At 37.3% G+C, this 72,089-nt stretch overlaps 2 long non-coding RNA genes across 4 annotated transcripts in view; one reads left to right on the top strand and one right to left on the bottom strand.

Moving 5' to 3' along the window:
* Positions 1-27,746: 27,746 nt before the first annotated feature.
* LOC134484703 (uncharacterized) lies at positions 27,747-54,948 on the bottom strand. The gene is made up of 2 exons (XR_010062382.1): positions 53,502-54,948; positions 27,747-27,841 (listed from the first exon to the last, which is right to left on the bottom strand). It is a non-coding gene; the product is annotated as an uncharacterized LOC134484703 (long non-coding RNA).
* A 9,813-nt stretch (positions 54,949-64,761) lies between these two features.
* The window catches only part of LOC108351177 (uncharacterized), a 17,236-nt gene continuing 9,908 nt past the window's right edge, over positions 64,762-72,089 (top strand). For all 3 annotated transcript variants that reach the window (XR_010062380.1, XR_010062378.1, XR_010062379.1), the window contains exon 1: positions 64,762-65,699. This is a non-coding gene — a long non-coding RNA (uncharacterized LOC108351177). The remainder of the gene's footprint in view (positions 65,700-72,089) is intronic.

Raw genomic sequence — 72,089 nt, 5'->3', positions numbered from 1 at the left:
ATCCTTTTGATATCCTTATGCTGTGTTACAATGCAAGGCTTTCAAGAGGAACACAGATCAGATATCAGCTCCTGCTTCTTCTTTTACGGGTGTCCTTGTGGTGAATAAATTTTACAAGCAGAAAAAAAAATAAAGAAGTTCTTTTCTTGTTGAGGATAGTTTTCTCTGTCATGGGGTTTTTGTTTTTTCAAATGAGTTTTCAAATTGCTCTTTCTAACTGTATGAAGAAGTGAGTTGGAATTGTGATAGCAATTGCCTTGAATATGTTGATTGCTTTTGGCAAGTTGGCCATTTTTGCAATATTAACTCTACCAATCCATAAGCATGGAAAATCTTTCCATCTGAGATTTTCTTCAATTTTTTTCTTCACAGACTTGAAGTACTTGTCATAAAGATCTTTTACTTGCTTGGTTGAAGTGACACTGAGGTATTTTTTATTATTTGTGACTAATGTGAAAGTTGTCATATCCCTAATTTCTTCTCAACCTGTTTATCCTTGAAGTAGTGTAATGATTTGTTTGCGTTAATTTTATATCCAGGGACTTTACTGAAGGTGTTTTTGGCTGAAAGAGTTCTCTGGTTGAATTTTTGGGGTCACTAAAATATACTATCATATCATATACAAATCATGATATTTTCAATTCTTGAATTCCCTTTGATCTCCTTTGGTTGTCTAATTTCTGTGAATAAGATTTCTAATGCTATATTAAAAAAGTAAGTGGAGATTGGGCAACCGTTTCTATTCCCAGATATTTGTTGAATTGCTTCAAGGTTCTCTCCATTTATGTTGATGTTGGGTACTTTTTTTGTAATATTGTTTTTACTATGTTTATGTATGGACCTTGAATTTATGATATGTACCAAATCTTTTAACATGAAGAGGTATTGATTGTTTTCATTCTTTGTCACCATCTAACAAGATGATCATTTGTTCCCCCACCCTGTGAGTTTGTTTAAATAATTGATTTTTCTACATGCTGACCTCCAGTTGATCCATCACCATTTCTTGAAAATTCTGTCCTTTTTCCATTAAATGGTTTTAGCATATTTTTCAAAGATAAAGTGACCATAGGTTTTTGCATTCATTTCTGGATCTCCAGGCTTGGATATCTGGTAAAACTTTCAATTACCATGGATGGAGAAACCAAGATACTCCATGACAAAGCCAAACTTACAAAACATCTTTGAACAAATCTAACTCTACATAGGAGAGTAGATGGACACTTCCAACACAAGGAAGGAAACTACACCTAGGAAAAATTTGGGAATTAATCTTTCAACAAACCCAAAAGATGATAGCCACACAAACATAATTCCATTCCTAACAATAAAAATAACAAGAAAGAACAATAAATTTTATTTAATATCTCTTATCATCAATGGACTTAGTTCTCCAATAAGAAGATATAAACTAAGGGATTGGATAAATAAAGTGGACCGAACATTTTGCTGCATACAGGAAACACACCTTACTTATATAGACAGTCACTATCTCAAGGTAAAAGGCTGGAGAGAAATTCCAAGCAAATGGTCCCAAGAAACAAAACAGAAATAGCCTTTCTTACATTGAATAAAATTGACGTTCAACCAAAGATATCAAAAATGATAAGGAAGGACAAAATAATTGTCAAAGAAAAAATAATACTAAGATGAACTATCAATTCTGAACAACTATGTTTCAAATGCTAGGGCACCTAAATTCACCAAAAGAAACATCACTAAGACTCAAAGCATATATTGGCGCCAACACAATAATAGTGGGAGACTTCAATACCCAAGTTCATCAATTGACCGTTTGTGGAAAATGAAACTAAATTGATACAGTGAAAATAACAGAAATAATCATCCAAATGGATTTAGCAGATATTTAAAGAACATTTCATCCTAAACTACAGAATATACCTTTTTTTTTTGCACCTAAAAGTAACTTCTCCAAACTTACCATATACTCTGTCACTAAACAGGTCCCTATAGATACCAGAATACTGAAATAATCCCATGCACCCTATCAGATTATCATGGACTAGTGCTGGTTTTCAATACTTTCTTATTTTTATATTTGTTTTTATTACCAATATTTGCTTAATGTGGTATTTTTGAAACACCAGCTTTCTTGATAGTTTGGCACTATGAAATCTAGGTTGGATTTAGCCTAGTAGTAATCCTTCCATTTTGCCTCTATAGTAGCAAGAGAGAGACCTCCATTCCATTCTTGGGTATATTCTACATTTTGAGTGAACATTTTGGGCACACTGTGCATTTAATGGTTTTCATCTTTTCTTAAATATATATTATTATTATCTCATCTTACAAATTTATAGTTTGATAATTACATTTTAATATCATGGTTCCTGAATGGATCTTTTGATCTCATTTTGTTTATATTTTATCTCCATTTTAAATGGATTTTCCTTTGTGAATATTTTCTGTCTTTAAGTATGTTTTTGTCTTTATGTGATTTTATTATTGTTTATCAATGAAAAAATGCAATTTATTTACACCAGCAGCCTTACAGGAAGGGGAACACAAGAGTTAGTTAGATATTTGTATAGTATGGGTTACTTATTAAAAAATAAAAATCTCTGAAACAAAGGACAGTGATGAATTTCACACTATCCTCCCCCAATGTTCCCGCATACAATAATTCCCAGTAATGGCCTGAGGTCATGTGCTGTTGGGAATAGTTGATGGAAGAATAAACCCACAAACCACAGAATATTTAAAGAAAAACTTTCTTCCATACACACAGATACATAATAGGATTACAGGGAGGTCAATACAATTAATTGAAGAAGATGTAAAGAGGTATGTTGTGAGGACAAGGAAAGAATTTAAACCACTGTCAACTATACAATGGTGAACATTTGTTCCCAAAAAGTGGTTTGTGTGCCAGAACAATAACAGCTGGACTGGACCCACCTTTTATCTACACAGAGTGTGGAGCTATGGTCCAATTGGAAACAATGAAGACAGAACCCAAAACAATAGCAAAAGGAGGAATTAATATAAGCAATCCGGTGAAGCAAACTACCAAAGACATGTTTATGTTCCAACCAGAAATCGCAGGAAATCTAAAGTCATATTTGAGCGCCCCATCTAAAGACAAGAGTGAGCGAGCCATGGCCTTTCTCCCTTTCATATTTTTCAAGTACTTTACAGAAACAAGAATCTCAGACTGCTTTGTCCATGATTTATGAAAGGGTTTTCTAGGTGTCATGTATTAAGAAATCATTTAAAAGTATTTTTAGCTCCTGACACGGTTTTATTAAAGTTCTCAAACTTCTTGGACTAAGATTCCAAAGTGTAACTAGGCCAACCCTGAGCTGTAAAACTATGACAAGGCAACAATAACAGATATTTTCATGGCCCAAGCACTATATCACTGTACTATTGAGTAGAGTGATCCAAATTAATTCAAACAGCTCAAGAGAGAAGCAGAAAAATGTTAGAAAAGTGATGAAGAATCAACACCTTGCTTGTGTATGCCAGCAATTATGGTTCTGCAGTAAGTCCTAAGAGGCAGTATCCAAGTAGCAAGGGGAGGAAAGGACTAAGGACAAGACAGGGAGAAAAACTAGCATGGCACATATATGGAAGAGAAAAACTGAAAATGTCCTGTAATTTAAAAAAAAAGATTTTTTCATTATTTTCTCATTCCAATCAAAAGAGACATCCATGAATGATTCTCCTCTAAGGCTTCCATAAAAGAGGTAAAACGAAAAAGAACATAAACATTGAAAGTTTGAAAATAAAACAAAAGTAAAAGAACTTGTGTACGTTTCAGATCAGGAACACTGAAAAATGCACTACATCTGGGCAAGATGAAACGTAGAGTGGGAAGCAGGAATTAGAATTAAGAGCTGCAAGAGATAGGCAGGTGAGCAGTGACAGGAACATGGCCAGGCCTGAGAGATAAGGCTGGATCTTTACAGGGACACAGAATGAGGTAAGAAAACATTTCAAATAAAGCAGCACCTTTCCTTTCTGCTCACCTCAGTAATCCCATCCTCTAATATCCCCCATTGAAGGACTAAAATAGAAGAGTTGTGGTATGTATGTCACTCACTTCCCATTTACTTTTAACCCTGCCTCCAAAGTCAGGAAATCCAAACTTTCTAACTTCCAAGAACAAAAATACAGCCCCAGGTATAAGGAGGTCCTGAGGGCCAAATGACAAACTGCAGTTAGTGAGAGTAGAGAATATGGAGATGTCTCATTCAACATAGCAGAAGTGTGACGGCCCAAGCTAAGAAAGGAAAAGGCAACCATATCAGGTAAACAAGGTCTGCTTCTCATAACATTAAACTCATTTATATTATTCTTTCCTTATAAAAGAAATACTTTATTTGGGCTTATAAACCAGAATATCAGAGTCAGTGATTGATGATATCAGAGCAAAGATATACAGGCAGAGGTTGCTGACCATAAGCGGAAGGTGGAGAAAACTAGATTGAAATAGCTTCAATCCTTTGGAACTTCAAAGCCTACCCCGAACAACATACCTCCTGCAACAAGGACATACCACCTAGTGAGGTTACAATTTTTGGGCATTTACATTATTCTTAACTACACTTAGTCAAATCAATTCCCAGCTCAATCTTCATTTTGAATGAAGCTGATTTTCCTGCAAAGTGGCTTTACCATCTTCTCTTCCTAATATTGGCTTTCATCATGGGGATAATAGATGATTCTGGATGCATAGGGGATGTTTTTATTCCTATATATCACTCCATATACGTACTATATGTGTACTGACATTTCAATGAGTTTCATTTGGAGAAGGTATAAATGGTTTAGCTTATATATATGCTTTCAACCTCTATTAACATCTTTTAGAAAATATCAAATATCCATTCTTGGTTAATAATTTCTTCTCTCATATGATAAAAAAATAAAATTTTACTCTAATCAAAATAATTCTCTATTATTTTAATATTGAAAGATACAGAAGAATATTAAAATAATGTGGAATATTAAATCAGCTGATCTGCATGTTCATTAATTAAGAACAACTAGAATCATTGATATGTTTTTGGAACATAATATAGTAACAAATACAAAAGCATTGAATAAATAGTGGCAGAAGACGAGTGTCATCATCTAAAATGTACCTTACCTTCAGATCCAGTGTTTTCTTTCATGTAGCAAGAATTCAATTTACCTACTCTTCCTCAGTATTTTTCAAACTCTCATTGACTCTAATTTCAAAGCTGTATCCTATAACTAGCATGATTGTTAAATTTCAAACCAAGTACAGTGCATGTGTCAATCATTTTCCGCCTTTCCTTATTTGTGTTTTATTCTGTTCCCAAAGGCCATGTTGTGTTGAAGTTATGAAGAATTTCTTGCTCCTTTGATGAAAATTTTCTGAAAGCATAGATTATTCATATTTGTAAAATACTGTTGATATGTTTAATAGTACTGGATATTATAGTTAAAATCATCTGGATTAGGAATTTTTGCATGTATATCATAACACACTAAAATACTAAAGATTAAAAGTAGAAGAGCTAGAATTTATCACATGTTTTTACTCTTCTAGGGTTTGTAAATTTACAAAATCTGAAAAATGACTTCTTTCTGTGAAATTCACATTCATGAGCTATTAAATTCTAATCAAAGAGTGTGTCAGCACCAATTAAATTGGATTAAATTATAATTGCAATACAAAATGTTTGTAGTAAGTATATGGGCAAATAATTTGTCTGAATATACTAAATAAGCATGTAATATAATCATAGGTTTGCTCTTCATTAAATAAGTACTCCCATTTATAACTTAAAAAATACAGATATTAAAGTGAGTTTTGTTATATAACAGCTAATAATGGTCTTAGTAATGGATTAAATCACCAAACAATGAACAGTAAGTAGGAATGTCTAGTGAGTTAGAGGTTCTTTCAAGCATCTTCAAGGGGCTAAAATAAATTCCTTTATAATTCTCCTAAATCCACTTATCATGAAATATTCCACATCAGAGTAAATAACACCAACATCTTTTCTTTTGCTCAAAAAAAGACATTGGCTTTCTTTTCTTCCTGCCCACACCACACTCATTCTTCTACCAAACACAACAATTTCCAACATAGCTCTCTGATATGACTCTTTTTCATTATCACTGACAGTACTTCCAGATAGACTTCAAAAACATCCTTAAAATTATTCTCTGTATCATCTCATAATACATAAGTAACCAGAGTCCCTTCTATATACATTGTGAGTTAAACAAACTTATTTAAAACTGTTCAATGATTTCTAAGACATTTACAGTAAATAAAAATTATATGTCTAATACTGTTCCTATATTCCCATATGAGACATTGCCTAAGCTTCAGCTTTATTTGGACCGCTCTTCTATCTCTTAGTCAATACAAACTACTATCATATTTACTTTTTGGAAATGTCAAGCTCTTTGTCCTTTTATCATCCTTCTATTTACTGTGATTTTGCCCAAAATATAGATCAACTATATTTCATCTAATCTAACTTAAATGTCACTTCCTTATGACAATCTCCATGACCATATTTTTAAAATAGATTCTTCAACTACTTGCATACTATCAACTGTAACAGACTGATTTATGGATTCATTTCTTTCTTTTTCTTGAACTATAATGCAATTTTTATAAAAGAAAGTTCATAATACATTTTATTCATTCCTAATCTATACCACTATTATGGACCTGATACAGTAATGGAGACTTATTATTTATTACATGATTCAGTAAGTTTCAAAAATAAACTTTATACTATTCTTCATTTTAATAAATATGCATCCCATTCATTGGTTAGTCCAACATGTAGTAATTATGTGAATTCTTCAATATATTACAATTCAATGACCTAGTTGACATTGCCTATATATTTTAATTTGTCACAGATAGTCTGTGTCATATTCAACATAATACTGTGTTCACTGAGCAATTATCTCACCTGGCAATATATTTGACATGAAAGAATGAGATCCCATGAGGAAATAGATGGACTTCCAGGAGTGCTGACACACTCAAGAGCACAGGAGAGACTTCTTCTTCTCAGAGGTAACTTCCTGGAGTGCTCAGAACCCACGAATGGAGGTGTAGTCTGTTACAGCATACTTTTGTTTCTATCTATTCCATATAGCTGAACCTGATCCACAGTTCTTGGTACACAAAAAACTCCTAACCCAAAACATCCGGAAAATCCCAGACAAAATGACAAGATAAAACCTAAGGATAATAGGTATAGTAGAGAATGAAGACTCCCACTTTGAAGGGTCAGTAAATATCTTCAACAAAATTATAGTAGAAACCTTCCCTAACCTAAAGAAAGAGACAACCTTACACGTACAAAATTCAAAGAGAACTCCCAAAAATTTGGAGCAGAAAATAAATTTCTTCCATCACATAATAGTTAAAATATAAAGTACACAAAACAAAGAAAAAATATTAAAACCAGTAAGGGAAAAAGGTTGAGTTACATAAAAAGGGAGACCAATCAGTATTCCACACTTCTTAAAATAGACTATGAAAGCTATCAGGTCCTGGGCATATATCACACAGATCATAAATGAACAAAAATGTCATCCCAGGCTGCTATAAAACCTCTCAACTACCATAGATGGAGATTCCAAGATACGCCATGACAAGAGCAAATTTACACAATATCTTTCCACAAATCCAGTCCTACAAAAGATGAAAGGTGGAAAATTCCAGTACAAGGCAGGAAACTACACCCAGAAAAAGAAAGAACACAATCTACTTTTAAAACACAAAAGAAGATAATGTAGGTAGCCACAGAAACATAATTCGACATCTAACAAGAAAAATAATAGACAAATCCAATCATTTGTCTCTGATATCATTAAACATCAAAGGACTCAAATGCCCCTGAAACGACATACACTAGAAATCAACTGCCCTGGAATAGAAACACTTTATTCTTCCTCTGTCTGCAATGGAGGGGTCAGAGACATAGCTATCTGATGGAATAAAATCTAGAAATGACCTTGTGACTGAGGAGTGTCTCAAACAGTCAGCCTCTGCTGTAGTGTACCTGAGACTGAATCCTTGTCAACAAGAATCCATAGGAGACTCTCACTTTGTTCGTGGCTGACTCAGGTATACCATTCAACTAATAAAGACCAGAACTTGTTCCTCAAACCTTATTGCATAGCCAATACAACTTTGACCACCAAAAAATCTCCAAGAACAATGGATTGACGTCCCATGGCCAATGAATAAAAGTTCCACCCTGGATCCAAGGCCACTTATCTAAGATACTCACCAGAAAGGTCAATATCCCTCACACCCATACCTGTGCTGCTAATAGTAAGTTTAAAAAAGGATTAGAGACAGTGACTTCACACAAGATTTCAAAATAAACCTCAGATTGCTGTCACATCTGTAGTGGAGTCCTTGGAGATAAGAATTTTCTGGAGTTCTCTGAAAATGTAGAGGCCTGGAGTGATGGGATCATTGTTTTTTATAGAAGGTAATCATGGATAGTCCCCTACTATCAAAACGGATTAAGACTTTTCTCCTTTCAAAAACATTGATATTTTTTATAGGCCTTAGAGTTACCCATTTGACAAAATGGTCTCTCAGAACCATCCCTTCTGCTTGGGGCCCATGGGATATTTTACCTCGGACCAAGGAGCATTGATCCCTCTGGTGAAGGTTCACTGAAATCCAAAAGGAGGGAGCAAATCCTGGAATCTTATGCTACTTCCTTGAGTAAAGTCACATGGTATGTTGTGAAGTCATCAGTCTGGTGCTCATTTCGTTTTGGTTGAATATACTTTTAGGGGGCAATCATGCTTAGGACACCTCAACTTTTCATGAATCATGTAATCTATATTCAGGCTCTTGCATATTCAGCTAAAGATGTGGATATGCTAGACTGTGCGGTATCATTAGAAGATGATGCAATGCTAGGACCTCCTGAGCTATTGTAAGCAATTTAATTTCTTCTCAAATACAAGGGAATATGAATACTCTAATCAATTCTCCTGCTACAGGGGCATCAGCAACTCATCTTTACTTGGTGGTACTCATCCATTCTTTCTTTGATTAAGGATGCACCATGTGTTATCCCTGAAGGAAAGGTTACTTCAGATCATTCTAGTTTGTCCAAAGTAGGTTTAGATATTAATTTAGGGTGAGGAAACCCACACTAGTTCCTGATATTATGGACTGTGCCACAGATATGTTTCCTAATTTTTCCCAGGTTTCTCCTTCAGTTCAAGGTAAACTTGGGTTTCAATTGGGATGCAATGAAGAGCCCCTGAAAAACATATTCTGCAAAGTAAGATGAATATATTCTACTTTCTTTGAATAAGAAAATCTAGCAATACCCTGTAAGTTGAAAGGGGCTTAATACAAATTATTTTGATGAAGAACATACAGAGAAGGAAATGAAATGAAATCTCACACAGTTTTTTTTTTCTTAAGGAAACTTTAAATTAATATCCCCTGACAATGGTTTCTTCCGAGAATCCACTTCTATCCATAGGATCTCAGTTCTATTCTTCTAAGAGGTCTTAATGTTTCCTTTCTTACCTGGGTGGCCAGGCATAGATAAATGTTTGAAGGAATGGAAGACCACGTGGACATGATGTCCTCAGACATGTCAGTGCAAATCTGAGCCCTAACCTAAGTTCTGCCTTTAAGGTTTTTCACATAAAATGGAGCAGTTTCATCTTTGTTGTCGATGATTATCCTGCTTCTGAACAGCTTGTGCAAAACATAAATCCAGAGATTACCACCCAATATGTAAGAGCAAATTCCCTAATTTCTGGCCAGCACGCCTCAGAGTACCCCGACACATAGTTATTCTGGACTGTGAAAACAGTTGCACTTGACTGCCTTCTTCCAGTACCCAAGGTAAACTTTTGCCTGAAGGATTCTGTGACCTTCTCACACTTCCCAATCCTCCTAAAATGTTCTCTCTGAATAACGGGCCCTTGACTTTCCAACAAAGTAGTCGTATCCCTAACTGATTAAACATATTTTCAAAAGTGACTCCTTCTATAATCCAATGACTCTGCTCCACTCCGGTTTGAATTCCCAGAGTCGTAGTTTAGAATCAGAGTATATAACCCTTGCAAACTGCAATAAGACAAATCAATAGAAATGTAATAATTTCAACATTTCTGCTTAGATCTTAACAGCTGAACAAACCAGAAGAATTAACCTAGCCAAAAAAAATTATCCAAAGCCTTTGGCAGAAGAAATATGTTCCTGTCTTTTCTCTCCTGCATTAACAGAAATTATGAATATATAAACCTCTGAATGAGAATTTGAAACTTATGATTACGGCTGGAAACTTTATCCACTGTATAAGGTACCAGGAAGCTTTTCTCTTGACAGAAGTGTGTATGACACCTATATACACTATGCCTGAAGAAGTTTCTCTTCATTTTCAATAGGGCTTTAGAGTTTTCCTCTCTTACATGGGGTTCACTTTACCCAGTGTTAACTTACTCCTTCTGATTATATTGTAGAGCATAGCAGTACTCGCCTAAGTATAGCATTGCCCTAGACCCTTTATGATAAAGGGGCTTAAAACCTGTTTGAAGCCTTACATGGGCCTTTTATTTTCCTATACCCATCAAGTGGTTTTGTCTTTTCTCCTTAAAGGTCTGCCAGACCTAGGGAGTGTTATACCTCGCATCCTACATGAAAGACCATCTAGCATTCGTTGTCTTTCCAGTAGGATTGTGGGCCATTTGTCTACTTCAATCCACTAAGTCGATTTTAGACCCTCAGCTTCTGCGAATGGGGGCTAGGGAAATGAAATTCTATTGAAAGGGCTCTAAAAATTATTCTCAGTGCACATCAATTGTCTCAGAACTCCTCCCTGTGTACTATGTGAATTTTGGAGTACCTGTGGAACTAAAGAATTACTAGAGCTGCCCTTCGGCCCATGCCACTCAACACCCCTATAAAGAAAGTTTGCTTAAAACTAACCTCTTTATTCAATGTATTCATACAACACATATGCAAACAATGGTATCTTATATTTCTCTGCTTCTAAATCCTAGTTCAGAAGACACAAAGCTAAATTGACTCTTATACCATGTGCCTTAAAGTAGGTCATCAAAATATTCCTATATTTTATTCACATATGTTTGCAGCTGAACACATCCTTGAAGAAACATCACCGCTTCCTGAACCACTTATACTTTTGTTGTGACCATTGCCTGGACTAAAAGATATATATGTATACATATAGGGAACATACTTAGAAGTTACTGAAACAGAGTCAGAACATTCCTCAAGGCCCAGTGTAGCCGATAACCTTCCCCTGCTGACCATGGGTAAAGTTGATAATTCTTTTCTTCAAAATATGACTAGGGTCCTCCACATTGTGAACCAATACATTCAGGATTTCACTTTAGCTAAAGATCTTCTCAGAACTTCCCATTCTGTAAATCTGTTCTCAGAACTCTCCTGTTCTGAGATACATCCTAGACTCATTCCTCTTTGAAGAGGCCCTGAGAACTACCCTGAATGATGATGTGACTCCTTCCCCATCAGTGTGGCCTTGGATCTTGCTCACCTCTTGATGGTGTACACTGCCTTTGACCAAATGAAACTCACACATTGCTTTATTCACAAGGTGACATGAGACATGCTTTTTCAAATAATAGTGTGCCAAAGCTTGTATTCTAAAGCAATCCCTCATGACTTTGAATTACCTCACATGGATATACTCTAAATAATAGAGAATCAAGGCTTTTACCTTTTACCATGGTGGATAGGGAAATATGTTCTTCCATCGGGTTTGAGGTCCCAGGTCCTATATATAGAATCATTGATTGATTCCAATCAAGCCAATCACTAGAAATCAAGAGCACCCTTTGTTGCTACCCATATATGGACATATTAAGACAAACTGAATGAGCAACAGATCCAGAGACAGTCATCCAAGCTGTTTAAAAAAGGCTTGGGTTGTTACCTAAACTTCCCCAGATTTAATACAAGATGTAAAATTTCTACCAACTAAAGAAGTATAGAAATTGAAGGGCATTGTTGGAGAAAATCCTTCACCAAATCAGGTTACAATGACATCCATGTGTCACAGGATGTTTCATGCTACCAACCCCAACTCCAAGGGTTTTCTAACACGTACCATTGCACAATCAGATCTCAAAGTTTTCTCTTTCTTAAAGGCGTTGAGATCTTCCTTTTTCCCTCAGTTACCTAAGTCATTGAACAGAATGTCAGACCTCCCTCCTACAACTGAGCCTACTCTACTCATTCCCTGGTTGCCTTATGTCTTCTCAAGTACTCATATAAAGGAAAGACCCCCAAATTTTGATTATTTGAAAGTGGGCAGAAGTCACTTCACTTCTGACTAAAGAGGCCCCATGGTCTCATGGCATACCTCTGTAGAAGCCAGAATCAGATTCAATAACATGTAGTTCAATGTAGTACAAAATGGGACCTTCAACCACAAAAACTATAGGCAGTCAGTTCATGGCCAAGGGTGTATATGCTATGGAATGATGCTCACGAGATATGTCAGGTTTGGCTCCTAAGGGCAAGTCTCATTGATTCCATCTATACTTGTGAGGAGTTTCAGTTGTAGCCTCTAGCTCTGGAAGTCCCAAGAGCATCACTTAATTACAAGGACATCTTATACCTGATTTAAACTCATTTTACTTAAGTGCCAATCTTGACCAAGATTACCAGGCAATCCTGATTGCGATTTCGCAGTGGGACATCATAAGATACTTGTTGTAGATCAGAGGGCAGAGTATAGAAAGCTAAAATTAACATATATGCAATCTTACTACAGATGGTTGTCAGAAATGCAATTTTTCCATCTCTCATTTATGGATGTGTACACATGTACACTTATACTTATATATATCATATGCACATATATACATCACACACACACACACACATATATATATATACACACACATTATACATAATATATATACATCATATGTATACATTTATACATCTTATTTATACACATATGATATATATACATTTATACATCATATATATATATATATATATATATATATATATATATATATATATATATATATATATATATATGTATCGATGGAGCATCAGAGTTCAGATAATCACTTACCCTGATGGAAGAGCATGCTAATGGAAACTGGAAAGAAAAATCGGAAGAAAATTAAGCAATACCATACTGTTTTCCCACCACCAAAGGTGAGCTAGAATTTTTCCTTCTTCACAGTTAGGTGACTAGATCTTTGTAATTGGTTAAAAATGGCCAGGCACTTTCTTGTTTAGCAAAGCAGTTCAGGATGACTCCATAAGTTGCAGTTATGAACACAGGTTACTAAAACTGCACCTATTTCCTAGCCATCTCAACACCATCCCCTTTAGATGAAGGGGAATCAGCACTTCACTTTGATTGGTGGCCTTCAGGTCTTTATTTTTTGACAAATAATACTTTACACCATCCCCTTCTGTATAAGATCTGTTATAAGAAGGACTGGAGTTTACTATTGAGATCTCAGATTTTTTTTTTTGCCCAAGAGGACCAAGATTAAAGAGTCCTTAGAGCATACTCAATCTTCTAATAGGGAGCTTTAGATCAAGTATAACCCTCTAATAGGGAGCTTTAGATCATGTTCATCTAATAATGGCCACTAAATAAATATAGGTTTGGCCAAAGGTACTTCACCTAATTATGATCTGTGTTAGCAAATCGTGAAACTTTCATTATCTCTCCTATATACCATCCTTCATGCTTATACCCATGTCGTTGATGATTAGCTTCAAGAGGACTTAGAGACTGAAAATCATGACTGCTGAATAATACTAATGCTTGGACCCCGGTTAGAGCCTACCATGGTGTAACTGAAGATGTGAATATGTAAAGTAGCCCTAGCTTTCCTGCTCAATTTAGGCTTGAAAACTCCCTTATCCTAAAATAGGTTTGTCACTTTAAGCAGATTCTACGTCTTCTTTAATATTCTACTCTTAAACATCATTACTTTAAATCACCAATTTATGTCCACTATATATCAAATGTATATTCTGTATATAAGTGTCTGCTATCTGTCTTATAAGACTGGCAGTTCCTGAGATCATCTCTGGCACCCAGGTCTAAAACTCCACTTCCAGTCAAAAAGGTCCTCAGTAGCTAACCTATTTGACAAAGAATGATTCTGAACCATTCTACTTTTGGTGAAAGATGGCACAAAATTTACACTTAACTGTGTCTCATATTCAAAACTTCCTCTAGGAAGGACATCAGAATGACACCTTTTGCTCCAGTTGTTCTCAAATTCACATCTTCTGTCCAAGGGGTCTGTAAATGTCATCATTTCAAAGAAGAGATTCCGTGTCTCTCCTTTTCCCTATGGGAGTATCAACACTCCACAACTACTCAAAGTATACAAGTTTTTTCTCTGTATAGTGGGCAAGAACACTTTTACCAAAGGACAACATTGGCCTGAAATATCTTCTTTTGCCCAAGGGGTACTCATGCCTGCACTCTCTATTGGCCATCTTCAGCACTTCTTCTCTTGATTTTGTGAGCCTGCTACATCCCAACTGTCTAGGACTACATACAAACTTCTTCCTGCTAAAGGTATTCTGAGACATTCCTCCATGGAAGAAAGGGGTTTTGATCTTTTCTTGTCTGACAAAAGACTTCAAAGCCCAAAGACAACTGTTGGAATAAAATGCAACCTATAGGACTGATGCAAGAATTACTACCTGGACTTTCAAATGGCATGAAAATATATGGACATTCTAAATACTGAAAAAGCATAGGAAGCTGATCAAGCAATACTGGATCTTTCTCTGCTCCACGAGGTACTTACATTTTCTCCAGCATGAAATGGTCTTTCTTATTATTTTAAAAGTAGCCAGAGATTTTACAGTTCTAACAAACTGGTATAGAATATCTCCTTTGCACATTTTCTCAGAAATCCCGGTTATGTCCACGGTGCAATAACAAATTTTTCCCATGAAGTCTTGCATATTACCTTTTTGAGGACTGACACAACAGTCCTACTTCTGTTCAAGTTCCCTACCTCCACCATCTTACCCAGTAAGATTTAGACTTATACAATTAAGAAGACTCCAGGAGGCCAAGGAATTACCACAGATTCCCCATATGCCAAATGTATTTCCTCTCTTAAATTTCTAAGTTTATTGTCCTGGGAAACACTGTTCTGACCGAAGAGATCTCAGAGAAATCTGGACTGAGTTCTCAAACAAGAGTCTAAAAGCAAGCATAAATCCGACTACTGTCTTCATTGTGTTCCCTTACACAGAGATGTCCTTTCACATGCAGAGGAATGTGTAGATGGATATATATTTGAATAAGACACTGAACCCAACACTACTCCATTAGAGCCTTGTACAAGACTTCTAAGACTGTTGACTGCCTACCATGGACATTCAAATGTGTATTCTTTACTGTGATTTCCAGTTTGGAGTTGCTGAAGTAGTGTTTGGCTGGAATGTTCTATAATTTTCAAGGTATCAATCAACCTTCAACTTCTGCTCAGTAGTGCTCCAGACATAAGAGGAAGAGAAGCTATGCACATTCCATACAGTCTAGGGGAGATCCTTTTTCACCCTTCTACTTTAGAACATCAAAAATCTATTACATTTTCCTAGAGGGAATGCAACAATTCCTCTCCTGCACACAAGGAAATTAGATATGCTTCCACCTATTCAAAGGAATCTGAGTATCCTCTTTTCATTTATTTGATTTTTTAATTTAAATTTCAAATATACCCTTTCTTGGTTTCCTACTCATAAGACATCTATCTGCTCTCCCTCCCCTTCTTCGATAATGGAGTTCCCATCCACATCATCCACCCGTCTAGTCTTTCTGACCTTCCTTACACTGGGAGTCCAAATTTGGAAGGACTAAGAGTTTTTCCTCCCCTTTGTTCCCAAAAAGGCCATCCTGTGCTACATATACATCTACAGCCATGAGTCAATCCTTGTATATACTTTGGGTGATGCTTTACTCCCTGGGACCTATCGTTGTTGGGCATTGCTGTCCTATGAGGCTGCAAGCCCCTTCAGGTCTTTCAATCGCTTCTGTAATTCCTCCAACAGGTGTTCAAATGTCAGATTAGTATTTTGCTGCTAGCATTCAAATATGAATTTGACCTGTTCTGGCTGTGTCTCTCAGGAGACAGCTATATCCAGTTCCAGTCAGCATGCACTTCTTAACTTCAACAATCTTATATAATTTGGTGACTGTATAAATGTATATGGGCCACAGGTGGGGCATGAATTCCTTCAGTCTCTGCTTCTCCCTGTGCCTCCACATACCCTCCTGTGAATGTTTTTTGTTCCCCCTTTTAAGAAGGAGTGAAGCTTCCATACTTTGATTATTCTTCTTGAACATCATGTGGTCTGTGGATTATATCTTGCGGAATTCGAACTTTTGGGCTAAAATCCACTTATCAGAGATTGCATACTATGTGTCCTTTTCTGTGATTGGGTTACCTCACTCAGGGTGACGCTTTCTAGGTCAATCCATTTGCCTATGAGTTTCATGAATTCATTGTTTTTAATGCGGAGTAGTAGAACATTGTACAGATCTATCACATTTTATGTATCCATTCGTCAGTTGAAGACCATCTGGATTCTTTCCAGTTCCTGGCTACTACAAATAATACTGCTATGAGCATAGTGGAGCATGAGTCTTTGTTGAATGTTGCACCACCTTTTGGGTCTATGCAGAGTACAGGTAGAGCTTGGTCCTCAGTTAGGGCATTATCCAATTTTCCCAGGAAACTTCAGAATGATTTCCAGAGTTATCGTACAGGTTTGCAATCCCTCCAATAATGGAACAGTGTTTTTCTTTCTCCATAACCTCACCAACATCTGTTGTCACCTGAGTTTTTGATCTTAGCCATTCTGACTGGTGTGAGGTGGAACCTCAGGAGTGTTTTTATTTTTATTTCCTTGATGACTAAGGATGTTGAGCATTTCTTGACATACTTCTCAGCTATTTGTTATTCCTTAGTTGAGAATTCTCTGTTTAGCTCTGTACCCCATTTTTCATAGGATTGTATGGCTCTCTGGTGTCTAACTTCTTGAGTTCTTTGTATATTTTCGATATTAGCTCTGTATCAGGTGTAGGATTGAAAAAGATCTTTTCCCAATCATTTGGTTGCTGTTTTGTCCTAATAACAGTGTCCTTTGACTTACAGAAGCTTTGTAGTTTTATGAAGTCTCGTTTCTGATTCTTGATCTTACAGTACAAACCAGTGGTATTTGGTTCAGGAAAATTTTCCCAGTGCCCATGTGATCAAGACTCTTCTCTACTTTTTCTTCTATAAGTTTCAGTTTATTGGGTTTGATGTAGAGGTCTTTGATCCACTCATACTTAAGCTTTGTATAGGGCAATAAAAATGAATCGATTTGCATACTTCTACATGCTGCCCTCCACTTGTTGAAAATCCTATCGTTTTTCATTGGATGGTTTTAGCCTCTTTATTAAATATCATGTGACCATTTATGTGTGTGTTTGTGTTGGTGTCTTCAATTCTATTCCACTTATCAACATTCCCAGGAATCTGTACAAATACAACTTTTTTGTCATTGTTCTTTGCTTTTTAATCACTATTGCCCTGTAATACTGCTTGAGGTAAGGAATGGTGATTCCCCCAGAAGTTCTTTTATTGTTGAGTACAGCATATGTATGTTGTGCCATCACTTGTATTAAATTCTTAAAAGTCTTTAATCTTTCTTTATTTCTTGCTTGACAAGTTATCTTTGAGTAGAGCACTGTTCAAGTTACAGTTATGTGTGGGCTCACTGATGTTTTTGTGGATATTTAAGACCAGCCTTAGTTTGTCACGGTTTGATAGGATGCATGGACTTATTTCAGTCTTCTTCGATCTGTTGAGTCCTGTTTTGTGACTTGATATATGATCAATTTTGGAGAAAATACTATGAGATGCTGGGAAGAATATATTATTTTGTTTTAGGATTAAATATTCTATAAATATCTGTAATGTCCATTTTGTTCACAACTTCTGTTAGTTTGTCTAGATCTTGGTTTAATTTTTGTTTCCATGATCAGTCCATTGATGAGATTGTGGTGTTGAAATCTCCCACTATTATTATGTGAGGAGCAAATGGGTGCTTTGAGCTTTAGTAAGGTATCTTTTAGGAATGGAGGTGCCCATGTATATGGAGCATACATATTTAGGATTGACAGTTACTATTGGTGGGATAATCTTTTGATAAATATGAAATTTCCTTCCTCACCTGTTTCGAAAACTTTTGGTTGATAGTCGATTATATTCCATAGTAGAATGGCAAATCCAGCTTCCTTCTATCAGACCATTTGCTTCAAAATTTGTTTTCTAGCCTAATACTCTCAGGTAGTGTCTGTCTTTGTCTCTGAGTTGTGTTTTCTACATTCAACAAAATACTGGGTCCTCTTTATGTATCCATTCATTTAGTCTATGTCTTTCTATTGGGGAATTCACTCCATTTTGTTAAAAGATATTAAGGAATAGTGATTGTTGCTTCTGTCATTTTTGTTGTTAGAGGAAGAGTCATGTTTGTGTGTCTCTTTTGGTTTCATTGCAAGATTAGTTTGTTGCTTTTTCTAGGATGTAGTTTCCCTCCTTGTGTTAGAGTTTTCTACCTATTATCTTTCGTTGGGCTGTATTTGTAGAAAGATACTGTATAAATTTCGTTCTGTCATGGAATATCTTCGTAATTCCATATGTGTTAATTGAGAATTTTCCTGGCTATAGTAGACTGGAATGGCTTTTGTGTTCTTTTATGGTCTAGAGTATTCCAGGATCTTCTGACTTTCATAGTATCTGGTGAGAAACCTTGTGTAATTCTCATAGGTCTGACTTTATATGTTACTTGACTTTGTCCCTTATTGCCTTTAAACTTCTTTCTTTATTTTGTGCATTTGGTGTTTTGACTATCATGTGATGTGAGGAATTTCTTTTCTGGTAAAATCTATTTACAGCTCTGTTGGCTTCTGGCATGTTTTTCGGCATCTCTGTCTTTAGGTTGGGGAAGATTTCTTCGATAATTTTTTGAAGATATTTACTGGCCCTTTAAGTTGGGAGTCTTCACTCTCTTTTATACTTCTAATTGTAACATTTGATCTTCTCATTGTGTCTTTGAGTCCAAATGACAGGTAACTTGGAGCATAAAAGTTGGTCTTATCTCTGCTTTCAAGTGTGTAGGCACCCTTACCAACTGGTTTTCAGCTCTCAGCACAGCCAGAAAACAATAATGTCCTTCAGCTGAATTCTCTTAGGTCCCTGTGTAAATATTGTGTACCTACTTCAAATGATAATCTCTGAAAGCCTATTTTATCCAAAATAGTTTTGTTGCATATGTGTGTGTGTGTGTGTGTGTGTGTGTGTGTGTGGTTGGGTGTGTGACACATGTCCAGCAGACTCTGAATGGCCATTCCTTCAGTCTCCTATGAACAATCTCTCCCTACCCCTCTTATGGATATTTTATTTACCCTTTTAAGGGAGGAGTGAATAATCTGCATTTTGGTCCTCCTTCTTGAGTATCATGTGGTCTGTGCATTGGATCATAGGTAACTTGAGCATTTGCACTGATATCCAATTAAAAATGAGTGCATACTTTGTTTTTCTGTTATTGGGTAACCACCCTCAGGATGATATTTTTTTAGGTTCATCCATTTGCCTATGAATTTCATGAACTCATTATTTTTGATAAATGAGTACTAATCCATTGTGTAAATATAGGCCATTTTCTGTATCCATTCTTCTGATGAAGGACATCTGGGTTAATTCCAGCTTCTGGATATTATGAATAAGGCTGCTATGAACATAGTGTAACATGTGTCTTTGTTGTATGTTGGAGCATCTTTTGGGTATAAGCTCAGGGGAGGTATAGCTGGGTCTTCAGCAACTGCAATGACCAATTTTTGAGGAAACTCAGGACTGATTTTCAGGGAGGTTGTACCAGTTTGCAATCCCAACAACAATGGAGGAGTGTTTCTCTTTCACCATATCCTTGCCAGTATCTGCTGTCACCTGAGTTTTTGATCTTAGCAATTCTGACTGATGTGAGGTGGAAACTCAGGGTTGTTTTGATTTGCATTTCCTTTATGACTAAGTAGGTTATACATAACACAAATCGTTCTAAGAAATGATGTTACCCTAACTGTTGGTCTGTATATAGCTCTGTGCCAATTGAGCAATTTCTATCTCCTTCTTCAAAGTTCAAGTCCAAGGATATCCTATACCCAGTATTGCTTCTGGAAGTGAGTAATTAGCTCACAATTTCTGTAGGAAATTTAGACCAGGGTATCACAGGGGCCTCAACCGCTGAGTTGAGTTTCTTTGTTTGGATCCCAGTTGAATGACTCAGGTTGCACTCTTTTTCCTAATGACAGTGCCCTTTGCCTTAGAAAAGCTTTACAATTTTATGAAGTTCCATTTGTCAAATCTTTATCTTAGAGCATAAGCCATTGGTTTTATATTCAGGAAATTTCCCCAGTGCCCAAGTGTACAAGACTCTTTGACATTTTTCTTCTACTAGGGTTAGGTTATATGGTTTTATGTGGAGACCCTTGATCCACTTTTACTTGAGCTTTGTATGCGGTGATAAGAATTGATTGATTTCACTTCTTCTACATGCTAATTTCCAGTCAAACCAGCACTATTTGTTGAAAATGCTATGTTTTTTCCATTGGATGATTTTGGCTCCTTTGTCAAATACCAAGTTCCTGGTGTGTGCCTTCATTTCTGGCTCTTCAATTCTATTCCATTGATCTGGGTATTTGTCTCTGTACCATAACCATTAAATTTTTATCATTATTTTTCTGTTACACAGTTTGAGGTAAGGTATAGTGATTCCCAAAGAAGGAAAAGATCTTTACCAATCCTGCAAAAGATAGAGTCCTTATATCCAAAATATACAAAGAACTCAAGAAATTAGACCGCATTGAGACAAATAGCCCTATTAAAAAATGGGGTCAGAGCTAAACAAAGAATTCACAGCTGAGGAATGCCGAATGGCTGAGAAACACCTAAAGAAATGTTCAACATCTTTAGTCATAAGGGAAATGCAAATCAAAACAACCCTGAGGTTTCACCTCACACAAGTGAGAATAGCTAAGATCAAAAACTCAGGTGACAGCAGATGCTGGCGAGGATGCGGAGAAAGAGGAACACTCCTCCATTGTTGGTGGGATTGCAGACTGGTACAACCATTCTGGAAATCAGTCTGGAGGTTCCTCAGAAAACTGGACATTGAACTGCCTTAGGATCCAGCTCTACCTCTCTTGGGCATATAACCAAAAGATGCCCCCAACATATAAAAAAGACACGTGCTCCACTATGTTTAGAGCAGCCTTATTTATAATAGCCAGAAGCTGGAAAGAACCCAGATGCCCTTCAACAGAGGAATGGATACAGAAGATATGGTACATCTACACAATGGAATATTACTCATCTATCAATAACATTGCCTTTATGAAATTCATAGGCAAATTGATGGAACTGGAAAATATCAAGCCGAGTGACGTAACCCAATCACAAAAAAAAAAAAACACGCATGGTATGCACTCATTAATATGTTGCTATTAGCCTAAATGCTTGAATTACCCAAGAGGCCTAGAACACATGAAATTCAAGACTGATGATCAAAATGTGAATGCTTCCCTCCTTTAAAATGGGAATAAGAGTACCCTTGGCAGGGAAGAGAGAGGCAACATAAAAACAGAGACAGAAGGAACACCCATTCAGAGCCTGCCCCACATGTGGCCCGTACATATACAGCTACCCAATTAGACAAGATGGATGAAGCAAAGAAGTGCAGGTGGACAGGAGGCAGATGTAGATATCTGCTGAGAGACACAGCCAGAATATAGCAAATACAGAGGTGAATGCCAGCAGCAAAGCACTGAACTGAGAACAGGAAACCCGTTGAAGGAATCAGAGATATAACTGGAAAACTTGCAGGAGCTCAAGACCCCATATGAACAACAATGCCAAGCAACCAGAGCTTCCAGGGACTAACCCACTACCTAAAGACTATGCATGGACTGACCCTGAACTCTGACCTCATAGGTAGCAATGAATATCCTAGTAAGATCACTCGTGGAAAGGGAAGTTAGTCCTTGTTCCTGCTAAGACTGAACCCTAGTGAACGTGATTGTAGGGGGGAGTGTGGCAATGGGGTGAGGATGGGGAGGGGAATACCCATAAAGAAGGGGAGGTGGAGGGGTTGGGGTATGTTGGCCTGGAAACCGGGAAAGGGAATAATACTCAAAATGTAAATAAGAAATACTCAAGTTAATTTTAAAAAAAGAAATGAAAGGATCCAGTGTTAGAAATATGCACAAAAAATTAAGCGAAAGACTACAAAAATTTGGAAGGGAGATGAGATGCGGGCAGGTCTAGAAGGAGCAGGAAGGATTGTGGGTGCACTTGATCAGAGCACATTGTATTACATGTACGAAATGTTCCACAAATGAAAAGCAAACCTTCCCATCCTTTTGATATCTTTATGCTGTGTTACAATGCAAGGCTTTCAAGAGGAACACAGATCAGATATCAGCTCCTGCTTCTTCTTTTACGGGTGTCCTTGTGGTGAATAAATTTTACAAGCAGAAAAAAAAATAAAGAAGTTCTTTTCTTGTTGAGGATAGTTTTCTCTGTCATGGGGTTTTTGTTTTTTCAAATGAGTTTTCAAATTGCTCTTTCTAACTGTATGAAGAAATGAGTTGGATTTGTGATAGCAATTGCCTTGAATATGTTGATTGCTTTTGGCAAGTTGGCCATTTTTGCAATATTAACTCTACCAATCCATAAGCATGGAAAATCTTTCCATCTGAGATTTTCTTCAATTTTTTTCTTCACAGACTTGAAGTACTTGTCATAAAGATCTTTTACTTGCTTGGTTGAAGTGACACTGAGGTATTTTTTATTATTTGTGACTAATGTGAAAGTTGTCATATCCCTAATTTCTTCTCAACCTGTTTATCCTTGAAGTAGAGGAAGTGTAATGAATTGTTTGCGTTAATTTTATATCCAGGGACTTTACTGAAGGTGTTTTTGCCTGAAATAGTTCTCTGGTTGAATTTTTGGGGTCACTAAAATATACTATCATATCATATACAAATCATGATATTTTCAATTCTTGAATTCCCTTTGATCTCCTTTGGTTGTCTAATTTCTGTGAATAAGATTTCTAATGCTATATTAAAAAAGTAAGTGGAGATTGGGCAACCGTTTCTATTCCCAGATATTTGTTGAATGGCTTCAAGGTTCTCTCCATTTATGTTGATGTTGGGTACTTTTTTTGTAATATTGTTTTTACTATGTTTATGTATGGACCTTGAATTTATTATATGTACCAAATCTTTTAACATGAAGAGGTATTGATTGTTTTCATTCTTTGTCACCATCTAACAAGATGATCATTTGTTCCCCCACCCTGTGAGTTTGTTTAAATAATTGATTTTTCTACATGCTGACCTCCAGTTGATCCAACACCATTTCTTGAAAATTCTGTCCTTTTTCCATTAAATGGTTTTAGCACAGTTTTCAAAGATAAAGTGACCATAGGTTTTTGCATTCATTTCTGGATCTCCAGGCTTGGATATCTGGTAAAACTTTCAATTACCATGGATGGAGAAACCAAGATACTCCATGACAAAGCCAAACTTACAAAACATCTTTGAACAAATCTAACTCTAGATAGGAGAGTAGATGGACACTTCCAACACAAGGAAGGAAACTACACCTAGGAAAAATTTGGGAATTAATCTTTCAACAAACCCAAAAGATGATAGCCACACAAACGTAATTCCATTCCTAACAATAAAAATAACAAGAAAGAACAATAAATTTTATTTAATATCTCTTATCATCAATGGACTTAGTTCTCCAATAAGAAGATATAAACTAAGGGATTGGATAAATAAAGTGGACCGAACATTTTGCTGCATACAGGAAACACACCTTACTTATATAGACAGTCACTATCTCAAGGTAAAAGGCTGGAGAGAAATTCCAAGCAAATGGTCCCAAGAAACAAAACAGAAATAGCCTTTCTTACATTGAATAAAATTGACGTTCAACCAAAGATATCAAAAATGATAAGGAAGGACAAAATAATTGTCAAAGAAAAAATAATACTAAGATGAACTATCAATTCTGAACAACTATGTTTCAAATGCTAGGGCACCTAAATTCACCAAAAGAAACATCACTAAGACTCAAAGCATATATTGGCGCCAACACAATAATAGTGGGAGACTTCAATACCCAAGTTCATCAATTGACCGTTTGTGGAAAATGAAACTAAATTGATACAGTGAAAATAACAGAAATAATCATCCAAATGGATTTAGCAGATATTTAAAGAACATTTCATCCTAAACTACAGAATATACCTTTTTTTTTTGCACCTAAAAGTAACTTCTCCAAACTTACCATATACTCTGTCACTAAACAGGTCCCTATAGATACCAGAATACTGAAATAATCCCATGCACCCTATCAGATTATCATGGACTAGTGCTGGTCTTCAATACTTTCTTATTTTTATATTTGTTTTTATTATCAATATTTGCTTAATGTGGTATTTTTGAAACACCAGCTTTCTTGATAGTTTGGCACTATGAAATCTAGGTTGGGTTTAGCCTAGTAGTAATCCTTCCATTTTGCCTCTATAGTAGCAAGAGAGAGAGCTCCATTCCATTCTTGGATATATTCTACATTTTGAGTGAGCATTTTGGGCACACTGTGCATTTAATGGTTTTCATCTTTTCTTAAATATATATTATTATTATCTCATCTTACAAATTTGTAGTTTGATAATTACATTTTAATATCATGGTTCCTGAATGGATCTTTTGATCTCATTTTGTTTATATGTTATCTCCATTTTAAATGGATTTTCCTTTGTGAATATTTTCTGTCTTTAAGTATGTTTTTGTCTTTATGTGATTTTATTATTGTTTATCAATGAAAAAATGCAATTTATTTACACCAGCAGCCTTACAGGAAGGGGAACACAAGAGTTAGTTAGATATTTGTATAGTATGGGTTACTTATTAAAAAATAAAAATCTCTGAAACAAAGGACAGTGATGAATTTCACACTATCCTCCCCCAATGTTCCCAGCATACAATAATTCCCAGTAATGGCCTGAGGTCATGTGCTGTTGGGAATAGTTGATGGAAGAATAAACCCACAAACCACAGAATATTTAAAGAAAAACTTTCTTCCATACACACAGATACATAATAGGATTACATGGAGGTCAATACAATTAATTGAAGAAGATGAGAAGAGGAATGTTGTGAGGACAAGGAAAGAATTTAAACCACTGTCAACTATACAATGGTGAACATTTGTTCCCAAAAAGTGGTTTGTGTGCCAGAACAATAACAGCTGGACTGGACCCACCTTTTATCTACAGAGAGTGTGGAGCTATGGTCCTATTGGAAACAATGAAGACAGAACCCAAAACAATAGCAAAAGGAGGAATTAATATAAGCAATCCGGTGATGCAAACTACCAAAGACATGTTTATGTTCCAACCAGAAATCGCAGGAAAACTAAAGTCATATTTGAGCGCCCCATCTAAAGACAAGAGTGAGTGAGCCATGGCCTTTCTCCCTTTCATATTTTTCAAGTACTTTACAGAAACAAGAATCTCAGACTGCTTTGTCCATGATTTAAGAAAGGGTTTTCTAGGCGTCATGTATTAAGAAATCATTTAAAAGTATTTTTAGCTCCTGACACGGTTTTATTAAAGTTCTCAAACTTCTTGGACTAAGATTCCAAAGTGTAACTAGGCCAACCCTGAGCTGTAAAACTATGACAAGGCAACAATAACAGATATTTTCATGGCCCAAGCACTATAGCACTGTACTATTGAGTAGAGTGATCCAAATTAATTCAAACAGCTCAAGAGAGAAGCAGAAAAAGGTTAGAAAAGTGATGAAAAATCAACACCTTGCTTGTGTATGCCAGCAATTATGGTTCTGCAGTAAGTCCTAAGAGGCAGTATCCAAGTAGCAAGGGGAGGAAAGGACTAAGGACAAGACAGGGAGAAAAACTAGCATGGCACATATATGGAAGAGAAAAACTGAAAATGTCCTGTAATTAAAAAAAAAGATTTTTTCATTATTTTCTCATTCCAATCAAAAGAGACATCCATGAATGATTCTCCTCTAAGGCTTCCATAAAAGAGGTAAAACGAAAAAGAACATAAACATTGAAAGTTTGAAAATAAAACAAAAGTAAAAGAACTTGTGTACATTTCAGAGCAGGAACACTGAAAAATGCACTACATCTGGTCAAGATGAAACGTAGAGTGGGAAGCAGGAATTAGAATTAAGAGCTGCAAGAGATAGGCAGGTGAGCAGTGACAGGAACATGGCCAGGCCTGAGAGATAAGGCTGGATCTTTACAGGGACACAGAATGAGGTAAGAAAACATTTCAAATAAAGCAGCACCTTTCCTTTCTGCTCACCTCAGTAATCCCATCCTCTAATATCCCCCATTGAAGGACTAAAATAGAAGAGTTGTGGTATGTATGTCACTCACTTCCCATTTACTTTTAACCCTGCCTCCAAAGTCAGGAAATCCAAACTTTCTAACTTCCAAGAACAAAAATACAGCACCAGGTATAAGGAGGTCCTGAGGGCCAAATGACAAACTGCAGTTAGTGAGAGTAGAGAATATGGAGATGTCTCATTCAACATAGCAGAAGTGTGACGGCCCAAGCTAAGAAAGGAAAAGGCAACCATATCAGGTAAACAAGGTCTGCTTCTCATAACATTAAACTCATTTATATTATTCTTTCCTTATAAAAGAAATACTTTATTTGGGCTTATAAACCAGAATATCAGAGTCAGTGATTGATGATATCAGAGCAAAGATATACAGGCAGAGGTTGCTGACCATAAGCGGAATGTGGAGAAAACTAGATTGAAATAGCTTCAATCCTTTGAAACTTCAAAGCCTACCCCGAACAACATACCTCCTGCAACAAGGACATACCACCAAGTGAGGTTACAATTTTTGGGCATTTACATTATTCTTAACTACACTTAGTCAAATCAATTCCCAGCTCAATCTTCATTTTGAATGAAGCTGATTTTCCTGCAAAGTGGCTCTACCATCTTCTCTTCCTAATATTGGCTTTCATCATGGGGATAATAGATGATTCTGGATGCATAGGGGATGTTTTTATTCCTATATATCACTCCATATACGTACTATATGTGTACTGACATTTCAATGAGTTTCATTTGGAGAAGGTATAAATGGTTTAGCTTATATATATGCTTTCAACCTCTATTAACATCTTTTAGAAAATATCAAATATCCATTCTTGGTTAATAATTTCTTCTCTCATATGATAAAAAAATAAAATTTTACTCTAATCAAAATAATTCTCTATTATTTTAATATTGAATGATACAGAAGAATATTAAGATAATATTGAATATTAAATCAGCTGATCTGCATGTTCATTAATTAAGAACAACTAGAATCATTTGTATGTTTTTGGAACATAATATAGTAACAAATACAAAAGCATTGAATAAATAGTGGCAGAAGACGAGTGTCATCATCTAAAATGTACCTTACCTTCAGATCCAGTGTTTTCTTTCATGTAGCAAGAATTCAATTTACCTACTCTTCCTCAGTATTTTCAAACTCTCATTGACTCTAATTTCAAAGCTGTATCCTATAACTAGCATGATTGTTAAATTTCAAACCAAGTACAGTGCATGTGTCAATCATTTTCCGCCTTTCCTTATTTGTGTTTTATTCTGTTCCCAAAGGCCATGTTGTGTTGAAGTTATGAAGAATTTCTTGCTCCTTTGATGAAAATTTTCTGAAAGCATAGATTATTCATATTTGTAAAATACTGTTGATATGTTTAATAGTACTGGATATTATAGTTAAAATCATCTGGATTAGGAATTTTTGCATGTATATCATAACACACTAAAATACTAAAGATTAAAAGTAGAAGAGCTAGAATTTATCACATGTTTTTACTCTTCTAGGGTTTGTAAATTTACAAAATCTGAAAAATGACTTCTTTCTGTGAAATTCACATTCATGAGCTATTAAATTCTAATCAAAGAGTGTGTCAGCACCAATTAAATTGGATTAAATTATAATTGCAATACAAAATGTTTGTAGTAAGTATATGGGCAAATAATTTGTCTGAATATACTAAATAAGCATGTAATATAATCATAGGTTTGCTCTTCATTAAATAAGTACTCCCATTTATAACTTAAAAAATACAGATATTAAAGTGAGTTTTGTTATATAACAGCTAATAATGGTCTTAGTAATGGATTAAATAACCAAACAATGAACAGTAAGTAGGAATGTCTAGTGAGTTAGAGGTTCTTTCAAGCATCTTCAAGGGGCTAAAATAAATTCCTTTATAATTCTCCTAAATCCACTTACCATGAAATATTCCACATCAGAGTAAATAACACCAACATCTTTTCTTTTGCTCAAAAAAGACATTGGCTTTCTTTTCTTCCTGCCCACACCACACTCATTCTTCTACCAAACACAACAATTTCCAACATAGCTCTCTGATATGACTCTTTTTCATTATCACTGACAGTACTTCCAGATAGACTTCAAAAACATCCTTAAAATTATTCTCTGTATCATCTCATAATACATAAGTAACCAGAGTCCCTTCTATATACATTGTGAGTTAAACAAACTTATTTAAAACTGTTCAATGATTTCTAAGACATTTACAGTAAATAAAAATTATATGTCTAATACTGTTCCTATATTCCCATATGAGACATTGCCTAAGCTTCAGCTTTATTTGGACCGCTCTTCTATCTCTTAGTCAATACAAACTACTATCATATTTACTTTTTGGAAATGTCAAGCTCTTTGTCCTTTTATCATCCTTCTATTTACTGTGATTTTGCCCAAAATATAGATCAACTATATTTCATCTAATCTAACTTAAATGTCACTTCCTTATGACAATCTCCATGACCATATTTTTAAAATAGATTCTTCAACTACTTGCATACTATCAACTGTAACAGACTGATTTATGGATTCATTTCTTTCTTTTTCTTGAACTATAATGCAATTTTTATAAAAGAAAGTTCATAATACATTTTATTCATTCCTAATCTATACCACTATTATGGACCTGATACAGTAATGGAGACTTATTATTTATTACATGATTCAGTAAGTTTCAAAAATAAACTTTATACTATTCTTCATTTTAATAAATATGCATCCCATTCATTGGTTAGTCCAACATGTAGTAATTATGTGAATTCTTCAATATATTACAATTCAATGACCTAGTTGACATTGCCTATATATTTTAATTTGTCACAGATAGTCTGTGTCATATTCAACACAATACTGTGTGCAGTGAGCAATTATCTCATCTGGCAATATATTTGACATGAAAGAATGAGATCCCATGAGGAAATAGATGGACTTCCAGGAGTGCTGACACACTCAAGAGCACGGGAGAGACTTCTTCTTCTCAGAGGTAACTTCCTGGAGTGCTCAGAACCCACGAATGGAGGTGTAGTCTGTTACAGCATACTTTTGTTTCTATCTATTCCATATAGCTGAACCTGATCCACAGTTCTTGGTACACAAAAAACTCCTAACCCAAAACATCCGGAAAATCCCAGACAAAATGACAAGATAAAACCTAAGGATAATAGGTATAGTAGAGAATGAAGACTCCCACTTTGAAGGGTCAGTAAATATCTTCAACAAAATTATAGTAGAAACCTTCCCTAACCTAAAGAAAGAGACAACCTTACACGTACAAAATTCAAAGAGAACTCCCAAAAATTTGGAGCAGAAAATAAATTTCTTCCATCACATAATAGTTAAAATATAAAGTACACAAAACAAAGAAAAAATATTAAAACCAGTAAGGGAAAAAAGGTTGAGTTACATAAAAAGGGAGACCAATCAGTATTCCACACTTCTTAAAATAGACTATGAAAGCTATCAGGTCCTGGGCATATATCACACAGATCATAAATGAACAAAAATGTCATCCCAGGCTGCTATAAAACCTCTCAACTACCATAGATGGAGATTCCAAGATACGCCATGACAAGAGCAAATTTACACAATATCTTTCCACAAATCCAGTCCTACAAAAGATGAAAGGTGGAAAATTCCAGTACAAGGCAGGAAACTACACCCAGAAAAAGAAAGAACACAATCTACTTTTAAAACACAAAAGAAGATAATGTAGGTAGCCACAGAAACATAATTCGACATCTAACAAGAAAAATAATAGACAAATCCAATCATTTGTCTCTGATATCATTAAACATCAAAGGACTCAAATGCCCCTGAAACGACATACACTAGAAATCAACTGCCCTGGAATAGAAACACTTTATTCTTCCTCTGTCTGCAATGGAGGGGTCAGAGACATAGCTATCTGATGGAACGAAATCTAGAATTGACCTTGTGACTGAGGAGTGTCTCAAACAGTCAGCCTCTGCTGTAGTGTACCTGAGACTGAATCCTTGTCAACAAGAATCCATAGGAGACTCTCACTTTGTTCGTGGCTGACTCAGGTATACCATTCAACTAATAAAGACCAGAACTTGTTCCTCAAACCTTATTGCATAGCCAATACAACTTTGACCACCAAAAAATCTCCAAGAACAATGGATTGACGTCCCATGGCCAATGAATAAAAGTTCCACCCTGGATCCAAGGCCACTTATCTAAGATACTCACCAGAAAGGTCAATATCCCTCACACCCATACCTGTGCTGCTAATAGTAAGTTTAAAAAAGGATTAGAGACAGTGACTTCACACAAGATTTCAGAATAAACCTCAGATTGCTGTCACATCTGTAGTGGAGTCCTTGGAGATAAGAATTTTCTGGAGTTCTCTGAAAATGTAGAGGCCTGGAGTGATGGGATCATTGTTTTTTATAGAAGGTAATCATGGATAGTCCCCTACTATCAAACCGGATTAAGACTTTTCTCCTTTCAAAAACATTGATATTTTTATAGGCCTTAGAGTTACCCATTTGACAAAATGGTCTCTCAGAACCATCCCTTCTGCTTGGGGCCCATGGGATATTTTACCTCGGACCAAGGAGCATTGATCCCTCTGGTGAAGGTTCACTGAAATCCAAAAGGAGGGAGCAAATCCTGGAATCTTATGCTACTTCCTTGAGTAAAGTCACATGATATGTTGTGAAGTCATCAGTCTGGTGCTCATTTCGTTTTGGTTGAATATACTTTTAGGGGGCAATCATGCTTAGGACACCTCAACTTTTCATGAATCATGTAATCTATATTCAGGCTCTTGCATATTCAGCTAAAGATGTGGATATGCTAGACTATGCGGTATCATTAGAAGATGATGCAATGTAGGACCTCCTGAGCTATTGTAAGCAATTTAATTTTTTCTCAAATACAAGGGGAATATGAATACTCTAATCAATTCTCCTGTCACAGGGACAACAGCAACTCATCTTTACTTGGTGGTACTCATCCATTCTTTTTTTGATTAAGGAGGCATCATGTGTTATCCCTAAAGGAAAGATTACTTCAGATCATTCTAGTTTGTCCAAAGTAGGTTTAGATATTAATTTAGGGTGAGGAAACCCACACTAGTTCCTGATATTATGGACTGTGCCACAGATATGTTTCCTAATTTTTCCCAGGTTTCTCCTTCAGTTCAAGGTAAACTTGGGTTTCAATTGGGATGCAATGAAGAGCCCCTGAAAAACATATTCTGCAAAGTAAGATGAATATATTCTACTTTCTTTGAATAAGAAAATCTAGACATACCCTGTAAGTTGAAAGGGGCTTAATACAAATTATTTTGATGAAGAACATACAGAGAATCAAATGAAATGAAATCTCACACAGTTTTTTTTTTCTTAAGGAAACTTTAAATTAATATCCCCTGACAATGGTTTCTTCTGATCCATAGGATCTCAGTTCTATTCTTCTAAGAGGTCTTAATGTTTCCTTTCTTACCTGGGTGGCCAGGCATAGATAAATGTTTGAAGGAATGGAAGACCACGTGGACATGATGTCCTCAGACATGTCAGGGCAAATCTGAGCCCTAACCTAAGTTCTGCCTTTAAGGTTTTTCACATAAAATGGAGCAGTTTCATCTTTGTTGTCGATGATTATCCTGCTTCTGAACAGCTTGTGCAAAACATAAATCCAGAGATTACCACCCAATATGTAAGAGCAAATTCCCTAATTTCTGGCCAGCACGCCTCAGAGTACCCCGACACATAGTTATTCTGGACTGTGAAAACAGTTGCACTTGACTGCCTTCTTCCAGTACCCAAGGTAAACCTTTGCCTGAAGGATTCTGTGACCTTCTCACTCTTCCCAATCCTCCTAAAATGTTCTCTCTGAATAATGGGTCCTTGACTTTCCAACAAAGTAGTCGTATCCCTAACTGATTAAACATATTTTCAAAAGTGACTCCTTCTATAATCCAATGACTCTGCTCCACTCCGGTTTGAAGTCCCAGAGTCGTAGTTTAGAATCAGAGTATATAACCCTTGCAAACTGCAATAAGACAAATCAATAAAAATGTAATAATTTCAACATTTCTGCTTAGATCTTAACAGCTGAACAAACCAGAAGAATTAACCTAGCCAGAAAAAATTATCCAAAGCCTTTGGCAGAAGAAATATGTTCCTGTCTTTTCTCTCCTGCATTAACAGAAATTATGAATATATAAACCTCTGAATGAGAATTTGAAACTTATGATTACGGCTGGAAACTTTATCCACTGTATAAGGTACCAGGAAGCTTTTCTCTTGACAGAAGTGTGTATGACACCTATATACACTATGCCTGAAGAAGTTTCTCTTCATTTTCAATAGGGCTTTAGAGTTTTCCTCTCTTACATGGGGTTCACTTTACCCAGTGTTAACTTACTCCTTCTGATTATATTGTAGAGCATGTCAGTACTCGCCTAAGTATAGCATTGCCCTAGACCCTTTATGATAAAGGGGCTTAAAACCTGTTTGAAGCCTTACATGGGCCTTTTATTTTCCTATACCCATCAAGTGGTGTTGTCTTTTCTCCTTAAAGGTCTGCCAGACCTAGGGAGTGTTATACCTCGCATCCTACATGAAAGACCATCTAGCATTCGTTGTCTTTCCAGTAGGATTGTGGGCCAATTGTTTACTTCAATCCACTAAGTCGATTTTAGACCCTCAGCTTCTGCGAATGGGGGCTAGGGAAATGAAATTCTATTGAAAGGGCTCTAAAAATTATTCTCAGTGCACATCAATTGTCTCAGAACTCCTCCCTGTGTACTATGTGAATTTTGGAGTACCTGTGGAACTAAAGAATTACTAGAGCTGCCCTTCGGCCCATGCCACTCAACACCCCTATAAAGAAAGTTTGCTTAAAACTAACCTCTTTATTCAATGTATTCATACAACACATATGCAAACAATGGTATCTTATATTTCTCTGCTTCTAAATCCTAGTTCAGAAGACACAAAGCTAAATTGACTCTTATACCATGTGCCTTAAAGTAGGTCATCAAAATATTCCTATATTTTATTCACATATGTTTGCAGCTGAACACATCCTTGAAGAAACATCACCGCTTCCTGAACCACTTATACTTTTGTTGTGACCATTGCCTGGACTAAAAGATATATATGTATACATACAGGGAACATACTTAGAAGTTACTGAAACAGAGTCAGAACATTCCTCAAGGCCCAGTGTAGCCGATAACCTTCCCCTGCTGACCATGGGTGAAGTTGATAATTCTTTTCTTCAAAATATGACTAGGGTCCTCCACATTGTGAACCAATACATTCAGGATTTCACTTTAGCTAAAGATCTTCTCAGAACTTCCCATTCTGTAAATCTGTTCTCAGAAATCTCCTGTTCTGAGATACATCCTAGACTCATTCCTCTTTGAAGAGGCCCTGAGAACTACCCTGAACGATGATGTGACTCCTTCCCCATCAGTGTGGCCTTGGATCTTGCTCACCTCTTGATGGTGTACACTGCCTTTGACCAAATGAAACTCACACATTGCTTTATTCACAAGGTGACATGAGACATGCTTTTTCAAATAATAGTGTGCCAAAGCTTGTATTCTAAAGCAGTCCCTCATGACTTTGAATTACCTCACATGGATATACTCTAAATAATAGAGAATCAAGGCTTTTTACCTTTTACCATGGTGGATAGGGAAATATCTTCTTCCATCGGGTTTGAGGTCCCAGGTCCTATATATAGAATCATTGATTGATTCCAATCAAGCCAATCACTAGAAATCAAGAGCACCCTTTGTTGCTACCCATATATGGACATATTAAGACAAACTGAATGAGCAACAGATCCAGAGACAGTCATCCAAGCTGTTTAAAAAAGGCTTGGGTTGTTACCTAAACTTCCCCAGATTTAATACACGATGTAAAATTTCTACCAACTAAAGAAGTATAGAAATTGAAGGGCATTGTTGGAGAAAATCCTTCACCAAATCAGGTTACAATGACATCCATGTGTCACAGGATGTTTCATGCTACCAACCCCAACTCCAAGGGTTTTCTAACACGTACCATTGCACAATCAGATCTCAAAGTTTTCTCTTTCTTAAAGGCGTCGAGATTTTCCTTTTTCCCTCAGTTACCTAAGTCATTGAACAGAATGTCAGACCTCCCTCCTACAACTGAGCCTACTCTACTCATTCCCTGGTTGCCTTATGTCTTCTCAAGTACTCATATAAAGGAAAGACCCCCAAATTTTGATTATTTGAAAGTGGGCTCAAGTCACTTCACTTCTGACTAAAGAGGCCCCATGGTCTCATGGCATACCTCTGTAGAAGCCAGAATCAGATTCAATAACATGTAGTTCAATGTAGTACAAAATGGGACCTTCAACCACAAAAACTATAGGCAGTCAGTTCATGGCCAAGGGTGTATATGCTATGGAATGATGCTCACGAGATATGTCAGGTTTGGCTCCTAAGGGCAAGTCTCATTGATTCCATCTATACTTGTGAGGAGTTTCAGTTGTAGCCTCTAGCTCTGGAAGTCCCAAGTGCATCACTTAATTACAAGGATATCTTATACCTGATTTAAACTCATTTTACTTAAGTGCCAATCTTGACCAAGATTACCAGGCAATCCTGATTGCGATTTCGCAGTGGGACATCATAAGATACTTGTTGTAGATCAGAGGGCAGAGTATAGAAAGCTAAAATTAACATATATGCAATCTTACTACAGATGGTTGTCAGAAATGCAATTTTTCCATCTCTCATTTATGGATGTGTACACATGTACACTTATACTTATATATATCATATGCACATATATACATCACACACACACACACACACACATATATATATATATATACACATTATACATAATATATATACATCATATGTATACATTTATACATCTTATTTATACACATATGATATATATACATTTATACATCATATATGTATATATATATGTATATGTATATGTATCGATGGAGCATCAGAGTTCAGATAATCACTTACCCTGATGGAAGAGCATGCTAATGGAAACTGGAAAGAAGAATCGGAAGAAAATTAAGCAATACCATACTGTTTTCCCACCACCAAAGGTGAGCTAGAATTTTTCCTTCTTCACAGTTAGGTGACTAGATCTTGGTAATTGGTTAAAAATGGCCAGGCACTTTCTTGTTTAGCAAAGCAGTTCAGGATGACTCCATAAGTTGCAGTTATGAACACAGGTTACTAAAACTGCACCTATTTCCTAGCCATCTCAACACCATCCCCTTTAGATGAAGGGGAATCAGCACTTCACTTTGATTGGTGGCCTTCAGGTCTTTATTTTTTGACAAATAATACTTTACACCATCCCCTTCTGTATAAGATCTGTTATAAGAAGGACTGGAGTTTACTATTGAGATCTCAGATTTTTTTTTTTGCCCAAGAGGACCAAGATTAAAGAGTCCTTAGAGCATACTCAACCTTCTAATAGGGAGCTTTAGATGAAGTATAACCCTCTAATAGGGAGCTTTAGATCATGTTCATCTAATAATGGCCACTAAATAAATATAGGTTTGGCCAAAGGTACTTCACCTAATTATGATCTGTGTTAGCAAATCGTGAAACTTTCATTATCTCTCCTATATACCATCCTTCATGCTTATACCCATGTCGTTGATGATTAGCTTCAAGAGGACTTAGAGACTGAAAATCATGACTGCTGAATAATACAAATGCTTGGACCCCGGTTAGAGCCTACCATGGTGTAACTGAAGATGTGAATATGTAAAGTAGCCCTAGCTTTCCTGCTCAATTTAGGCTTGAAAACTCCCTTATCCTAAAATAGGTTTGTCACTTTAAGCAGATTCTACGTCTTCTTTAATATTCTACTCTTAAACATCATTACTTTAAATCACCAATTTATGTCCACTATATATCAAATGTATATTCTGTATATAAGTGTCTGCTATCTGTCTTATAAGACTGGCAGTTCCTGAGATCATCTCTGGCACCCAGGTCTAAAACTCCACTTCCAGTCAAAAAGGTCCTCAGTAGCTAACCTATTTGACAAAGAATGATTCTGAACCATTCTACTTTTGGTGAAAGATGGCACAAAATTTACACTTAACTGTGTCTCATATTCAAAACTTCCTCTAGGAAGGACATCAGAATGACACCTTTTGCTCCAGTTGTTCTCAAATTCACATCTTCTGTCCAAGGGGTCTGTAAATGTCATCATTTCAAAGAAGAGATTCCGTGTCTCTCCTTTTCCCTATGGGAGTATCAACACTCCACAACTACTCAAAGTATACAAGTTTTTTCTCTGTATAGTGGGCAAGAACACTTTTACCAAAGGACAACATTGGCCTGAAATATCTTCTTTTGCCCAAGGGGTACTCATGCCTGCACTCTCTATTGGCCATCTTCAGCACTTCTTCTCTTGATTTTGTGAGCCTGCTACATCCCAACTGTCTAGGACTACATACAAACTTCTTCCTGCTAAAGGTATTCTGAGACATTCCTCCATGGAAGAAAGGGGTTTTGATCTTTTCTTGTCTGACAAAAGTCTTCAAAGCCCAAAGACAACTGTTGGAATAAAATGCAACCTATAGGACTGATGCAAGAATTACTACCTGGACTTTCAAATGGCATGAAAATATATGGACATTCTAAATACTGAAAAAGAATAGGAAGCTGATCAAGCAATACTGGATCTTCCTCTGCTCCACGAGGTACTTACATTTTCTCCAGCATGAAATGGTCTTTCTTATTATTTTAAAAGTAGCCAGAGATTTTACAGTTCTAACAAACAGGTATAGAATATCTCCTTTGCACATTTTCTCAGAAATCCCGGTTATGTCCACGGTGCAATAACAAATTTTTCACATGAAGTCTTGCATATTACCTTTTTGAGGACTGACACAACAGTCCTACTTCTGTTCAAGTTCCCTACCTCCACCATCTTACCCAGTAAGATTTAGACTTATACAATTAAGAAGACTCCAGGAGGCCAAGGAATTACCACAGATTCCCCATATGCCAAATGTATTTCCTCTCTTAAATTTCTAAGTTTATTGTCCTGGGAAACACTGTTCTGACCGAAGAGATCTCAGAGAAATCTGGACTGAGTTCTCAAACAAGAGTCTAAAAGCAAGCATAAATCCGACTACTGTCTTCATTGTGTTCCCTTACACAGAGATGTCCTTTCACATGCAGAGGAATGTGTAGATGGATATATATTTGAATAAGACACTGAACCCAACACTACTCCATTAGAGCCTTGTACAAGACTTCTAAGACTGTTGACTGCCTACCATGGACATTCAAATGTGTATTCTTTACTGTGATTTCCAGTTTGGAGTTGCTGAAGTAGTGTTTGGCTGTAATGTTCTATAATTTTCAAGGTATCAATTAACCTTCAACTTCTGCTCAGTAGTGCTCCAGACATAAGAGGAAGAGAAGCTATGCACATTCCATACAGTCTAGGGGAGATCCTTTTTCACCCTTCTACTTTAGAACATCAAAAATCTATTACATTTTCCTAGACGGACAGCAACAATTCCTCTCCTGCACACAAGGAAATTAGATATGCTTCCACCTATTCAAAGGAATCTGAGTATCCTCTTTTCATTTATTTGATTTTTTAATTTAAATTTCAAATATACCCTTTCTTGGTTTCCTGTTCATAAGACATCTATCTGCTCTCCCTCCCCTTCTTCGATAATGGAGTTCCCATCCACATCATCCACCCGTCTAGTCTTTCTGACCTTCCTTACACTGGGAGTCCAAATTTGGAAGGACTAAGAGTTTTTCCTCCCCTTTGTGCCCAAAAAGGCCATCCTGTGCTACATATACATCTACAGCCATGAGTCAATCCTTGTATATACTTTGGGTGATGCTTTACTCCCTGGGACCTATCGTTGTTGGGCATTGCTGTCCTATGAGGCTGCAAGCCCCTTCAGGTCTTTCAATCGCTTCTGTAATTCCTCCAACAGGTGTTCCAATGTCAGATTAGTATTTTGCTGCTAGCATTCAAATATGAATTTGACCTGTTCTGGCTGTGTCTCTCAGGAGACAGCTATATCCAGTTCCAGTCAGCATGCACTTCTTAACTTCAACAATCTTATATAATTTGGTGACTGTATAAATGTATATGGGCCACAGGTGGGGCATGAATTCCTTCAGTCTCTGCTTCTACCTGTGCCTCCACATACCCTCCTGTGAATGTTTTTTGTTCCCCCTTTTAAGAAGGAGTGAAGCTTCCATACTTTGATTATTCTTCTTGAACATCATGTGGTCTGTGGATTATATCTTGAGGAATTCGAACTTTTGGGCTAAAATCCACTTATCAGAGATTGCATACTATGTGACCTTTTCTGTGATTGGGTTACCTCACTCAGGGTGACGCTTTCTAGGTCAATCCATTTGCCTATGAGTTTCATGAATTCATTGTTTTTAATGCGGAGTAGTAGAACATTGTACAGATGTATCACATTTTATGTATCCATTCATCAGTTGAAGACCATCTGGATTCTTTCCAGTTCCTGGCTACTATAAATAATACTGCTATGAGCATAGTGTAGCATGAGTCTTTGTTGAATGTTGCACCATCTTTTGGGTCTATGCAGAGTACAGGTAGAGCTGGGTCCTCAGTTAGGGCATTATCCAATTTTCCCAGGAAACTTCAGAATGATTTCCAGAGTTATCGTACAGGTTTGCAATCCCTCCAATAATGGAACAGTGTTTTTCTTTCTCCATAACCTCACCAACATCTGTTGTCACCTGAGTTTTTGATCTTAGCCATTCTGACTAGTGTGAGGTGGAACCTCAGGAGTGTTTTTATTTTTATTTCCTTGATGACTAAGGATGTTGAACATTTCTTGACATACTTCTCAGCTATTTGTTATTCCTTAGTTGAGAATTCTCTGTTTAGCTCTGTACCCCATTTTTCATAGGATTGTATGGCTCTCTGGTGTCTAACTTCTTGAGTTCTTTGTATATTTTCGATATTAGCTCTGTATCAGGTGTAGGATTGAAAAAGATCTTTTCCCAATCATTTGGTTGCTGTTTTGTCCTAATAACAGTGTCCTTTGACTTACAGAAGCTTTGTAGTTTTATGAAGTCTCGTTTCTGATTCTTGATCTTACAGTACAAACCAGTGGTGTTTGGTTCAGGAAAATTTTCCCAGTGCCCATGTGATCAAGACTCTTCTCTACTTTTTCTTCTATAAGTTTCAGTTTATTGGGTTTGATGTAGAGGTCTTTGATCCACTCATACTTAAGCTTTGTATAGGGCAATAAAAATGAATCGATTTGCATACTTCTACATGCTGCCCTCCACTTGTTGAAAATCCTATCGTTTTTCATTGGATGGTTTTAGCCTCTTTATTAAATATCAAGTGACCATTTATGTGTGTGTTTGTGTTGGTGTCTTCAATTCTATTCCACTTATCAACATTCCCAGGAATCTGTACAAATACAACTTTTTTGTCGTTGTTCTTTGCTTTTTAATCACTATTGCCCTGTAATACTGCTTGAGGTAAGGAATGGTGATTCCCCCAGAAGTTCTTTTATTGTTGAGTACAGCATATGTATGTTGTGCCATCACTTGTATTAAATTCTTAAAAGTCTTTAATCTTTCTTTATTTCTTGCTTGACAAGTTATCTTTGAGTAGAGCACTGTTCAAGTTACAGTTATGTGTGGGCTCACTGATGTTTTTGTGGATATTTAAGACCAGCCTTAGTTTGTCACGGTTTGATAGGATGCATGGACTTATTTCTGTCTTCTTCGATCTGTTGAGTCCTGTTTTGTGACTTGATATATGATCAATTTTGGAGAAAAAACTATGAGATGCTGGGAAGAATATATTATTTTGTTTTAGGATTAAATATTCTATAAATATCTGTAATGTCCATTTTGTTCACAACTTCTGTTAGTTTGTCTTGATCATGGTTTAATTTTTGTTTCCATGATCAGTCCATTGATGAGATTGTGGTGTTGAAATCTCCCACTATTATTATGTGAGGAGCAAATGGGTGCTTTGAGCTTTAGTAAGGTATCTTTTAGGAATGGAGGTGCCCATGTATATGGACCATACATATTTAGGATTGACAGTTACTATTGGTGGGATAATCTTTTGATAAATATGAAATTTCCTTCCTCAACTGTTTCGAAAACTTTTGGTTGATAGTCGATTATATTCCATAGTAGAATGGCAAATCCAGCTTCCTTCTATCAGACCATTTGCTTCAAAATTTGTTTTCTAGCCTAATACTCTCAGGTAGTGTCTGTCTTTGTCTCTGAGTTGTGTTTTCTACATTCAACAAAATACTGGGACCTCTTTATGTATCCATTCATTTAGTCTATGTCTTTCTATTGGGGAATTCACTCCATTTTGTTAAAAGATATTAAGGAATAGTGATTGTTGCTTCTGTCATTTTTGTTGTTAGAGGAAGAGTCATGTTTGTGTGTCTCTTTTCTTTTGGTTTCATTGCAAGATTAGTTTGTTGCTTTTTCTAGGATGTAGTTTCCCTCCTTGTGTTAGAGTTTTCTACCTATTATCTTTTGTTGGGCTGGATTTGTAGAAAGATACTGTATAAATTTCGTTCTGTCATGGAATATCTTCGTAATTCCATATGTGTTAATTGAGAATTTTCCTGGCTATAGTAGACTGGAATGGCTTTTGTGTTCTTTTATGGTCTAGAGTATTCCAGGATCTTCTGACTTTCATAGTATCTGGTGAGAAACCTTGTGTAATTCTCATAGGTCTGACTTTATATGTTACTTGACTTTGTCCCTTATTGCCTTTAAACTTCTTTCTTTATTTTGTGCATTTGGTGTTTTGACTATCATGTGATGTGAGGAATTTCTTTTCTGGTAAAATCTATTTACAGCTCTGTTGGCTTCTGGCATGTTTTTGGGCATCTCTGTCTTTAGGTTGGGGAAGATTTCTTCAATAATTTTTTGAAGATATTTACTGGCCCTTTAAGTTGGGAGTTTTCACTCTCTTTTATACTTCTAATTGTAACATTTGATCTTCTCATTGTGTCTTTGAGTCCAAATGACAGGTAACTTGGAGCATAAAAGTTGGTCTTATCTCTGCTTTCAAGTGTGTAGGCACTCTTACCAACTGGTTTTCAGCTCTCAGCACAGCCAGAAAACAAAAAAGTCCTTCAGCTGAATTCTCCTAGGTCCCTGTGTAAATATTGTGTACCTACTTCAAATGATAATCTCTGAAAGCTTATTTTATCCAAAATAGTTTTGTTGCATATGTGTGTGTGTGTGTGTGTGTGTGTGTGTGTGTGTGTGTGTGGGTGGGTGTGTGACACATGTCCAGCAGACTCTGAATGGCCATTCCTTCAGTCTCCTATGAACAATCTCTCCCTACCCCTCTTATGGATATTTTATTTACCCTTTTAAGGGAGGAGTGAATAATCTGCATTTTGGTCCTCCTTCTTGAGTATCATGTGGTCTGTGCATTGGATCATAGGTAACTTGAGCATTTGCACTGATATCCAATTAAAAATGAGTGCATACTTTGTTTTTCTGTTATTGGGTAACCACCCTCAGGATGATATTTTTTTAGGTTCATCCATTTGCCTATGAATTTCATGAACTCATTATTTTTGATAAATGAGTACTAATCCATTGTGTAAATATAGGCCATTTTCTGTATCCATTCTTCTGATGAAGGACATCTGGGTTAATTCCAGCTTCTGGATATTATGAATAAGGCTGCTATGAACATAGTGTAACATGTGTCTTTGTTGTATGTTGGAGCATCTTTTGGGTATAAGCTCAGGGGAGGTATAGCTGGGTCTTCAGCAACTGCAATGACCAATTTTTGAGGAAACTCAGGACTGATTTTCAGGGAGGTTGTACCAGTTTGCAATCCCAACAACAATGGAGGAGTGTTTCTCTTTCACCATATCCTTGCCAGCATCTGCTGTCACCTGAGTTTTTGATCTTAGCAATTCTGACTGATGTGAGGTGGAAACTCAGGGTTGTTTTGATTTGCATTTCCTTTATGACTAAGTAGGTTATACATAACACAAATCGTTCTAAGAAATGATGTTACCCTAACTGTTGGTCTGTATATAGCTCTGTGCCAATTGAACAACTTCTATCTCCTTCTTCAAAGTTCAAGTCCAAGGATATCCTATACCCAGTATTGCTTCTGGAAGTGAGTAATTAGCTCACAATTTCTGTAGGAAATTTAGACCAGGGTATCACAGGGGCCTCAACCGCTGAGTTGAGTTTCTTTGTTTGGATCCCAGTTGAATGACTCAGGTGACACTCTTGGAAGAAATCTCCACACATCAGGGTCACAGTCCATGATGAAATGTATAAGTTGCTCAAACTGGTTAGGATTTCAAATAGATGATGCTGTGGCTTAACAATATTATAGGGTAAAAATTGAAAGACCATTCAATATGATCAAGGCTTGGAGAGAAACATTTTCAATAGACTAACTCTAATTGCAAATTACCAGATTTCATTGTAAAGACAATGTATACAAGAAAAAAAAACACATCCTGTTTGACTGATGCAAGGGAAAACAAGAATGCAGTTTAATAAGAGTAAAGAATATGCAGTCAGCTAGGTCATTTTGACTCTCATTTTCTAGAAGAGAGTTGTGTGCTCTCCCACAAAACTTTTCAGGACAAGAGGTAGAAACCAGAGACAGATGCATGTGGGAAAAGATGGAGAAATATTTGCCCACATACTCAATGTACAAAGAAAATAGCTAAACCCATGCGGAATGACAAAGGGTGCAAATCTTTCAGGAATGTAGATTGTTATCTAATGAGGTGCTTCTTATGGGTGAAGCAAATAAGACAGGGTAGTGAAGAAGGTATTTACACATGGTTGTCTTTATAACCATAACCAGTTGTAGAAAAATGATTAATAATTGAAATCAATAATTCCTTTGTATTTTGTTAACAAAGTTTTTCTATAGATTTTTGTGTTTTCTTTCATCAATTTCTTCATCATGCAATATAATACCAATTAAGACGATACCAATGGTTTTCATATTCGTTTCAAATTTGAGATACTGAAAGAATGTGCCGTAGAACACATTTCCATCGATTCTAAATATGTATCGTGTTTTAGATTGTAGAATTGATGATTATATCACATCAGTATATCTATGATATTGTAAAATATATATTGCATTTCTATTTGGATGTAGGATCATTCTATTTTATCAAGGCACCATTATAATCTGGTTATTATTTTCATTTACAAATTATTCACAACATAAGGATATATGATGTAATTTTAAGTTGACAAGAAATAGACTTTTGATGGCTATTTTTGGTTGCCTACTTGACTAAAGCTGGAATTATCTAAAACCATAAAATAATGGCCCTACCTCTGAGGTAATCCACTTTCATTCAAAGTGGGAAGATCTACTTCTATTCTGAATACTTGAAATACAAAAACACTCCTTGAATCCAGGTATTTAATCCAGCTACAATGTTGGCAATTCCTCCTAAAGGAAGCCTATATAATGACATGGAAGTTGCTCTTATCCTGGTTGCTCTGTCTTGCTAGCAAGTCTATTTCATTACTGGCATTAAATCTTTTTTTTTTTTTAAATCCTTATTAACTTGAGTATTTCTTATTTACATTTCGATTATTATTCCCGTTCTCAGTTTCAGAGCCAACATCCCCCTAACGCCTCACCCTCCCCTTCTATATGGTCTTCCCTTACCAAACCTTCCCCCATTATCACCTTCACCCCCAACAGTCATCTTCACTGGGGTTCAGGCTTAGCAGGACCAAAGGCTTCCCCTTCCACTGGTGCTCTTACTAGGATAGTAATTGCTACCTATGAGGTCAGAGTCCAGGGTCAGTCCATGTACAGTCTTTAGGTAGTGGCTTAGTCCCTGGAAGCTCTGGTTGCTTGTCATTGTTGTTCATATGACGTCTCGAACCCTTCATTCTCTTCTACATCTTTCTCCAATCCCTTCAAAAAGGGTCGCATTCTCAGTTCAGTGGTTTATTGCTGACATTTGCATATGAATTTTGTGAATTGTGGCTGTGTCTCTCAGGACAGATCAGCATCCGTTCCTGTTTGGATGCACTTCTTTGCTTCATCTATCTTGTCTAATTGGGTGGCTGTATACATATGGGCCACATGTGGGTCAGGCTCTGAATGGGTGTTCCTTCTCACTTTGATCTAAATTTTGCCTCCCTATTCCCTGCCAAGGGCATTCTTGTTCTCCTTTTAAAGAAGGAGTGAAGCATTCACATTTTGATCATCTCTCTTGAGTTTCATGTGTTCTGTCCATCTAGGGTAATTCAAGCATTTGGGCTAATAGCCACTTATCAATGAGTGCATACCATGTGTGTTTTTCTGTGATTGGGTTACCTCACTCAGGATGATATTTTCCAGTTCCATCCATTTGCCTACGAATTTCATAAAGTCATTGTTTTTGATAGCTGAGTAGTATTCAATTGTGTAGATGTACCATATTTTCTGTATCCATTCCTCTGTTGAACGGCATCTGGGTTCTTTCCTGCTTCTGCCTATTATAAATAAGGCTGCGATGAACATAGTGGAGCACGTGTCTTTTTTATATGTTGTGGCATCTTTTTTGTATATGCCGAAAAGAGGTATAGCTGGATCCTCAGGTAGTTCAATGTCTGATTTTCTGAGGAACCTCCAGACTGATTTCCAGAATGGTTGTACCAGTCTGCACTCCCACCAACAATGGAGGAGTGTTCCTCTTTTACCACATCCTCACCAGCATCTTATATCACCCGAGTTTTCATCTTAGTCATTATGACAGGTGTTAGGTGGAATCTCAGGGTTGTTTTGATTTGCCTTTCCCCTATGACTAAAGATGTTGGACATTTCTTAGGTGTTTCTCAGCCATTCGGCATTCCTCAGCTATGAATTCTTTGTTTTGCTCTGAACCCCATTTTTCAATAGGGTAATTTGTCTCATGCAGTCTAACTTCATGAGTTCTTTGTATATCTTGGATAAAAGCTCTCTATCTGTTGTAGGATTGGTAAAGATCTTTTCCCAATCTTTTGGTTGCCATTTTTCCGAACCAAGTGTTCTTTGCTTTACAGAAGCTTTGCAGTTTCATGAGATCCTTTTTGTCGATTCTTGATCTTAGCACATAAGTCAATGGTTTTTTCTTCAGGAAAATTTCTTCAGTGCTCATGTGTTCGAAATGCTTTCCCATTTTCTTCTCTTAGTTTAGTGTATCTGGTTTGATGTTGAGGTGCTTGATACAGTTGGACTAAGGGTTTCTACAAGGCAGTAAGAATGGATCAATTTGCCTTTTTATACATGCTGACTTCCAGTTGAACCAGCACCATATGCTGAAAACGCAATCTTATTTTCCATTGGATGGTTTTGGCTTCTTTCTCAAAAATTAAGTGACCATGGTGTATGGGTTCATTTCTGGGTCTTCAGTTCTATTCCACCAGTTTATTTGGCTGCCTCTGTCTCAATGCCATACAATTTTTATCACTGTTGCTCTGGAATACTGCTTGAGGTCAGTGATAGTGATTCCCAAGGAAGTCCTTTTATTGTTGATGGTAGTTTTAATTGTTCTGTGTTTTTTTGTTATTCCAGATGAATTTATAAATTGTTCTGTCTAACTCCATGAAGAAATGATTGAAATTTTGATGTGGATTGGAATAAATCTGTAGATCTCTTTTGGTATAAAGGCCATTTTTACTATATTAATCCTGCCAGTCCATGAGCATGGGAGATCTTTCCATCTTCTGAAATCTCCTACAGATTCTTCAGAGACTTGATGTTCTGGTCATATGCTTATATTTTTTACTTGCTTGGATAAAGTCACCCTGAGATATTTTATATTATTTGTTGCTATTGTGAAGGGTTTCATATCCCTAGTTTCTTTCTCCGTTTGTTTAACTTATGTGCAGACTTATCATTATATCCGACAACTTTGCTGAAATTATTTATCAGGCTTTGCAATTCTTTGCTGGTACTTTTGAGGTCACTAAGTATACTATCTTATCAGCTACAAACAGTGCTATTTTGACTTCTTCCTTTCCAATCTATATCCCTTTGACCTCCTTCAGTGTCTGCTTGCTCTGACTAAGATGTCTAGAACTATAATGAATAATTTCTGAGAGACTGGGTAGCCTTGTCTAGGACCTGATGTCAGTGTGATTGCTTTAAGTTTCTGTCCACTTAGTTTAATGTTAGCTACGTATTTGTTTTATAGGTTTAGGTATGGGCCTTAAGTTCATGTACTTTCCAGTACTTTTATTATGAAGGGGTATTGAATTTTGCCAAATGTTTTATCAGCATATAATGAAAGGATCATTGGGTTTTTATATTTGAGTGTGATTATATAATGGATTACATTGATTGTTTCCATATACAACACCATCCCTGCATGCCCGGGATAAAACCTACTTGATCATGATGGATGATTGTTTTGATATGTTCTTGGACTCGGTATTTTTGCAAGGATATTCATAAGGGAAATTGGTCTGAAATTCTCTTTTTTGTTGGGTCTTTGTGTGTTTTAGGTATGAGAGAAATTGTGGCTTCATAAAAGCAATTAGGTTGTGCTCCATCTGTTTCAATATTGTGGAATACTTTGCAGAGTACTAGTATGAAATTTTCTTTGAATTTTGGATAGATTTCTGCACTAAACCCATCGTATCCTGGACTCTTTTTGGTTCAGAGGCTTGTAATAACTGCTTGTATTTTTTTTTAGCAGTTATTGGTTGTTTAAACGGTTTTTCTGTTTTTTTTTTTTTCTGTTTTTCTGTTAAATCGCTTTGGTACCTGGCATTTGTCTAGAAAATTGTCATTTTTCTCCAAATTTACAAGTTTTGTTGAATATAGTGTTTTGTAAGACGATCTGATGACTTTTTTAATTTGCTCTGATTCTGCTGTCATGTCTCCCTTTTCATTTCTTATTTTGTTAATTTGGACACACACTGTGGGCCTTCAGGTTTGTCTGGCTATGGGTTAATGTATCCTGTTGATTTTTTAAAAGAACCAGCTTTTGGTTCTGTTCATTCTTTGTATGGTCCCCTTTTTTCTACTTGGTTGATTTCAGCTCTGAGTTTGATTATCTCCTGACTTCTACTACTCCTGTACATATTTACTTCTTTTTCATCTAGAGTTTTAGGTGTGCTGTCAAGTTCCTGATGTATGCTCTCTCCTGTCTTTATGCAGGCACTCAGAGATATTTTTCCTTTTAGCACAGCTTTCATTTGTCCAAAAAGTTTGGGTATATTGAACGTTAATTTTCATGAAATTCTAAGAAGTCTTTAATTTCTTTCTTCATTTCTTCCTTGACCAAGTTATCATTGATTAGAGCATTGTTCAACTTCCATGTATATGTGGGTGTTCTTTCCTAATTGTTATTGAAGAACAACCTTAGCTCATTGTGGTCTGATAGGATGAATTGGATTATTTCTATCTATCTGTATACTTTGAGACCTGGTTTTTGATTGATTATATGATCAATTTTGGAGAAAGTGCCAAGAAGTGGTGAGAAGAAGTTATATCCTTTTGTTTTATGATATTCTATTTATGATAGTATGTCCTAAAATATCTGTTAAGTCCATTTTGTTTATAACTTCTGTTAGTCTGTCTATGTCTCTGTTTAATTTCTGTTTCTGTGATCTGTCCAGTGATGAGAATGGGATATTGAAATTTCCTAATATTATTGTTTGCAATGCAATACTTTCTTAGAGCTTTAATAAGGTTTCTCTTATGTATGTAGGGGTCCTTGTATTTGCGGCATAGATTTTTAGGATTTCGAGTTCATTTTGGTGTATTTTTCCTTTGATGAATATGTAGTGTACTTCCTTATGGATTTTTATGACTTTTGGTTGAAAGTTGATTTTATATGATATTAGATCTTCAGACCATTTGCTTGGAAAGTTGTTTTCCAGTCTTTTACTCTGAGTTAGTGTCTGTCATTATCTCTGGTGTGTTTCCTGTATTGCAAAACGATGGGTCCTCATTACATATTCAGTTTGTCAATCTGTGTCTTTTTAGTAGGGAATTGAGTCCATTGAAGTTGATGGATATTAAGGAATAGTGATGATCACTTTCTCTTATTTTCATAATTGGACGTTAGTTTACGTTTGTGTGCTTCTGTTTATTTTGTTGTGAAAAGAATAATTTCTTGCTTTATCTATGATTTTACTTGCCTCCTTGTATTGGGGTTTGCCACTTAGAGTCCTTTGTATTACTGGATATGTAGAAAGATATTGTGTAAGTTTGGTTTTGTCATGGAATATCTTGGTTTCTCCATCTATGTTAATTGACAGTTTTGCTGGATACAGTAGCCTTGGGTGGCGTTTGTGTTCTCTTATTGTCTGTATGCCATCTGTCCAGGATCTTCTGGCGTTCAAAGTCTATGGTGAGAATTATGGTGTAATTCTGATAGGTTTGACATTATATGTCATTTAACCTTTCCCTTACTGCTTTTAATTTTTTTTTTGTTTTGTGCATTTGGTGATTTGACTATTATGTGATGGGAGGATTTCCTTTTCTGGTCCAATCTATTTGGAGTTATGTAGGCTTTGTGTATGTTTATGGACATCTCTTTCTTCAGATTAGGGAAGTTTTATTCTATAAATTTGTTGAAGCTATTACTGTCCCTTGATGTTGGCAGTCTTCACTCTCTTCTATACCTGTTATTATTATGTTTGATTTTCTTATTGTGTCCTTGATTTCCTGTATGTTTTGGGCTAGGAGATTTTTCTGTTTTACATTATCTTTGACAGTTGTGTCAATGTTTTCTGAGGAAACTTCTGCTCCTTAGATTATATCTTCCATATCTTTTATCCTGTTGGTGACGCTCACATCTATGACTCCTGGTCTCTTTCCTAGGTTTTACATCTCCAGGGTTGTCTTCCTTTGTGCTTACTTTATTGTTTCTATTTCCATTTTTAAATACTGGATGGTTTTGTTCATTTCCTTTTCCTGTTTTGTTGTTTTTTCAGTAGTTCTTTAAGGTACCTTTTTGTTCCCTCTCTATGGGATTCTACGTGTTTACTTCTGTATTTTCTATTGCCCTGTATTTTCTTAAGGGAGTTATTTATGACCTGCTTAACATCCTCCATCGTCATGATAAAATGTGAACTTAAATCTAGATCTTTCTTTTCTGGTGTCTTTAGATATCCAGTTTTTGCTTTGGTGGGAGATTTGGGCTCTGATGAACCCAAGTAGTCTTGATTTATGTTGTTTGATTTCCTGTGCTTCCCTCTAGCCATCATCAGGTTGCTCCTGAATTTAGCTTGTCTTGCTCTTTCTGACAGTGGCTTGACTTCCTGCTTTATTGTTTTTTTTCTTTTTATTTTTACCCTGTTATGGGAACAGAGTATTCTGCTCTCATGTGTGCAGTTACTCCTCTCCACTGGCTTTAAGCTGTCCTTGTGGGCAGGAAGCAGAAGGAACTTCCCATATTTCTCCTAGGACCTTCTGTTTGGTGAGGTGGCATAGAAGGAACAAGGTGTTTTCCTCTTGAGTCAGGAACTTGGCAGAGTGTAGACTCCTCTGTTTTCCCAGGAGTGTCTGCTTTACTGAAGGTCTAGTTCCCTACTCTCAGGATTTGGGGGCAGGGAGTTGTTTGACCAGTTCCTTTCAGATCCAGGCACTGTCTGGCACATGATACTCCTGCAGTTTTACTCCTCTTATATTCCTTTGTCCAGAGGCACTGCTCTTTTGTCTTGGGCCAGAGATGTGGGAAATGGAGGGCAGAAGTGGCAGTCTCTGTGCCTTGTAGGCTCATTATTGCCCACACCCCTGGGTTATCAGCTCTCTCTCCCACAGCATCTGGGAGCAGGGAGCTCTAGGTCAGGAGTAGTAAAGCTCAGGAGCCAGCTAGAAACTGGAAGTGCCTTCTCCCAGAGGACTTCTGTTTTTTCGTGTCCTGAGTCCACCAATCAGGTCACTTAGAGCAGAAAATTTTGATTCACCTCTGGTCTCAGTCCTGAAGACGCTCCTCGGGCTGACTTTCAGCTCTCTATGAGAGCTGCAACCAGAAATGTTCTGCCCCTACTGCTCCTAGGTCCCTATGCACAGGAGGCCGAGATGGAGCTAGGTGTTTGTTTTTTTTTTTCTTAAGTCATGAATGTGAACAGAGTTCTCAGGGGTTTCTGCCCCTCTGATGGTCTATGTATTCCCCACCCCACAAGAAATTTGGGTGTAGGATGCGGTTTGGACCAGTTCAGATCCAGGTGCAGTTTGGACTGCAGGGCTCCTGCAGCTTGACTACTCCTATATTCATGTGTCCAGAGGCACTCTGCAGTTTCCTCTTCGGCTAGGGATGTGTGCACCGGTGGTCAGAAGTGGCAATCTTTCCTTCCCTATGGTCTCAGTATTGCCCACTCTTCTAGGTGATTAGCTCTCTGTCCCACAGAGTTTCCAAAGCTGTTTCAAATGTTAATTCCCTATCCTACAATTCTCCAGTCTTTCCAATTCTACTCCAAAGTGTGTTGGAGAAGACCCCTCTGGTCAAGGGGATGTAAAACAGGCCCCATCAGACAAAGAGGGCTGCAAAAGTTCTTGTCTTAAAGGTAATCTCAGTGATTTCTCATGTTCTACAAAAGGATTAAGTCCTGCCCCCTCTCCATATGAGACTTTACTACCTTTGCCAGCTGTCAAAGCAGGGCAGAGAGTTATGTCTATTCACAAAGATAGTCAAAGATGTCCTCCATCTCCACCAAAGTCCCTTCTGCAATCTGCTTCGGGTATAATGAGTTTGAAACCTGATTCTGCTGACTAAGGGGAATTCAGAGCTTCCCTATTAAACCAAGAGGAGCTTCAGAGTCCTCCAATAATAAAATTGGGCTTAATTCATCACTTATGGTCCAAGGTGTACAAAATACAGTCACAAATCCCCACGTGAACCTCATAAGACACGTACAAGACCAAGCAGAGACAAAACTTTCTGCATGTACACCATTAGATCAAGGACCATTGCCAGTTTCAGAAGGGGCTCTTGAGAGTTCCACACCCACTCAAGATGTGGAACAAAATTCTGAGTTCACTCAAGGGACTCTTCTTCCTTCTGCACATAAAAAAATGTGATTTAGCACCCTCAACATCTCACCCAGTATTTCTAATGTCCCTATAAAACAGGGATTTATTCACATATCCTCTACCACCGAAAAGGATCCTCCCGACTTGTCATAAGGGCCAAAAGAGTCAAGTTTATCACAAAACACAGTCAATGAACCATGCAGACTCCATATTTATACAATGTAGAGAGAAGATAAACCATTCCCTACCTCCTCAGTGGACTGGAGTCATTCTTTCCTGAAAGGAGAGGCTCCAAAATGTTCCACATATACATCAGAGATGCTAGAATTTCCCAAAGTTGACCAGTATTCCCTGAGTAATACGCTATCTTATAAAGAGACTGTGGGACAAGAAACATCTACAAAAGGAATTCTACCCACAGTCACATCTTTAGAAATGGCTTGTGGTTGTGACACATGTACAAAAGATGTTCTAGGACATATTCCATCTGAAGAGAAGGTTACGGATCCAACCATATGTGAACGAGAGTCGGGAAACATGGTAAGCAAACACCAGTGTCTGTAGGATCCTCGACATCTGAAGAAATGGAATCCTTGGATTCCATTTGTGCAAAAGAATGCATACAACCTCCGCAAATTTCACAGTAGGCTATAGGAACTTCCTTATCTCCTCAAGATCAGCCATCTTCCCCAACTAAAGAAGATGTTTCACACTCTTCCAAATGTGCACAAAGGGTTGTCAGTCCTTCTTTATACCCACAAGCAGACTCAGAACATCTGCCAAATACCCAAAAGGCTCTGGATTTTACCTAATCTTCTGAAGGTTCCTTGGAACCTGTTTTGTCTATCAAGAAGCCTAGGGATCCTGACACTTCTATACAAAAGTCTGTTTCCTCTTCTCCAGTGAAGAAATTTTTCATGGAACTTCCTCAATTACACAACAATATCTAGAAACATCCTTATCTGCTGCATGAAGCTCTAAGACATCTCACATATGTCCATGATGCTTTAGGAGAAGTCACATCTTCAGAAGTAGCTCTAATACCTAACCCCCATTCTGACATCACAGTCAGGATTTCTACACATATACACAGCACATTAAGACCTTCCTCATCTGAGAAGGATGTCTTAGGATCTACTGCATCTAAACACCATGCTTTACAACTATGCCCATCTACCCAAGTAGATTTATTTCACATTTCCACTCTGGGAAGAAATAGTAGACTATCTCCCTCTACCAAAGTCGACCACAGGCCTCCAGTTTCTAGAAACAAAGGGTTAAGATTTGATCCTACTGAAGGAATCTTGAGAAATTTCTCCTCTAAGGAAGACAGTTTCAACTTTCTCCCTTCTGCTAAAAGGGAACTTGTGCCATCTTCTGTTCTCAAAGATACACCAAAAGCTACAACTACTCCTCAGTTTGGTCCCACACCTTCTCAATCTATCCAAAGGGCCTTGAAATTTTCCAAAAATGATGAAGTAATTTTGGAAAGTTTCCAATCCTTACAAGAGTATGCTGGACATTCCATATTTTCCCAAGATGCTCTCGTAATTCCTCCTCCAACCAAAAAGGTATGTTCACTGTCTGCCCTAGAGTTTCAGGGAATTTCTTCACCACTCTCGAGGGCTCCAGAAAGTGTCCTACATCCTCAAAGTAATTTGTCATTGTGGAAATTAGATTTCAAAAATACAAAAACTTTTTTATATATCCAACGGTGTGAGGGAAAGCCCACACTGAAAAAAAAAATCAATCAGACATTGTGCCATTAACCAAAGTATATCAGAAAAATTCCATGTCTTCTAAAGCATCTAAAAAACAATCTGGTTCTAGCATTTTTCCTGGGAAACATTTACCATCAGCCAAAAAATCCCCAGGAACATCAAAATCTAAAAAGAAACTTTTCCATCTGCCCAAAGGTCTTTAGGATGTTCAGCAACTACTCCAAGAGCTCGGTTAACCTAGAGAAAAAAAGAACTAAAGCCATCCTACCAGGGTGTTTTCCCAAGAAACACATATTTCTTCTTTTCTATTATACCATGACAGAAGGCCATCTTCCTTCTCCCCATCTCTGATCTCTTCATCCTATTTGTCCTCCCTTCCAAATGGCTCTTTACTCTGAATTAGAGGCCAATTAGTAAACCATAGAAATATGGAAGGAATATCTGAGAGGCAGTGGCTGACATGACAACACTTGTGACATCACAGATGAAGCTAGGGCTCTCCACGATACCAGAGATTTTTCAGGCAGGGCCTAATGATGAAGTCACTGAGAACTGCCATGGCCTACCTGCCGAACAGCTTTCCTTACATTGACCAGATTTGGAGGTGGCCTCTCCAGGAGTGTCTCCTGTGACACAGTAGAAACCTTTACATGCTACATCTCTCTAAAGCTAGAGACTTCTCTCTGCTTCATTAGTGGTTACATGTTCTGAATGAAGAAAGTTAGTCAGGGGCTCGTCATGGTTAGAAATGATCTAGGAAAACGTAAGGAAGGAGATTCTTCTGTATATTAAATTTTTCTCAAGTCCAATCCTGTGACAATAAGTTCAATTACCTAGGTTTTCTCTGTTCCCCAGGTGCCAGTATTTTCCCTACAGACCTTTAATGAGTGAATATCGTGCTACATTTTCTGATTGTACATTAATTGACAGTGCACATTATATATATTCCTGCATGTGTACTCAAAAATTTCATTTTTTCCAATTCCATTTTTGCAATGAATTTAGCAACAAACATGGCCCAGCTATAGAGTGAATATAACAGTGTAAATATTGTGTACCTCTTTCAAATGATAAACTCCCAAATCCTTATTTTACCCAAAAATTACCAGACATTACTAAACATGGACTATAGAATGTGGTTCTGTAGTTCTATTAGATATCAGTTCTCTAATATTTACCTTCCTGTGGTCCCAGGGCAATACTTGAAGGTTTTGGATGTTTTACCATGATTCTTTCTTCAGACGTTATATATATTCCTGAATATGTACTCAAAAATTCTGTTTTCCAATTGATTTTTTGCAATAATTTTGTCAACAAAGGGGGCACAGCTATAGAGTGAATATAAAAGTGTAAATATTTTGTACCTTCTTCAAATCATAATCTGCCAAATTCTTATTTTATCCAAAAATTACAAGACATCATTAAAGCAAAGGACAGCATGGGCTATAGAAATTTTTTTTTTAGTCCCAGTATATATCAGTTCTCTAATATCTACCTTCATGAGTTCCCAGGAAGAGACTTGAAAGATTTGGACGTTTTAGTATGATTCTTTCTTCAGGCCAAACAAGATTCAGGAGCATGTGCAGGATTAGGAATGGCTTGAGGTACAGTGAAACCTCAGCTTCATTAGATTCATAAGGACAGAAGAGAGTCTATTTGGCACTGCCACTTGTGGATTCTACTTTCTTGACCATGTTTCCAGGAATCCAGATAAAATTCCATCTAACCTCATATATATACATATACATATATACATATATACATATATACATATATATATATGTATATATGTATATGTATATGTGTGTATGTATATGTATATGTATATGTGTGTATGTATATGTATATGTATATGATGTATATGTATATGTATATGTATATGTATATGTATATGTATATGTATATGTATATGTATATGTATATGTATATGTATATGTATATGTATATGTATATGTATATGATGTATATGATGTATATGATGTATATGATGTATATGATGTATATGATGTATATGATGTATATGATGTATATGATGTATATGATGTATATGATGTATATGATGTATATGATGTATATGATGTATATGATGTATATGATGTATATGATGTATATGATGTATATGATGTATATGATGTATATGATGTATATGATGTATATGATGTATATGATGTATAGATATAGATATAGATAGATACAGATACAGATATATATATATATATATATATATATATATATATATATATATCTCATCACCAAAAGTAGATAAGATTGATGAAGCTTCTAATTGCATGACTTGAAAAAACGGATATAGGTCTTTACTGAGAGACACAGCTAAAGCATATCAAATACAGAAGTGAATGGTAGTGGCAAACCAGTGAACTGAAAACACATCTCTGGTTGGTAGGTATTGAGAAAGGATTACAAGAGCTGAAGGTGCTTTCAATGCGATAAGAAAATCAATGCCGACACCCGCGGATTCCGGCCCGCAGCAGCTTTCTGCTCCCAGACCCTGTGAGAGAGAGACCCAACCGCCTGGTCAGGTGGGCACTCCTGAGGCTGGAGAGCAGAAGAGACCACCAACTCTGCTCACCCCTGCCCACATCCCTGGCCCAAGAGGAAACTGTATGAGGCCTCTGGGCTCCCGTGGGGGAGGGCCCAGGAACGGCAGGACCCCTGTGCCTGAGACACCACCAGAACCAGAAGGAAACAGACCGGATAAACAGTTCTCTGCACCCAAATCCCGTGGGAGGGAGAGCTGAACCTTCAGTGAGGCAGACAAGCCTGGGAAACCAGAAGAGACTGCTCTCTGCACACACATCTCGGACGCCAGAGGAAAAAGCCAAAGACCATCTGGAACCTGGTGCACTGAAGCTCCTGGAAAAGGCGGCACAGGTCTTCCTGGTTGCTGCTGCTGCAGAGAGCCCGTGGGTAGCACCCCAGGAGCGAACTTGAGCCTCGGGACCACAGGTAAGACCAACTTTTCTGCTGCAAGAAAGCTGCCTGGTGAACTCAAGACACAGGCCCACAGGAACAGCTGAAGACCTGTAGAGAGGAAAAACCACACGCTGGAAAGCAGAACACTCTGTCCCCATATCTGAATGAAAGAGAGGAAAACAGGTCTACAGCACTCCTGACACACAGGCTTATAGGACAGTCTAGCCACTGTCAGAAATAGCAGAACAAAGTAACACTAGAGATAATCTGATGGCGAGAGGCAAGCGCAGGTACCCAAGCAACAGAAACCAAGACTACATGGCATCATCGGAGCCCAATTCTCCCATCAAAACAAACATGGAATATCCAAACACACCAGAAAAGCAAGATCTAGTTCCAAAATCATTTATGATCATGATGCTGGAGGACTTCAAGAAAGACATGAAGAACTCCCTTAGAGAACAAGTAGAAGCCTACAGAGAGGAATCACAAAAATGCCTGAAAGAATCGCAAAAATCCCTGAAAGAATTCCAGGAAAACATAAATAAACAAGTAGAAGCCCATAGAGAGGAGACACAAAAATCCCTGAAAGAATTCCAGGAAAACATAAATAAACAAGTAGAAGCCCATAGAGAGGAGACACAAAAATCCCTGAAAGAAATCCAGGAAAACACAATCAAACAGTTGAAGGAATTAAAAATGGAAATAGAAGCAATCAAGAAAGAACACATGGAAACAACCCTGGATATAGAAAACCAAAAGAAGAGACAAGGAGCTGTAGATACAAGCTTCACCAACAGAATACAAGAGATGGAAGAGAGAATCTCAGGAGCAGAAGATTCCATAGAAGTCATTGACTCAACTGTCAAAGATAATGTAAAGCAGAAAAAGCTACTGGTCCAAAACATACAGGAAATCCAGGACTCAATGAGAAGATCAAACCTAAGGATAATAGGTATAGAAGAGAGTGAAGACTCCCAGCTCAAAGGACCAGTAAATATCTTCAACAAAATCATAGAAGAAAACTTCCCTAACCTAAAAAAAGAGATACCCATACACATACAGGAAGCCTACAGAACTCCAAATAGATTGGACCAGAAAAGAAACACCTCCCGTCACATAATTGTCAAAACACCAAACGCACAAAATAAAGAAAGAATATTAAAAGCAGTAAGGGAAAAAGGTCAAGTAACATATAAAGGGAGACCTATCAGAATCACACCAGACTTCTCGACAGAAACTATGAAGGCCAGAAGATCCTGGACTGATGTTATACATACCCTAAGAGAACACAAATCCCAGCCCATGTTACTGTATCCAGCAAAACTCTCAATTAACATTGATGGAGAAACCAAGATATTCCATGACAAAACCAAATTTACACAATATCTTTCCACAAATCCAGCACTACAAAGGATAATAAATGGTAAAGCCCAACATAAGGAGGCAAGCTATACCCTAGAAGAGGCAAGAAACTAATCGTCTTGGCAACAAAACAAAGAGAATGAAAGCACACAAACATAACCTCTCATCCAAATATGAATATAACGGGAAGCAATAATCACTATTCCTTAATATATCTCAATATCAATGGCCTCAGCTCCCCAATAAAAAGACATAGATTAACAAACTGGATACACAACGAGGACCCTGCATACTGCTGCCTACAGGAAACACACCTCAGAGACAAAGACAGACACTACCTCATAGTGAAAGGCTGGAAAACAACTTTCCAAGCAAATGGTCAGAAGAAGCAAGCTGGAGTAGCCATTCTAATATCAAATAAAATCAATTTCCAACTAAAAGTCATCAAAAAAGATAAGGAAGGACACTTCATATTCATCAAAGGAAAAATCCACCAAGATGAACTCTCAATCCTAAATATCTATGCCCCAAATACAAGGGCACCTACATACATAAAAGAAACCTTACTAAAGCTCAAAGCACACATTGCACATCACACAATAATAGTGGGAGATTTCAACACACCACTCTCATCAATGGACAGATCATGTAAACAGAAATTAAACAGTGATGTCGACAGACTAAGAGAAGTCATGAGCCAAATGGACTTAACGGATATTTATAGAACATTCTATCCTAAAGCAAAAGGATATACCTTCTTCTCAGCTCCTCATGGTACTTTCTCCAAAATTGACCATATAATTGGTCAAAAAACGGGCCTCAACAGGTACAGAAAGATAGAAATAATCCCATGCGTGCTATTGGACCACCACGGCCTAAAACTGGTGTTCAATGACAATAAGGGAAGAATACCCACATATACGTGGAAATTGAACAATGCTCTACTCAATGATAACCTGGTCAAGGAAGAAATAAAGAAAGAAATTAAAAACTTTTTAGAATTTAATGAAAATGAAGGTACAACATACCCAAAATTATGGGACACAATGAAAGCTGTGCGAAGAGGAAAACTCATAGGGCTGAGTGCCTGCAGAAAGAAACAGGAAAGAGCATATGTCAGCAGCTTTACAGCACAACTAAAAGCAGAACAAAAAGAAGCAAATAAACCCAGGAGGAGTAGAAGGCAGGAAATAATCAAACTCAGAGCTGAAATCAACCAAGTAGAAACAAAAAGGACCATAGAAAGAATCAACAGAACCAAAAGTTGGTTCTTTGAGAAAATCAACAAGATAGATAAACCCTTAGCCAGACTAACAAGAGGACACAGAGAGTGCGTCCAAATTAACAAAATCAGAAATGAAAAGGGAGACATAACTACAGATTCAGAGGAAATTCAAAAAATCATCAGATCTTACTATTAAAAACCTATATTCAACAAAACTTGAAAATCTTCAGGAAAAGGACAATTTCCTAGACAGATACCAAGTATCGAAGTTAAATCAGGAACAGATAAACCAGTTAAACAACCCCATAACTCCTAAGGAAATAGAAGCAGTCATTAAAGGTCTCCCAACCAAAAAGAGCCCAGGTCCAGAGGGGTTTAGTGCAGAATTCTATCAAACCTTCATAGAAGACCTCATACCAATATTATCCAAACTATTGCACAAAATTGAAACAGATGGAGCACTACCGAATTCCTTCTATGAAGCCACAATTACTCTTGTACCTAAACCACACAAAGACACAACAAAGAAAGAGAACTTCAGACCAATTTCCCTTATGAATATCGATGCAAAAATATTCAATAAAATTCTGGCAAAGCGAATTCAAGAGCACATCAAAATAATCATCCACCATGATCAAGTAGGCTTCATCCCAGGCATGCAGGGATGGTTTAATATACGGAAAACCATCAACGTGATCCATTATATAAACAAACTGAAAGAACAGAACCACATGATCATTTCATTAGATGCTGAGAAAGCATTTGACAAAATTCAACACCCCTTCATGATAAAAGTCCTGGAAAGAATATGAATTCAAGGCCCATACCTAAACATAGTAAAAGCCATATACAGCAAACCAGTTGCTAACATTAAACTAAATGGAGAGAAACTTGAAGCAATCCCACTAAAATCAGGGACTAGACAAGGCTGCCCACTCTCTCCCTACTTATTCAATATAATTCTTTAAGTTCTAGCCAGAGCAATCAGACAACAAAAGGAGATCAAGGGGATACAGATCGGAAAAGAAGAGGTCAAAATATCACTATTTGCAGATGACATGATAGTATATTTAAGTGATCCCAAAAGTTCCACCAGAGAACTACTAAAGCTGATAAACAACTTCAGCAAAGTGGCTGGGTATAAAATTAACTCAAATAAATCAGTTGCCTTCCTCTATACAAAAGAGAAACAAGCCGAGAAAGTAATTAGGGAAATGACACCCATCATAATAGACCCAAATAATATAAAGTACCTCGGTGTGACTTTAACCAAGCAAGTAAAAGATCTGTACAATAAGAACTTCAAGACACTGAGGAAAGAAATTGAAGAAGACCTCAGAAGATGGAAAGATCTCCCATGCTCATGGATTGGCAGGATTAATTTAGTAAAAATGGCCATTTTACCAAAAGCAATCTACAGATTCAATGCAATCCCCATCAAAATACCAATCCAATTCTTTAAAGACTTAGACAGAACAATTTGCAAATTCATCTGGAATAACAAAAAACCCAGGATAGCTAAAGCTATTCTCAACAATAAAAGGACTTCATGGGGAATCACTATCCCTGAACTCAAGCAGTATTACTGAGCAATAGTGATAAAAACTTCATGGTATTGGTACAGAGACAGACAGATAGGCCAATGGAATAGAATTGAAGACCCAGAAATGAACCCACACACCTATGGTCACTTGATTTTTGACAAAGGAGCCAAAACCATCCAATGGAAAAAGATAGCATTTTCAGCAAATGGTGCTGGTTCAACTGGAGAGCAACATGTAGAAGAATGCAGATCGAACCATCCTTATCACCCTGTACAATGCTTAAGTCCAAGTGGATGAAGGACCTCCACATCAAACCAGACACACTCAAACTAATAGAAGAAAAAATAGGGAAGCATCTGGAACACATGAGCACTGGAAAAAATTTCCTGAACAAAACACCAATGGCTTATGCTCTAAGATCAAGATTCGACAAATAGGATCTAATAAAACGGCAAAGCTTCTGTAAGGCAAAGGACACTGTGGTTAGGACAAAACGGCAAACAACAGATTGGGAAAAGATCTTTAACAATCCTACAACAGATAGAGGCCTTATATCCAAAATATACAAAGAACTCAAGAAGTTAGACCGCAGGGAAACAAATAACCCTACTAAAAAATGGGGTTCAGAGCTAAAAAAAGAATTCGCAGCTGAGGAATGCCGAATGGCAGAGAAACACCTAAAGAAATGTTCAACATCTTTAGTCATAAGGGAAATGCAAATCAAAACAACCCTGAGATTTCACCTCACACCAGTGAGAATGGCTAAGATCAAAAACTCAGATGACAGCAGATGCTGGCGAGGATGTGGAGAAAGAGGAACACTCCTCCATTTTTGGTGGGATTGCAGACTGGTAAAACCATTCTGGAAATCAGTCTGGAGGTTCCTCAGAAAATTGGACATTGAACTGCCTGAGGATCCAGCTATACCTCTCTTGGGCATATACCCAAAAGATGCCTCAACATATAAAAGAGACACGTGCTCCACTATGTTCATCGCAGCCTTATTTATAATAGCCAGAAAATGGAAAGAACCCAGATGCCCTTCAACAGAGGAATGGATACAGAAAATGTGGTACATCTACACAATGGAATATTACTCAGCTATCAAAATCAACGAGTTTATGAAATTCGTAGGCAAATGGTTGGAACTGGAAAATATCATCCTGAGTGAGCTAACCCAATCACAGAAAGACATACATGGTGTGTACTCATTGATAAGTGGCTATTAGCCCAAATGCTTGAATTACCCTAGATCCCTATAACAAACAAAACTCAAGACAGATGATCAAAATGTGAATGCTTCACTCCTTCTTTAAATGAGGAAAAAGAATACCCTTGGCATGGAAGGGAGAGGCAAAGATTAAAACAGAGACTGAAGGAACACCCATTCAGAGCCTGCCCCATATGTGGCCCATACATATACAGCCACCCAATTAGACAAGATGGATGAAGCAAAGAAGTGCAGACCGACAGGAGCCGGATGTAGATCACTCCTGAGAGACACAGCCAGAATACAGCAAATTCAGAGGCGAATGCCAGCAGCAAACCACTGACCTGAGAATAGGTCCTCCATTGAAGGAATCAGAGAAAGAACTGGAAGAGCTTGAAGGGGCTCGAGACCCCAAAAGTACAACAATGTCAAGCAACCAGAGCTTCCAGGGACTAAGCCACTACCTAAAGACTATACATGGACTGACCCTAGACTCTGACCCCATAGGTAGCAATGAATATCCTAGTAAGAGCACTAGTGGAAGGGGAAGACCTGGGTCCTGCTAAGACTCAACCCCCAGTGAACTAGACTATGGGAGGAGGGCGGCAAAGGGGGGAGGGTAGGGAGGGGGGCACCCATAAGGAAGGGGAGGAGGGGAGGGGGACTTTTGCCCGGAAACCGCGAAAGGGAATAACACTTGAAATGTATATAAGAAATACTCAAGTTAATAAAAAAAAAGAAAGAAAAGTAGGGAAATAAATACCACAAAACAAACAAACAAACAAACAAAAAAAATAAAGAAAATCAATGCCAACGAAACAGAGTCTTCTGGTACTATATGGATATTGAAAGATTGTACATGGATAGCCCTATGGCTCGAACTGCATATGTAGCAGAGACTGGTTTTGTTCGGCCCCAATGGAAGGAGATGCCCTTGGTCTAAATGAGGTTTTATTACCAATTCAAGGGAATGTCAAAATGCAGTAAGAGTGATTATACAAAAAAGGTAGGGGGACCGGTTAGGGATCTTATGGGCAGGAAACAGGGAAAGGCAAAAATATTTGAAATGTAAATATGGACAAATCAAATTAATAAAGCAAAAAAATGCTAAAAAATAAAAAAAGTAAATAAGTTAAAGATAAGAAAACTGCCATTTAAACACATATTGACTGAGAAATCTAAGGGGTCACGATCAGGAGTCAGAGAAATATTATTGAAAAGACTGATATGATGAACTAGAAACATGTCTCACTCCCAAATACCAGTATCAGACACAAACTGAACTAAGGTTATCCAAATAATCGAGGAGTTTATTCTGAGTAAGGACATAATACTTGTCTTTCACTTCTTCCTTAGGACTTTTTTCTTTTGTGCAAAAAAATAAAAGCCATGAGCTCTAAGGAAAAGGACAGCCCCCTTCCCAACAAATGGCTTTTGTTATAAAGATATTAATGATATAAACTCCCTGACTTACAGGAATCACTAGAAGCAGGGAAGTCCAGATTCTTCTGACCGAGTCTGAACACCTGATCCCATATGTGGAAGGCTCAGATCAATTCTATCTCTTCAACTTACCTACTCAACTCCTACCAAAGACTCAGTGAAATTTTCCAGGGTCGACATATTTCTTCATTTTTTTTCTACCAAGACAGAAGGCCATCTTTGTTCTCCCCATCGCTGAGCTCTTCACCCTCTTTGTTCTCATTCCCAAATTGCTGTTTGCTCTGAACTAGAGGCCAATTAGTTAACCCTATAGGTATTGAAAGAATATCTGATTGGTATTTGCAGACACAACAAAACTTGTGACATCACAGGAGAAGGTAGGGCTCTCCAGGACACAAGTGATTTTTCAGGGAGGGCCTAATTATGATGTAACTGAGAATTGCCATGGCCTCCTGCTGAGCAGCTTTCCTTACATTGCCAAGATTAGAGGGTGTCTTTTCCAGGAGTGTGTCGTTTGAAACAGTGGAAATCTTTACATACTCCATCTCCATAAAGAAAGAGACCTCTCTTTGCATCATTAGTGGTTACATGCTCTGAATGGTGAAAATTAGTTAGGGGCTTGGCATGGGTAGAAAAGAACTAGGAACTTGGAGTGGAGGAGAATCTTCTGGAAAATAATTTTATTCACTGGACCATTCCTGTGAAAGACAATTCAATTTCCTAGGGGTTTTCTGTTTCTCAAAGGGCAGTATTCTCCCAACAGACCTTTAATTGAAAGAATATTGTATTACATTTTCTTACTGTACATTCCTTGATAGTGGACTTTACATATATTCCTGAATGTGTATTCAAAAATTCTGTTTTCCAGTTCAATTTTTTGCAATGATTTTGGCTTCAAAGAAGGCCCAGCTTTAGAGTGAATATAAGTTTAAAATTGTGTATCTACTTCAAATGATAAACTCCCAAATCCTCATTGTATCCAAAATTTTTCAGACATCAGTAAAGCAAAGGACAACATGGACTACAGAATGTGGTTCTGTAGTCCCATTAGATATCAGTTCTCAAAAATGTATCTTCCTGTGTTCCCATGGCCAGACTTGAGGGTTTTGGATGTTCTACCATGATCTTACTTCAGGCCAAACATAAGATTCAGGAGGATGTACAGGGAGAGGAATGGCTTGAGGTCCAGTGAAACCTCAAGTTCAATAGGTTCATAAGAACAGGAGGTAGTCTATTTGGCATTGTCATTTGTGGATTCTACATTCTTGACAAAGTTATGCAGAATCCATGTTAACATTCCACCTACCCTCATAGTTGTAGGAGAAACCAAAAGTGTGTTTGTGTGTGTGTATATATATATATATATATATATATATATATATATATATATATATATATGCCACCAAAACTAGAGAAGATTGATGAAGCTAAGAAGTGCATTCTGCCAGGAACCAGATGTAGATATTTCCTGAAAGACATATCTAGAGCCGGTCAACTACATACAAGAATGCTAGTGGCAAACAGTGTACTGAAAACAGACCTCTTGTTGGAAGATTTTGAAAAAGGATTACAAGAGCTGAAGGTGCTTTCAACACCATGAAAACAACAATGCCAAAAAACTAGATCTTTCTGGTACTAGACCAATATTCAAAGAATGTGCATTGACAGACCTATGGTTACAACTGCATATGTGGCTGAGGATGGCCTTGTTGTGCACCAATGGAAGGAGAAGCCCTTGGTCCTCCCTAGGATTCTCTCCTAGTTCAAGGGCATGCCAAGTGGAGTTAAGGGGGATTAAAGGAAGGACTTAAGGGGGATTAGGGGAAGGGAACAGGTAGGGATCTTATGGGCAGGAAACTGGGAAAGGGAAAAAACATTTTAAATGTAAATATAGAAACATCCAGTTAAAAAAGCAATAAAATTTGCTAAAAAATAAAAAAAAATGGAAGAAATTGAAGAAAAGAGAACTGCCAGATAATCACATCCATTAACTCGGAAATCTAGAGGATCACTATCAGGGAAGGGTAGTAGAGTAATACTAGTGAAAGACTGAGATGGTGAAGTCTCAACTAGAAGCACTTCTCTCTCCCAGATATCAGTGTCAGACACAAACTGTACTATAGGAATCCAAAGCATGCTCACTTTATACCGAGCTTAGGACACAATGCTTATATTTCCATTATTCCTTAGGACATTTTCTTCTGGGCAAAAAGAACAAAAGCCATGAGTTCTCAAGAAAACTATTGTACCCTTCCCAACACTCAGATTTGGGATAAACAAGTTAATGTTATAAACTCTCTGACATCCAGGAACCATAACAAGCAGGGAAGTCCAGCTGCTGAGAGGCTCCCAGCTCCTGATTCCCATATGAGGAAGGCTCTGATCAATGTTATCTTTTCATCAAACCAACTAAACCCTACACAAGATTCACTGAGCTTTACCATGGACAAGATATTTCTTCATTTTTTTTATACCAAGGTAGAAGGCCAGCTTCTTCTCCCCATCTCTGATATCTTCATCCTCTTTCTTCTCCCTCCCAAATGGCTGTTTGCTCTGAATCAAAGGCCATTTAGTAAACCCTAGAGGTAATGAATGAATATCTGAGAGGCAGTTGCTTTCACGACAACACCTGTAACATCACAGAAGAAGCTAGAGCCCTCCAGGATACAAGAGATTTTTCCAGGAGGTCCTAATGATGATGTCACTGAGACCTGCCATGGCTTACCTGCAAAACATCTTGAGCAGGTATGTTGACTGAAGGCAGCCGAAAAAAAAATACTAAATGTATGACATCGCAGTTGTGATGATCATTCATTAATTAGACCATAGAGATGTCTTATTCAGGGGAATGTATGGATGGTAAAGCAGTAAATGGCCCTGAATTAAGAACCAGATGCCTGGTAAAGTTTCACGTTATTCACCCCCATGTTGTATGGGCCCTGAGCGAGAAGAGGGGGACTAGTGGGCAGGTTGTTGATTTTGCAGAGAATGGTAGAAATAGAAACCAATTGGGGTAGGTAATAGTATTATTGAAGAGAAAGGTTTATGACTTTTATGGTGTATGTCTGATAACACAAATATGTCCATAAATCATTATTTTAATGTATTTGAGAATATTCATGTTAATATGCAATGAAGTTAAAGTTGGGTTTTATGTCTTAATTCATTAATTTAAATTACATTTTTATATGATAGGGGAATATATATTAATGTATGATATACATTAATTTTGTAATGTTCTAGATTATTTAATGTACAATATAAACCTGACGTCTGTCTTTGACATATCCTGCCATGCCGTTCAATGTAGGTAGTTATAATATACATTGTTACTGGCAATTCATAGAGTTCTGTGGACCCAAGACAGGTAGCCTGGTCAAGCTGAATTACCAGAAAACTGCCAATTGTTTCTGAAAGAATGATCTTTCCTTCTCCTGTTCACTACCAACCTGTGATTCAAGGTAGCCATTTGATTCTTTTGCATGCTCACATCTTATTTATACTGTGAAGTCTCAGGTAGCAGGTCAGTATGATCATGGGTTTTAGGGACACTTGTTGGGAATCCAGGTCAGTGATCTTGTTACCTTTAGTCACAAGGCAGACATCTCTTTGATGTCCATAGTAGTAAGCCTAGCAGATCATAGGGGAATCCAAATATTCTCTTGGAGAGCCAAGACCTTCTCTAAATTCTTAATGTCCTTTACTCAGCAAAAAGGACAATTTTGTCTCTGTATTATAAAAGACATGTGGAGTATCCAAAGCATAATGTCTGTGGATGTACAAGATGACAGGTTTCCCCTTTCCTTATTTGACATCCTGAGTCAGAGTGATAAATCAGTTCTCTTCTCTGGGCCTAGGTACCTGGCCCTAAGGCTTCCGTGAAATAATTTCAATAACAGTAACTATTGAAGCTACTCGATACCTTGCTCAATGTTTAATGAAAATACTACCAACTGTGCTGACTATTGCATTAGTGTCTTTCTTGGGATGGGGTTTTGCAGTAATCCATTAGGTCTGTCTAGATAAATTGGACCATTGTTGTTACCTTGGACAGTCAGTGATGAGCATCTGTGGGTCTACACCACACAACAGGGTAACAGGATTTATGTCAAGTGGGTCTTCTTAACTACACTCCAGGATGGTGCAGGAATAGTATCTGTAAGTGTGCAACAGGGACATATAGAAGCCAGGGTCTCATGAATACACTTGGGAGAAAATAGGGAGGCAAATTTTAAAACAGGGGCAGAAGGAACACCCATTCAGTGCCTGCCCCACATGTGGCCCATATATATACAGCCACCAAACTAGATAAGATGGATGAAGCAGCAAAGAAGTGCAGACTGACAGGAACTGGATATAGATCTCTCCTGAGAGACACAGCCAGAATACAGGAAATGCATAGGCGACTGCCAGCAGCAAACCACTGAACTGAAAACGGGGCCCCAGTTGAAGGAATCAGAGAAAGCACTGAAAGAGCTGGAATGGGCTCAAGACCCCATATGAACAACAATGCCAAACAACTAGAGCTCCCAGGGACTAAGCCAATACCTAAAGACTATACTTGGACTGACCCTGGCTTCAAACTCATAGGGACAATGAATAGCCTAGTAAGAGCACCAGTGGAAGGGAAAGCCCTTGATCCTGCCAAGACTGAACCCCCAGTGAGTGTTATTATTGGGGGGAGGGTGGTAATGGGGGTAGGTTGGCAAGGGGAACACAAATATAGAAAGGGAGGGGGAGGGGTTGGGGGATGTTAGCCCGGAAACCAGGAAGGGGAATAGCAATCGAAATGTAAATAAGGAATAATCCAGTTAATATAGATGAGAAAAATAATAGAAGCCAGATTGTGGTGTTCCTTGTAGAAAGGCTTCAACTCTCTTGTCTGATAGGAGTATAAAATGCTGACACAGAATTAACTACCTTGCTTCTTTCACAGAAGAGGGGCAGCTAATATAGCCTTTAGACAAGTGATCATTCCTGAGGCTACAAGGTCCAGTTGTTTAGAGAGATGCACACAAGGTGTTTTCATGGCCCTAAAATGTTCATGTAAATCCTTCATGCAGTGTCTTTTCATGTGTTTTGTGAAAAAAAAAGATGAAAACATTCTGAGGAACCTTGAAATTCTAGGACTTAAACCACAATGAACTATCAAGTATCAAACTCCATACCATCTGTCTCCACGCAGATTAGGTTCTAGTATCCCCATGTGTTCTGGGGTATCTAGGATTTGCTGTTTCTCCAAAACCCTGGTATCCAGGCAGAGCAATACCCACACACACAAATAATCTCTCAAACCTGTCTAGTACCTCCGGAGTTGAGAACAGTGGGATTACAGCAACCATTCTATGATACAGGTTCCTTTTGCCTCCCCCAGATTTTTGCCAATATTGTTGTCCTCCTAATATAGAAATGTGAACATTCCTAGCTCACCCTTGCTAGCTAAGTGATTATAACTCTTGGACCAGTGCCTCAGTGTCCCTTGTTCAATTATTTTGAGCTTCAGGAGAGAGGAGGAGGTTATCTCTCTGTTGTAAGGGTGTCAACCTGTGAAACTTCTGAGGCCATCAACAGACAGGACTGAAGAATTTTGAAATCCATGAAAGAATAGGGTCTAAGGTATTTGCCCACTTTTAACTCATTCTGAAATGGTCATTCAAATGTTAATTTTATCTCCTTTGCAAAAAGCACCTGAAGAATACATCTTCCAAGAACAAGAAAATCTACATACTTTACTGGAGATTCAGACTTCTGAGTGTATATGAGATCGGAACTATGGGGTTGGTAGTCTCTACCCTCTATTGCCAGTCCCTCATATCTTGGATAGTTCATATGATAAATAGCCCAGTTTCTTCTCAAGTAATGACAACAACTCCAGTGAGACTGTGAGGATATCAGGATGCCCATCTCTTTCAGCTGGTAATATAGACTGTATCTCTCCCTTTGCTTCCAGAGTGTGCATTATTTAATCTACATATGCACAAATGATCTGGTTAGTTGAATAAATATGGGATTATGTTTTAGGGACAGGTATGGGAAGATAGATTCTCCCAATATACCTAGGATTCTTCACTACTAATCTGAAACTACAAGTGTGAGTTTTAGTCCAACTATCTTTTTAATACGGTTCAGGACTTTCACAAAGAAGATATTCTTTTGGTAAACAGAAAAAAGGTTAACTTTGTTAGTATATGTAAGTCGAACTGTGTCTAATTTTTCAAAAAGATGATGCTTGCTTTCTGTTTATGCAAGAGGCCTCTTGCCAGAAGGAAACAGGAAGAAGGGGGGCAATGAGACATGATTAATAACAGGTGAGTTATTATCCCCTTGCCTATGTCAATGGCATGTTTGCTGCTTCAGAGACATTAAGGGAGTTTTCCTTTTGCTACCGTGAATGGTACCTTTTGATCAGGTAATTGTCACAGTACATTATTGAAGACTGAATATGTAGATCCAGTGACCATTATGAAATCAATTGCTTTGTCACAATTTTAAGTTTTACTATAGATTCTTGGAGTACAGTAGCCTGGGTGCCATCACTGTCCTAACTGTAGGACTTGCTGTACCTTTTACTTCCAATTACAGCACTTATTTTCCAATGTTCACTTTATTTTCAAGAGGTATATTGGTCTTTCTCCATGGGTTGCTTGCTCGCTTCTAGCCCTTTTCATGTTTGTTTTAACAGACTTTATTATTATTCAGATTTACTCTTCTGCTTACCGCTTATGTCCTTTTTTTTTTTTTTTTTGAGTACATTTAGTTTATTGTAAAAAGTGATGGAGGGGGAGAAAATAAATGATACGAAATATTCATAATATTAACATATAAACGTTCCATTATTATTTCACTTTTGGTACATCCACATTGTTTATGTTGTCTACAATGACAACAAAGAAGCAAATTCACAAATCTAATAGCATTAGATATCAGCATTCAGCTTTCATATTCTACATGATCTTTGAAGAATCTGCTCCCATGCTCCTCAAAATCATTTTGTTCACTCCAGTCCCCTGAATGATGAGATCATTCATGGCAATTGTAACAACAGAAGAGTGAGACAAGAAGGAAAAAAAATGCATGACCCCTGTGTTATCCCTTACATCATTGTCCTGGACTCAACAACCTATCACATCCTTCAGCATTTACCATCCATATCAAGTCACACAACTACATTTGAAAGCTGAGGCTATACTTCCCATGTATAAGCAATGATGGCATATGACACAGCCCATCCTTCCATGTGAAAAACATGCAGGTTTACTCCTTTTCTGCATAAAATCACACTCAACAGTTCTTTCCTTAGCTTTTTTTGCCTATGAATTCTTGCTAGGAAAAGACATTAAACTACCACATTCAGCATGCTCCTTTGAGAATTTTGTCTTCCTCTGCAGAATGTTTAAGAAACCTTTTCTATCTTAAAAGTTTGGTCAATAAAATTGCCATTATTCCTTTCATTAAAAATCCCAGTCACCTATTCTTATTATTGTTTATTGCTATTTTTACTATTTTTATTAATACTTATTAGTATATACTTTAGAAGTAAGTCCTACCAAGCTCTTGAAACTTTTATCCTAACAAGACTTAAAGCTATATGTTATACAACAAGCCATTCCAGGACTTAGCACCTTAAACTACTGAACACTTTCTGACAGCCTCGGGTACAAAGCAGGACAACAACTGTAATGTCTCTACCCCCGTTACCTTCATCTGTTCTGAGGTCTGTTGCTAAAAGCAATCGGAAGGTCAGACAGGATGCAAGCAGAAGAAAAATAAACTTATTTATTTGACAAAGGAGATTCAGTGACAGTTATCAAAATAAAAACAAAGAAAAACCTGCTTATTTGGCTTCCCAACATAGAGTGGATGGAAAAAAATGCCTTTTAAAAAATATCATATATGTTTTTAACTTCTTTTTTTTAGCATGCCATTTCTTTTCTTTTCTTTTTTTTTATTAACTTGAGTATTTCTTATTTACATTTCCAGTGTTATTCCCTTTCCTGGTTTCCGGGCCAACATTCACCTAACTCCTCCCCTCCCCTTCTATATGGGTGTTCCACTCTCCATCCTCACCCCATTGCCGCCCTCCCCACAACAATCATATTCACTGGGGGTTCAGTCTTAGCAGGACCCAGGGCTTCCCCTTCCACTGGTGCTCTTACTAGGATATTCATTGCTACCTATGGGGTCAGAGTCCAGGGTCAGTCCATGTATAGTCTTTAGGTAGTGGCTTAGTCCCTGGAAGCTCTGGTTGCTTGGCATTGTTGTACTTTTGGGGTCTCGAGCCCCTTCAAGCTCTTCCAGTTCTTTCTCTGATTCCTTCAACGGGTGTCCTATTCTCAGTTCAGTGGTTTGCTGCTGACATTCTCCTCTGTATTTGCTGTATTCTGGCTGTGTCTCTCAGGAGCGATCTACATCCGCCTCCTGTCGGCCTGCACTTCTTTGCTTCATCCATCTTGTATAATTGGGTAGCTGTATATGTAAGGGCCACATGTAGGGCAGGCTCTGAATGGGTGTTCCTCCTGTGTCTGTTTTAATCTTTTCCTCTCTATTCCCTGCCAAGGGTATTCTTATTCACCTTTTAAAGAAGGAGTGTAGCATTCGCATTTTGATCATCCATCTTGTGTTCCATGTGTTCTATGCATCTAGGGTAATTCAAGCAGTTGTGCTAATAGCCACTTATCATGTGCATGCCATGTGTGTTTTTATGTGATTCGGTTACCTCACTCAGGATGATGTTTTCAAGCTCCAACCATTTGTCTATGAATTTCATAAAGGCATTGTTTTGACATCTGAGTAATACTCCATTGAGTAAATGTACCACATTTTCTGTATCCATTCCTCTGTTGAAGGGCATCTGGGTTCTCTCCAGCTTCTGGCTATTATAAATAAGGGGGTGATGAACATAGTGGAGCATGTGTCTTTTTTATATGTTGGGGCATCTTTTGGGTATATGCCGAAGAGTGGTACAGCTGGATCCTCAGGTAGTTCAATGTGAAATTTTCCTAGGAATCTCCAGACTGATTTCCAGAATGGTTGTACCAGTTTGCACTCCCACCAATAGTGGAGGAGTGTTCCTCTTTCTCCACATCCTCGCCAGCATCTATTTTTACCTGAGTTTTTGATCTTAGCTATTCTCAC

Source organism: Rattus norvegicus (genome assembly GCF_036323735.1).
Source record: "Rattus norvegicus strain BN/NHsdMcwi chromosome Y unlocalized genomic scaffold, GRCr8 chrY_unlocalized_31, whole genome shotgun sequence".
NCBI classification, from domain to species: Eukaryota; Metazoa; Chordata; class Mammalia; order Rodentia; family Muridae; genus Rattus; species Rattus norvegicus.
This window is presented reverse-complemented; position numbering and strand designations above follow the sequence as displayed.